At 44.4% G+C, this 66,447-nt stretch overlaps 1 protein-coding gene across 2 annotated transcripts; it reads right to left on the minus strand.

The window, feature by feature from the left end:
* Positions 1 to 30,670: 30,670 nt before the first annotated feature.
* Positions 30,671 to 60,095, minus strand: RAB38 (RAB38, member RAS oncogene family). 2 transcript variants are annotated; one of them, XM_032219175.1, is made up of 4 exons: positions 59,687 to 60,095; positions 38,489 to 38,769; positions 35,522 to 35,593; positions 30,671 to 31,183 (listed from the first exon to the last, which is right to left on the minus strand). In XM_032219175.1, exons 1-4 carry the CDS (start codon positions 59,898 to 59,900, stop codon positions 31,031 to 31,033), a joined length of 720 nt encoding a protein of 239 aa, XP_032075066.1. In that variant the 5' UTR covers positions 59,901 to 60,095; the 3' UTR covers positions 30,671 to 31,030. The 2 variants fall into 2 exon arrangements, with proteins under 2 accessions (XP_032075066.1, XP_032075067.1); XM_032219176.1 differs by lacking the exon at positions 35,522 to 35,593 and having other exon boundaries at positions 59,687 to 60,087.
* Positions 60,096 to 66,447: the final 6,352 nt, after the last annotated feature.

Consider the following 66,447-nt stretch of genomic DNA (forward strand, 5'->3'; position numbering starts at 1 on the left):
ACATACATACATACATACATACATACATACACATACATACATACATACATACATATATATACACACATATACATATACACGCACACACATACATACATACACACACACATATACACATATATATTATAATTTTATTTTATAAAATATATAATATATAATACTATTAGCTTTGTCAATCTACTATCACGAACAAATGTGTCCTTATGATTTTTAACCAATATGGAAATATTGCAGCTGAACAAACAACATTTCTCATAACTCCCATGATGAAATTGCAATTTTTGCATTTTTTTTAACGTTTGCTAACTTTTAAAAAGTGCTCTTCTCAAGAACTGCCCTGCCATGGATATAAAACTGTAACTCAGTTGTTCTTTGATCCATGAAAAAGATAGCTTTAAATCCACCTGGCATCTAAACAGAACATGCTCTTGTTCCGGTAAAATAAAGATAAGTCGCTTTTGAACATGAATTGTCATATCTGTTTACGATGAAATTTTGTCAGGTTGGAAATTATAAAGGTTGGCTGATTTTTTCACAGCTAACATAGTTTTTACTGCTTCGTTGCACCTTGATAGATAATCAGTCCTAGACTTACTGTGTGTGATGTATTGATTTGAGACACTCGTGAGATCTGTCATAATACCCTGGCATCGAAGTTCAGCATTTCTAGGCAGGCATGTGATAATAAAGTATGGCCAGCAGAGGTGGTATTCTACTGGTTCGGACCAGTTCTCCCGAACCATTAGCGGAAATCATAGGGGGCTTCGCCCACTCACCCGACTCTATGGAATCCCATTTAGGCCCTTATTTTGCCAAAAGCGCACACGCATGCACAGAGGTGGCGTGTGCACTCACATTTGTGAACCAGTGGGGAAGGTAAGTCAATACCACCACCACCACTGCCCTTGATGGCCAGAATAAGGAAACCTCTCTTGAAATTAACCCAACATCTAGCAAGAAGAAGCTAAGATCAATGTAGAGATGTTATTAATTTCTTTATTTCTTTTTTCTCAATAGATTTTAGACTGTGTTTGTTAAAAATCCATACCGTGTACGGGTTCTGGGAAGTCGGGGGGGGGGAGGAGGAGGGGGGTTGGGGAGGAGGGTGGAGGGAGGGAGGGGTATACATTAGGCTAGACAAGAATTTGGTGGTAAACTAGAACTATTTTGACACACAAAAAAATTGTACTCCGATGTCTCACTGATTGAGGAATGATGAAATGTTTGTTTTAAAAGAAAATAAAACTTTTGAAAATCGAGAAATAGAAATAGAAATAGAAATAGAAATAGAATAGAATAGAATAGAACAGAACAGAACAGAACAGAACAGAATAGAATAGAATAGAATAGAATAGAATTTTATTGGCCAAGTGTGATTGGACACACAAGGAATTTTTCTTGGTGCATATGTTCTCAGTGTACATAAGGAAAATAATATACATTCATCAAGAATAAAAGAGACAACATTTAGTGATAGTCATAGGTTACTAATAAGCTATCAAATCATACTAGGAAACAAATATAAATTGAAAGATACAAGCAACATGGTTATAGTAATAAGTTGGAAGAGATAGGGAATAGTAAGGATGAGAAGAATAATAGTAATACAGTCTTAGTAAATAGTTTGACAGTGTTGTGGGAATTAGTTGTTTAGGAGAGTGATGGCATTTGGGGGAAACACTGTCTTTGTGTCTAGTTGTTCTGGTGTGCAGTGCCCTATTGCGTTGTTTTGAGGATAGAAGTTGAAACAGTTTATTTCCAGGATGTGAGAGCAATGGGTGGGCTAAGAGGTTCAGAAGAGACCCTCCCTAGTTTCTCAGGCTGTAAAGGAAATGGGAGGGGGGAGATTTGTATTTTTAAAGCTGCAAAATTGTGGAGAATAACAAAGCTGGAAGGGACCTTGAAGGTCTTCAAGTCCAACCCCCTGCTCAAGCAGGAGACCCTATACCATTTCAGACAAATGGTTTTTCCAATCTCTTCCCAAAAGCCTCCAGTGTTGGAGGACCCACAACTTCTGAAGTTGTTCTGCTGATTAATTGTTCTAAGTGCCAGGAAATTTCTCCTTAGTTCTAAGTTGTTTCTCTCCTTGATTAGTTTCCACCCATTGCTTCTTGTCCTGCCCTCAAGTACTTTGGAGAATAGCTGGACACCCTCTTCTTTGGGGAAGCCCCTGAGATATTGGAAGGCTGCTATCATTTCACCCCTAGCCCTTCTTTTCATCAAATTAGACATACTCAATTCCAACAATTATTTGTTATATGTTTTATAAACATGAACATAATATCATCATCATCATCATCATCATCATCATCATCATCATCATCATCATCATCATCATCCTAGCCCTTGTCTATCCACTGCAGAATAAAGGCCTCTTCCACATGTTTCCAACCAATACAGTTGTCAACTAATAAAGCATTTGCATATTTGTTATCAAGTTGCCATGTTGAGGAAAGGGAGTGGGGAGCGTATTCCACACATACCTGCGGCTAGAGTCGGATTTCATATTACTACAGCAGGCTTGTGAGGGGTGCACCTCGTTGAGGAATGTGATTTATGACACAGACTGAGGGGAGGGAAGAAACAGGAGCAAAGTTCAACCATAATTTAAAGGCGCTCAGATCTGACTGCCGAAATGGTGTTCCTAATAAATGACTGGATTTCTTTTGAAACTTGGCTGGAGTCTCATGAATTAATTAGGGCTTCTTCTCCTGCCAATTGGGCCCACAATACTTGCTGATATTGTTGATCCATGGGCATATTAGTAGCCATACATTGTATATTAATGTATGATTACTGACAGTGGACACAGTAAAAGTAAAAGTTTCCCTGTCCAGGGGTGTCTGACTGTATGGTGTGGTGCTCATTTCTGTTGCGTCGCTGAGGGAGCTAGTGTTGTCCGAAGACATTTTCTATGGTCATGTGGCTAGCATGACTATATGTCAAGGAGCACGGAATGCTGTTACTTTCCCACCGAAGTGGTACCTATTTATCTACTCGCATTTGCATGCTTTCAAACTGCTAGGAGGGCAGGATCAGGGGTGGGATTCTACCGGTTCGGACCGGTTTGGGCGAACTGGTAACTCTAACAATCAGGTGGGAGAAAACCAGTTTGCTCCCACTAGCAAGTGGGCCTTCCCTTCTGCCCCTGCGCTTTACCTATCTTTATCTTCTCAGCTAAGTTGCATGAAAGAGTAGATAGCTACACCTCAGCTGTTTTCCTTCCCAAGCAGTAATCCGGAAGGTAAGTCTTCTCTAAATTGTGTGCATAGTGCACATGAAGTGTGCATAAAGCATGCACTCAGCTAACGCTAACCCTAATTTTGGGCAGGATTCAGTAGTATCCTGCTAGATACTACTACTATACTAGTGCTAGCATTAGATACTAGTACTACATACTAATAGGACTGACAAGTGTGGACACACTAGCATTCTTCAAATAAAGGTCATCCTTGATTTAAAGCAACATAATTACAGGGGCCATAATTTCCGTTGCTAAGCAAGTTGGTTGGTAAACATTAAATGAGACACACCTGGTTTTGCGAAGTATTTTTGCCATGGGTGTTACCTGAATCGCTGCAGTTGTTAAACGAATTGTGTGGCTTTTAAGTGAATCTGTTTTCCCTTTGTTTGACTTTGTTGGGAGCTGTCTGGGAAGGTCACAATTAGCAGTCACATCATCCCAGTTACAGAGGATCTGAATCTGTCATCTGCACCTCTATAACTGTCTGGTTTGGCTCTGCAACCCAACAAGACAGACACAGACTTCGGAGGATAATCAGAACCACAGAAAAAACAATGGCTGCCAACCTGCCTTCCATTGAGGACCTGTACACTGCACGAGTCAAACTGAGGGCTGTGAAAATATCTACAGACGCCTCGCATCCTGGACATAAATTGTTTCAAGCTCTGCTGAGCACCATCACTCTGCTTAACAACTAATTCCCACAACATTGTCAAATTATCTACTAAGGCTGTATTACTATTATTCTTCTCATCCTTCCTAGTACCTATCTCTGCTCACTTATCACTATAACCATGTTGCTTGTATTTTTCAATTTATATTGTTTTATTTGTTTCCTAGTATGATTTGATTGCTTATTAGTAACCTATGACTATCACTAAGTGTTGCGTCTTTTATTCTCGATAAATGTATTTTATTCTCCTTATGTACACTGAGAGCATATGCACCAAAGACAAATTCCTTGTGTGTCCAATCACACTTGGCCAATAAAGAATTATCTTCTCTTCTCTTCTAATAATTCTATTCTACTCTATTCCTACTTCTATTCTATTCCTACTCTTCCTATTCTCTTCTCTTCTAATAAGTCTATTCTACTTATTCCTACTTCTCTTCTCTTATCTTTTAATAATTCTATTCTATTCCTACTCTTCCTCTTCCTCTTCTCTTATCTTCTAATAATTCTATTCTATTCCTACTCTTCCTCTTCTCTTCTCTTCTAATAATTCTATTCTACTCTATTCCTACTTCTCTTATCTTCTAATAATTCTATTCTACTCCTACTCTTCCTATTCTATTCTATTCTATTCTATTCTATTATTCTATTCTATTCTATTTTATTCTATTCTATTCTAATAATTCTATTCTACTCTATTCCTTCTTCTCTTCTCTTCTATTCTGCCTAGCAGTGAGTTATAAAGTCTACCTTTGCAATATTCCTTTTCCTGTCAATAAAGCAGACTTTCTATTTTTTTTATTTTTCCACCTCTTGATTAGGAAAATATACCAAAGAAAAATTTCAGACCTTGGGTTTTGTTTAGTTTTTACATTCAGAAGGCAGCATACTAGGACAGTTGATGTTCTCCCTGGAGATGTGAAGTTGAGCTTGAGAAGTTCTGAACTAGCCGGCCAAAAAAATAACAGGCTTAGTGTCAAAATGTTCCAGCCAGCCACCTTCTCCCCAATGGGTTTCCATCTTACAAACACTTCACATATAATCACATTTTGAAAGGCAGATGACCCCCTTCCTGAGTTTAGGTAGACAGAAGAATGATGGACAAACATTCTTTTTTAATGCACTTGCCTTGTGTTGTTAATCTAGGATTGCCAACTTCAGACGAAATCAGTCCTAACGTTCCTTCATAAATGTATGCACACAATGTCAGCGTTCCAAATACCATGCAGAATTAAATCAGAGTTGAAGGCAAAACTATGCTTAAAGTTCCAATTTAATAAGACAGGCATGTTGGCATCGTGCTGTGGGATTCCAACTCTGGAAGTTACATCAGAATCCCACCCAGTTAAAAGTTCATGATCTTGTCCATCACAGGGTCCAATCTTCTTCTTCCACGTTGGCGTCTCCACCCAGCTGCTTCCAGTCAGGTGTGAAAGTGTGGAGACAAAGGATGACCTTGGCTTTTAGTAAAGAATGAAAATAATACATTCCACAATCCTACTCCTTCTATTCCCCCCTCCCATTGACTATACTAAAAAAACAGCATAATGAAATAAGAGAAAGTGTGGCAGGTCAAAATTCTAAAAGGAATATAAATGCAGGCCTGACACACAACACACTTGTGTACACCCATACAAATGTGTGTGTAAACATAGAGCTCGAAGTGGTGAATGCAGTGCAAATGTGAGTGTTCTGACTTAGGCTTCCCCAAAAAGTACAAAGCAGAGTCCTAGTCCCGACAAAACCCCTTTTATTAAACAAATGTGAATTCCTCTCATTCCCATTCAGCAAAGGCCTGGCAAACAGGCTTTTAAAGGTGAAGTTATGACCACAGACCTTATCAATCTTGGAAAGCTGCCATGTAAACATTTTCCAAATGAGGTGCTGTGCAAGGAAAGACTGGGCACAGAGTCTCTGAGATTCAAGAACAGATCTTCACACTCCTGAAACGAATGAACAACTGAATGAACGAATTGTTTCCTGCAAAAACCCACTCCCCTTTTGCTCCTCTTTTATTTCCTATGGGAGGAGACATTCCCCTCCCTCCTCCACTCCCGAATCGACCAGAGCTGGGTTTCAAATCCTGGCGCTACCAGTTCACTTGTGCTTGTGTGTCTGTGTGTGTGCTCATGTGCGATGCTTTTGCGCATCTCGGTGGGTGGGCGGAGCCTCCCCCCATCGCCACTACCAGTTTGCCCAATCCAGGCCAAACCAGGAGCAACCCACCTCTGGAGTCAACCCTGATTTCTGAGTTGTTGTTTTTTTCTTCTGGCAGGTACAGGTAAATGTAAAGATTCCCCTCGCACATATGTGCTAGTCCTTCCCAACTCTAGGGAGCGGTGCTCATCTCCGTTTCAAAGACAAAGAGCCAGCGCTGTCCGAAGACGTCTCTGTGGTCATGTGGCCGGCATGACTCAAGACCGAAGGCGCACAGAACGCTGTTACCTCCCCATCAAAGGTGCTTCCTATTTTTCTACTTGCATTTTTACATGCCTTCGAACTGCTAGGCTAGCAGAAGTTGGGACAAGTAACGGGAGCTCACTCCGTTATACAGCGCTAAGGATTCGAACCGCCAAACGGCTGACCTTCTGATCGACAAGCTCAGCGTCTTAGCCCCTGAGCCACCGCATCCCTTGTCTATATTTTATTTGATAATAAACTGTAATTTTTTTAAAGAAAAACTAAATTAAATCTGATGTGTATGTGGTTTAGGCAAGCCACGGATTAACAAATGTGCAAATCCGGTTAGTGAACAGTATAAATGTAGAATTCTCTTCACACTTACCGATTCTTCTTTGCATTTGTTCTGGAATCAAATTGCAAAGATTGTATTTCATCTAGCATTTCATTCTGTTTCCATGGCTATTGAAAGGAAGGGCTATGCCATATCATGTCCTTTGCCACAAAAGATATATACCATGATTTATAAATAGATTATTAGATGTATTTATTCAAAAGGTACAGGTGTGGGTTTCCTGACCCTTTGCAGAACGGTAGGTGACACAGAGATTATTTCTCTCTCTCTCTCCCTCCCTCCCTCTCTCCCTCCCTCTCATTCCCTCTCCCTCCCTTCCCCCTCTCTCTGGTTTATTATTTTATGTTACCTGGTGGAATATAGAGGTATCCCATCCATCTTTTATGTAATTTAATTTTTAGCACATCCAGCAACAGCAGAATTCTCTGGCTGGATGACATACGACTAGAATAAAATTAAATAAAATACAACCGACATATACACTAATCAGCACAGGGACAGTATATGCATGTCCAATTGTTGGAAGGAATATCCATGCCCAGGTCCAAGCCAGGAAAAAGGCGCTGGAGATAAAATGGAGGCTGGAGGCTGATTGGAAGGAAAGGTTCCCTTTATGGATGAGGCAGAACCACCGACCACATGTGATTCTGGGACAGCTGAATCCGTAGAATACTGTCAGGCGTGCCTCTTTCAAAATCCAAGAAAGGAAACCCCCAACTCCACTGGTTTAGAGAATAGCAATAGCAATAGCAGTTAGACTTATATACCGCTTCATAGAGCTTTCAGCCCTCTCTAAGCGGTTTACAGAGTCAGCATATTGCCCCCAACAACAATCCTGGGTCCTCATTTTACCCACCTCAGAAGGATGGAAGGCTGAGTCAACCCTGAGCCAGTGAGATTTGAACAGCCGAACTGCAGAACTGCAGTCAGCTGAAGTAGCCTGCAGTGCTGCATTTAACCACTGTGCCACCTCGGCTCAAGAGAAAAGGTTCTCTTACTGGATATAAAGTGAAAACAGTGAAAGTGAAGCAAGATCTGAGGCAAAAAGGGGCAAACTTGTACATATCAAACGTTTACCCAAATCTCTCTCCCCCGCCCAGTTACCCTGGCCTAAATGTCCAATCTCCAACCCCCAAGGGTGTCATGTGGGGTGCATCTTCAGGTGGTCTCATCCGGTTAGTATGCAGAGATGGTTGGCCTTGACCCAGTGGTGGGTTTCAATTTTTTTTAGAACCTTTTTCGGTAGGTGTGGCCTGCTTTGTGGGAATGGCTTGCCGGCATGTGACTGGGTGGGTGTGGCTTGCCAGTCATGTGACTGTGTGGACATGGCAACGTAAAATGTGGTGAAACTCACTTAACAACGCTCTTGCTTAGCTACCAAAATGTTGGCTCAGAAACTCTGGCATTGAAGCGTGCAAGTCTTAAAGCTGTCAAGTTACAAGACCCTTGCACCCCTAACCTTTTAGAAAAAAAAAAACCAGGGGTGTTCAAACTTGACATCTTTAAGACTTGTGGACTTCAACTCCCAGAATTCCTCCTCTCGCTCTTCATCTTGATGATGTGCGGACGGGCAGGGGGAGGGAGACGGTACCGGTTCTAAACGGCACTGTAGATTTGTGGAACCTCTTCTATAGAAGAGCTTAGAACTGGCAGGAACCCACCCCTGCCTTGACCCAACCCAAACACGAGCCTTCAGCATGCACAGAAGATGGTGCGAACCAAACTCCCCTTTCGAGATGTCTCCACCAGCACGATTCCCCTCTCAAATACTATGACCCCTGTTGCGTCCTCTTGACGCAGCCGGCAGCCAAGCCACGCCTTGCAAGAAGCTGATTGGTTCCTGGTGCGGCTGCCGGCTGGCAGGAGAATTGCGGCCACCCCATTGGCCGCTCGCCTGACAGCTATCAGTATAAATAGCTGTCAGGTGGCGCTGTCCAGCGCGCGTGTTCTGAACTTGCTGTTAACTGACTGTTGTTAAATAAAGGTTCCAGTTATTTACCTCAGCGCCTCCTCGTACTTAAAAAAACCCTCCCTCCTTGTTATTATGTCAGCCGATAGCAAGCAAGCGATACAGAGGCTGACAAATACTGAGGCTCCGGTGGCAGGACAAGGTGCCAGGCACAGAAGCCCTCTTCAGAGCAGGCCTGACATCAGTTCACACCCTGATGATGAAAGGCCAGACACTCAGGGTAGGCCATATTGCAAGGATGCCAGACCACCACATCCACCAAGGCTGCCGGACATCTGAGGACAGAAGGACAACCACAGCACAAGAGAAGCGAGCCCTCTGCAAAGCCAGACCTGTGAACGAGGCAACAATGGCGCCCACACATCTCTGCCTGACATGTGGCAGAACATTTCAAGCCCGTATAGGTCTTACCAGCCACCTGCGGACACATTGTGGACAGCCCACAACCTGTTAGAAGTCAAGGTCCTCTTCGAACACGATGGATGAACATCTGAAAGGGTGGGTTTTTCTACCTTCTGGATTCCTGTGGTGTCATGTAGGGGTCATGCCTGGCTCTATAGGCAAAGGGCGAAATACAAAACCTAGATCAAACCTCAGGGCCCACAAGCCAGATGTGTCACGCACTGGCCACACCCTTTAATGAAGGGATAAAAAGTTGGGATATGTCATGTGAAGAGAACTTGATGCTACGAGTTTGACACACCTGTCCTAGGTGTTTATCTGAGCTAACCTTTGGCTTGTTACAAATATATTCCGTGCGTTTCTTCCACAGTCCTTACATGTACTTCATTCAAATCATGTTGTACATTTTAAATCAAGAAAGAAAAGTTATGTATTTTACTATCCCTGTACCATAATTCTCATTTGGCTACCATTGTTTAAACATTTATATTAGAATCATTTATATTAGAAGACACAACCACCTACTGGCGTTCATTTGCAATTTCAATAGATCTCCAGTACCATTATACCTTTATTTTTCTGAACCCCCCCCCCTTTTCCGTTCAGGAACGAAAGCCAAAACAGACGTACGAAAGAATGTTTTAATCAGTCCAGGCTCTTGTTGGCTGCGAGCCCAAAATAAATACAGATAAAAGCTCTGGCAAAAGTCCTATATCTCGCGCAGCGTTGCAAACAGGCTTCTTTCATCAAGCCACTTATCCAAGTTGGTTTTTCTCGATTTGTGAACCCGAATGAGAACGTTGACTTCTGCAAGAAGGGCGTGTCACCAGCAGTCTCTTTATAAGCAGGAGGGGATCTTAACGAGCAACAGCTGCTCGTAATCACCTCCTGTAAGTACTCAGTTGTTCTTTACGCCGATCAGCTCTTCGCCTGCGTGCATCCCGAAACAACTCACAGGAGGTTTCTGTGTCATTCTCTCTTGTCTCCTCCGCACTGATCCAAGACTCAGTCGTCACCTGGGGACCAACTAGTCTCTCTGTGCCCTGCTCAGAGTCAGAACCCTGTCCAGGGTCCTCCGCATCCTCCAGGTCCGATTCATAAGACCCCTCGCTGTCGGAGTCTGGTGGCAGCTCCAAAGGCTCCTGCCGAGCCACAACACTTTATGACATGTTCTAAACTTAATTCGGTTAAGTAGGATATCTGATCAGGCTTTCTGAATGCGTGACCCAACAAAAGTGTGAACGTCATAAGCGCGTCGACAAAACCGCGGCGCTAAAACCGCGATGTCAAAAGCGCGCCGACAACAGCACGCCGACAACAACGCACCGACAGAAGCGCGATTTCAGTTAAGGTAAGGTTTAGGGTTAGGTTTAGGGTTAGGTTTAGGGTTAGGTTTAGGGTTAGGTTTAGGGTTAGGTTTAGAGTTAGGTTTAGGGTTAGGTTACAGCGTTGTCGGCGCGCTTCAGCCCTCATTCGTCGCTCATTCGTCGCGCGGTTTTGTCGGTGCGGTTTTGTCACCGCGGTTTAGTCAGGCGTGCTTTTGTCGTTCGCGTATTTGTGGTGGAACCTTCTGAATGGCCACACTCATTCCCATTTTAGTGAAGGGATAAAAAGTTGGGATATGCCATGTGACGAGAATGTGACGCCACGAGTTTGACACACCTGTCCTAGGTGTTTATCTGAGCTAACCTTTGGCTTGACTGCGTTGGTTATTGTGTTGCCCTAATTTTGTCACTTATCTGAGTTTTTGTCTTGATCAGGCTTTCTGAATGGATTACGAAATCTGCATTTCTAAAAGCTGGCTTCCTCAGTTTCTGCTTGGGGGCAGGGAGACTGGTGCTAGTTTCTGCTTCCCTTAAGGGTTTTTTTTCCCTCCATTTCTTCCTTAGGGGAAATATTTTATCCTGCCTTTTTAATATTTCATTCTTTTGATGCGGGGTGGCTTCCCACACTTTTCAACCTTTCTTGGATCAAAAATCTAATTTCATTCATCAGCTTTCCACGTGCCAATCTTGGCACCGTGTTCAACGTAAATCTCTCGCCCTCTTGCCAAAATATGCCGGCTTTGAAGTCAGCTCAGTGTCAGGGGTCTCATGTTAATTAAACATGGCAACTCTCTGGCCCAGGGGCTCAGGTGGGTTCCTGCAAAGGTCAGGTGCTCACAGCATGGTCTTCCATCCTTGACAACATCAAGAAACAGATGCTGGTCAGGTCTGCTCCAGCAACGTGGTTTGCAACTTTGATTGGACAAACTCACCGAAAACAAATATGACTAAGGCAGGAACATTGACTCCCCGCTGTAAGAACGAGGGAGATAAGAGTCTGCGTTCCAATATTTGCAGGACAAGATGCAATGGGTGGAAACTAACCAAGGAGAGAAGCAACCTAGAACTGAGGAGAAATTTCCTGACAGTGAGAACAATTAATCAGTGGAACGACTTGCCTCCAGAAGTTGTGAGTGCTCCATCACTGGTGGTTTTTAAGGAGAAATTGGACAACCATTTGTCTGAAGAGGTGTAGGGTTGCCTGCCTGAGCAGGGGGTAGACTAGAAGACCTCCAAGGTCCCTTCCAACTCTGTCATTCTGCTATTCAGATGCAACTCCATAAGGTGAATAACTATGTGTGAGTCAGCCCGCTTGATTCAGATATTTTGAAAGGTTCTATAACTGAAACACCCTAATTGAAGTGCATGTGGGTGGAATTTTAATAATCAGTAATAATCATAGAAGATTCCCCCCCCCCACACATCTCAAACAATTGGCCAAGGCTGTTTGCAATCAAATGAGTACATTTTAACAAAGACCCACTGCTAAAATTGGTCTACCAGTACACGAATAGTAAAATCAATGACCGGGGCAGGAGTAATTAACCGGAGAAAGAATCTATTCATTTACACTTCCCCAAATCCAAAATTGGTGGCCCAGACACCATCTACACAACAAAGGCAAGCCAACAGGCACCACAAGGACAATTAAGATGGGTATTTTGACAGAGTCACACAGTAGAACAACACCGACCAAGATCCCCCTTATAAAACAACCTCTCTGAGGGTAGTAAAGAGGGAAAGAGGGAGGGAAAGAAAGAGAGAAGGAGAGTTGAAAGGAAGGAGGGAAGGAGGGAGGAAAGGAGGGAGATTAAGAGAAAAGGAAGGAGGAGGGAAAGAGGCAGGGAAGGAGGGAAGGTATGTGTGAAGGAGGGGGGGAGCGAGGGAGGGAAAGGAGGGGGAAGGAAAGGAGAAAAGGAGAAAAGAAAGGAGGGAAGGCAGGGGAGAAGGAAGTAAGGGGGGAGGGAAGAAAAGAGGGAGGGAAAGATACCTAACCTTTGATGTTCATAATGATTTGATAGTATGGGAATATCTCGAAATGTAGTTGTATTGTTTTGTTACAAGTTATGGATGTTGTATTTTCTTTTTACCAATAAAATCTATAAAAAAAAATTAAAAAAAAATAAAAAAAAATAAAAAAAAATAAAAAAAAAATAAAACAACCTCTCTGTACCTCATTTTATCTGTAGGAAGGAAACCTCTTTGATTTGGGGAATGAATAAATCTCCCTTCCTCACAGTCTGGGAGGAAACAAGATCAAATCAGAAAGGTTTCCATTCTGATTTGATCTTGTGCGACCCCAGGTTCGAATTGGGACCCCAAATTATTCTTATGACATGTGCTTTACTCAATGCACGGAGTCTTCCCAGCAGTATCCGGTGTCTGCTTAAAATGGGCTGGTTAACGTTGGATGGTAGGCTAAAATGTAGTTGGTTTTACCTGCTTCCCTGGGTTGTAGGGACTCATTTTTCCTATTTTTTGACTCCTAAATGCCTCTTTATCTCTTTCTGAAAATGCATGAAGATGAGGAGGGAAGGGGAGGAGAGGGAGAGGTGAAAAGGGAAGAGAGGACAGGGGGAGAGGAGAGGCATACGAAGTTATCACCCAGCCCTCTCCCAGAAAAATGAAATATCCTAGGAAATATTGAAAAGGCAGAATATTTCTCTGGATGGGAAAAGAAAGAAACATGTTTTAAAAGACAGAATGGCTCCCTGTAGCTTCCTGCCCATCCCCACTTTGTCAATGGGCCATTAAGAAGGCCAAGTCAGTCCCTTTGCATAATAAAGACTTCTCCACTTCAGCTCAGGGGAATGGGATTAAAGCATGATAATATTGGCACTTTACCCAACTCCCCACATGGCATCTGAAAACTCAACCAAACCTGGATTCAAAACGCAGCCTAGAGAGTTGCCCCTGCATGGGCCCATGGGAATCTGACAACCAATCAGAATACGAGATCAAGATCAAAGGCCAGAGAGGGCATAAAACCAGGGACTCAGCATCTCAGTCCTTCCTTCTCTTCTTCTCCACCAACACTGAAGCATGTGATCACCTTTTCTGTTCAGGACTCAAGCCATCTGGTCCTGTCCACCAATAAACCATCTTTCCAAGCAGCCTCCATGTCTTCAGTGTCTTTTCCCCCACTTGGAGCTGAACCCAGAAGGACATTTCTTTCATCAAAGGGGAGAGCAGTGGAGAGGAGAGGGAGAGGAGGGAGGAGAGAGGAAAGGAGAGGAGAGAAAAGGAGACAAGAGGAAAAGGGAGGGGAGAGGAGAGGTGAAAAAGGAAGAGAGAATAGAGGGAGAGGGAGAGGAGGGGAGAGGGCAGGGGATGGGATGTGGAGGAGAGAAGAGAAGAGAAGAGAGAAGCATTTTTCATAACTCCAACAAGCATAAGGCTTCCCCTGAGAGATTGCAAAGGGATTTTTTCTACTCAGATGGCAGCTGGCTTTGAATCAACTTTATAAGAAGCTCTACCTGTCTTCCTGTAATTAATGAAAACTTGGCTGTGTCTTTTTCCCACCTTGCCTTCACTGCTCCATCTTCCTGAGCCAAAGACAGTGGTAAGGTGTTTTCAATAGGGCCTTGCTTTCCAGTACTGTCTGGTGTCTCCTTACAAGGAGCCTATTTTTTTAGCACCTGGTTTCTGCCAAAGATCTGAATTCTAATTTATTGTTGCAGAGTTGTTCAAATTAGCCCCAAGTATGGTTAGTTTCCCGTGGGGTTAAACCTGGAGCTTTGTAGGGTTGGCAGAAATGTCTGCCTGGATTCAGTTCCAAGTGGGGAGAAAGACACTGGAAACATGGAGGCTGATTGGAAAAAATGGTTTATTGATGATGAACAGGATCACATGGTTTGTTGTCCTGGGGGGAAAGGGAATCACATGCCTTGAAGATCTTGAAGAAGAAAAAAGGCAGAGTGTGAGTTAGTTGCTTTTGGGATCTTTGGCCTGCCACACTAATATTTTTATACTGTTTGATTAGTGGGGAATTGGGGGGGGGGAATAGTAAGGAGTAGAATGTGATTGTCACGGCTCCTTCACATAATAACCAAGCAAGAAACCACTCAACTCCATTTTGCAGAATTAAGAGTACTTTAACTGATTATAAGTAATGAGAAGCTAAGCAAAGCTGGATCTGAGCAAAGGGGCGCGAAAGCATTAGATATCAATACATGATTCATTCCCCTCCCCTTGGTACCCGCAGTCCATAGTCCAATCCCATATCTCCACAACTGTCAGGTGGGAAACATCTTCAAAAATCATCAGGTTGGTATGCCGGACAGTTGGCCTTGGCGGGAAACTCCCCTCCTTCCATATGCGCAAACGAACGGTGAGAACAACTCCCAATTAACAGTCCTCCTGTACAGATTATTTCCCTCACCCAAATACCATGCCCTCCCTCCCCGTTTCAATGGCAGCCAAAAAGCAAGCAGCAAAACAGAGGCTGACAGTGATATTGTCAAAATAAAATTCCTTTCTAGAAAGCCAAGGTCATCCTTTGTCTCTGCACCTCTGCACCTGGCCAGAACTGGATGGGTGGAAGCTGCCAGCATGGCAGTGGAAGATTGGACCATGTGATGGACTTGTGGGTGTGGGGGCAAGATCTTGAACTTTCAACTGGGTGGGGAAAACAGGGAAGCTTTCAGATTCGGGTTTTCCCAGAAGTGCCAACATAGCTCTCTTAATAAATTGGAACATTGAGGAATCTCTTGCCTTGGACTCTGATTTAATTTTGGATGCTCTTTGGAACCCTGACACAGAGATGCTGAGAGAGCCTGAGTTTTATGCCCCCTCTGGGCTTTTGTATTTGAGCTTGTACTCTGATTGGTTGTCAGACTCCCATGAGGCCATGCAGGGGGAACTCTAGTATAGGCTGTCCTGAGTCCAAAGGTTGGTTGACTCTTGCTGGGTGATGATGTAATGAAAGGGCTTTGGGGTTCCTATTTTGGCTCTGCCTGAAGGAGGGAGATCTTTGTTGTGTAGAAGAGACATGCTCAGGCCTTAATGGTCCATTGACAAAGGTAGGGGGGGAGATGAGTTTCTGCCTCCCTTTTAGGGGAAAAATTCTGCCCTTTTAATATTTCCTAAAATATCTCATTTTTCTAGGAGAGGGTTGGGTACTAACTTCCTACAGTAGCTTGAAAGGAAATCTATACTCTGTGTTACTCTGCCCCCCAAAAAGAAGAAGGCTCCAGTACATGAGGTACCCAGACCATGATTCTATCTATCTAGGCTCCAATTCTTTTGCAATTAAACAGAAATGAATGCAATTGGGCAGAGCTTTCTTTAAAAAAAAAACCTATCCAGAAGAGACAAACAGAAATGCAGGACACCGTTTCCAAGTTAGGGGAAATGGATGTGATTATTAAAAGAAAAGCTCATCTGATTTTCAGATGAACGTGGCACCCATTCATTTTGCCAGACTTAGGAAACTGCCGGTCGATGTTCAGCCACAAATGAGCCCAAAATTTCTGCTACTAAGCGAGACAGTTGTTACCCGCCAGAGTTGTTAAGTGGATCACTGCAGTGGTTAATTAACAGAGGGATAGAATCAAGATCATGTGAAGTGCTAATACCACTTTATAAAGCCTTGGTAAGGCCACACTTGGAATGTTGTATCCAGTTTTGGTCGCCACAATGCAAAAAAGTTGTGGAGACTCTAGAAAAAGTGCAGAGAAGAGCAACAAAGAGGATTAAGGGACTGGAGGCTAAAACATATGAAGAACGGTTGCAGGAACTGGGTATGCTTAGTTTAATGAAAAGAAGAACTAGGGGAGACATGATAGCAGTGCTCCGATATCTCAGGGGCTGCCACAAAGAAGAGGGAGTCAAACTATTCTCCAAGGGCACCTGAGAGTAGAACAAGAAGCAATGGGTGGAAACTAATCAAGGAGAGAAGCAATTTAGAACTAAGGAGAAATTTCATGACGGAACAATTAATCAGTGGAACAGCTTGCCTCCAGAAGTTGTGAATGCTCCGACACTGGAAGTCTTTAAGAAGATGTTAGATAACCATTTGTCTGAAATGTTTCCTGCCTGAGCAGAGGGTTGGACTAGAAGACCTTCAAGGTCCCTTCCAACTCTGTTATTTTATTCGTGATTTGTGAAAATGAAAATGATTCTTCCATGACTTTCCTGCAAAAGGGGGGGGGGGTCAAACCACTTGTAGACATTTGCCAAGAAAAGCACTTAAATGCCTCCATCAATTCAGACTCCCAAGCCTGCACTATCTGAATATCGGTAAAACACTTGATTGAAGCGGTTTCCTGCATATGCTAAAACCGAGATTGATTAGGGAGAGGCTGGATTCCCTTGTCCCTCTTTTGCAGAGAGTCGAAGCTTAATTAAATCCTTTGGATGTAATTAATTCATCTGCAGCAGGGGGTTGATCATATTTTCAGGTAACAGCCCATGGATCTTCCCTCTTTAACTTAAATCATGCAAGCTCTTGCAATATCTTTCATGAGGTTTCTCCTTCGCAAAATATATCGGGACATGCAGGAATCTGAACACTCCCCCAGGACAGAGTTTAAATTTTGTTTTGGGGTGCTGTGATGGTGACAACTGGCTGCTACACATTTCTTTAGGCACAACCGCATTTATTACCATCTTGAAAAAAACGATGCAATAAGTATAGGTTACAACCATTCATTGAAGGACCGTTCCAAGTTACATCAGCATGGGAAAAAGTCACTTACGACTGCCTTCTTGGAACTGCAGAAAGGACTGTGTCAGCTCCTTTCCATTAATTAACTAGGAAAGAAAGACCACCGGACTCCATGTGTGGAAAATCAAGTGTACTTTTACTAATTAAGAATGGTTAAAAGGCAAAGCGTAGCGAAGTCTGATTAATTAGGCACGAAAGCAATTGATATATAGAATAGCCCATTCCCCACCCCTTGGCATCATAGTCCCAGTCCAATCATAAGTCTTCCAAGTGTCAGGTGTGAGATAACTTCAAAAGGCATCACGAAGATGGAATGTCAGTGCCGTTAGTCCTGGCGGGAAACACCCACGCATGCGTAGTCTGATCAGCCCGTGAACTCCAGAACATTCCTCCAGCACAATGAGTAACCCCTCCCAAATACCATGCCCTTCCTCCCCGTTTCATGGCAGCTGAAGCGATAGCAAAGCAGAAGCTGACAGACTGTGTTGTAAACTGGAGATAGAGGATGTTGTATCCCTCCCCTTCTGTTGAGAGAGGGCTGTTCAGTTTTGACATAGATGGCCTCTTTGATGCATCTTTCAAACCAGCGGTCTTCTCTTTCCAAAATGTGGACTTAGCTGTCTTCAAAAGACTGGCCTTTGCCTTTTAAATGCAGACGGACTGCTGAATCCACTCCTGATGGGTGTCAGGCCTGCAACCATTTCTTTTCTTTTGGATCTACACAGCTGTTTTTTTGTGGACTGGCTCTGTAGCAAGCTCACTGCAATTAAGGGGTCCCTTAAGCCGTGTGAAAATTGACTTCTGATGTCAGAAGTGGGAAACAAAAACAAGAGAAGTTAATTACTGCGTTTCTTTGAAAACGAGACAGGGTCTTACTTTCTTTTGACCACCCCAAAATAAACGCTTAGCCTTATTTTCGAGGAGATCTTATTATTTTTGAGGCACAGGAGGCGGCAAGCATGATCACCTCCTGGCTGTTGCTGTGTTGCGCATTGTTAGGCCTGCTGCTCTTTTTTCAGCGGCCATTATTAGCATGACAGAAGGGGCACAATGGCTAGGGTTGCGGGAGCGGCCATTAGGTAAGGGTGTGGGGGGGCATCTTCCCCCCTCCCTTCCCCCCTCCAGCCTTGCCTCCTCACCTTGTGTTGTTTGAGCAGCAAGCAACCAGAAGAAATGGTGCGCATGTGGTTAAATATTTTTGGGGAGGGCTTATTTTTGGGGAGGGCTTATTTAAGCACATGTGCTCAAAAGCCCAATTGGGCTTATTATTTGGGGAGGTCTTATTTTTGGGGAAACAGGGTAGCAGCTATAACCTATCATGGATAAAGGAGTCGTGCAGAAACTTCAGTTTCTGCACGACTCCAAGAAGACGTTTACAGCAATAGAAGGTATAGATGTAATGCACGAAAGGAATAACTTTGAGAGACAGAAGAAAGAACTGCGGCCAAGACAATGGTCGGATAAAAGAAATCCCAGGACACTGCAACCGTCATAAATATGAGTCAGTTGCCAAGGGTCTGAATTTTGATCTCGTGACCACGGGGATATTTCAGGGTCATAAGTGTGAAAAACGATCATAAGTCAGCTTTTTCAGTGTCTTTGTAACTTCGAGCATTCACTAAATGAACTGTTGTAAGTCGAAGGCTAGCTGTATCTGCTGTGAACTTTACATAGGGGCTGCCCCTGAAGAGTGTTTGGAGACTACAGTTGGTCCAGAATACAGCCGTGCGAGCGATATCGGGTGTACCTAGATACACCCATGTTACACCCATCCTCCGCGAGCTGCACTGGCTCCCTATTGGTCTCCGATCGCGCTTCAAGGTGCTAGTCATTACTTTTAAAGCCCTACATGGCTTAGGACCTGACTATCTGAGAGACCGCCTCCTGCCACTTACCTCCCAACGACCAATACGATCTCACAGGTTGGGCCTCCTCCGGGTGCCGTCGGCCGGACAATGCCGGCTGGCGGGCCCTTGGGGGAGGGCCTTCTCTGTAGCTGCTCCGGCCCTGTGGAACGATCTACCCGTAGAGATCCGGACCCTTTCCACTCTCTTGGCCTTCCGAAAAGCCACTAACACCTGGCTGTTCTGGCAGGCCTGGGGCTGCTGAACAATGTCCAGCCCCATCTAGACAGAATGGATGGTGTGTTATTTTTAATAACTGTATCTTTTTATTCCTGATTTTTAACTTTTTTATCTTGTCTCTGTAAGCCGTCCAGAGTCCTACGGGATTGGGCGGCATACAAATTTATTAAATTTCAATTTCAATTTACATTTACATAGACATCAAGGAGGTGCATCCAGCCAGTAAATGCTCAGCTCCATCCAGTCGCCCCGATTCGACCCCAATTAAGGGATTATAGGGTTGTAAAAAGGATGTTTATTGTGGAGAATATCTATGTAGTTGCCAAAAGCAACAAGAACTGGATGGCACATTGTCAATCAGTCACTCACTCAGTCACTCAGTCAATCACACGAATCCTGTCAGGCGTTGTCCAAATATTCAGAGATAGGTTTAGTCTAAGTCCTGCCTGGAGAAAGTCAGATCAAACCAAACCTCTTTAATATGCAGAGCAGGTGTGTGACCACTGTGCTATAGCATTTCCACTGCTCAGTGTGAAGTTATTAGGTGGCATTTGCATAGAGACCAGATCAGAAGAGTCTCAGCAGGCATTGGGTTTCTTCAGGCAAGGCACAGTAGGCTTTGTGGATAGAAGAAAGTGCACACAATTTCTGCTTTCATCCTTTCTACCCCTTCACTTCTTTATTTTCCTATTCTGAGCCGGACAGAATTATGGGGGCTTTGATAACTGCAGATGTCAGTAGCTGTGGCTCATGTGTTCTACACTATCAGGAAGTTCTGATTAGGTAACAACTCTCGTTTATCCAGCTGGGTATTTGTTTGAAATAGTTTTAGCTTGCCTTCTTTTGTCCTAGGAGGAGGGTTTGCAATACTGCAGACCTCCAAGGACATTTTCCTAAACTTCTAAAATATTATTCCTGTCTCCATGGAATAAAGCAATGCAGTAATTTAAACGCTGCTGGTTTATTTTTCAAACAGTTCTCTGCTGCAGCTGTGAGCTCACATGTTCTTGTGCAAGAACATCAAGATTGCACAGAACCTCCCAGAATGTTTAGAGATCTTTATTAATATCCAATACAACCAGAGGTGGTATTCAGCCGTTTCAGACCGGTTCGCAGAAATCGGTCTATGCCGTCCTATTTAGGCACATTTTTGAGGCTGGGCACATACGTGGAAGGCACGAGTACAAGCCAACCTAGCAATTCGAAAGCACGTAAAAAATGCAAGTAGAAAAAGGGAACGACTAGCACATATGTGCGAGGGGAACCTTTACCTTTTATGGAAGAAGAAAAAAAGAATACAATTAAGGGGAAATTGATTTATGGTTTGGAGTCCATTGTACAAACATCTCTATATGTACCAACTGGAGTGTATCATTTCAGGCTAATAATATGAGTTAGAGGCAACGTACAATCAAATTATCAAACTGTGGTAGTTCTTCGGCTAAAATCTTTAAAAGCAGTAGTACGTTTTTTAGGAGAACGAATAGAAAATGAAACTAAACTGCCCCGCTGTACGTCCAGCTGAGATAAGCAGGTATTTGTCTCCTGATGAACAAGCAGGAGAAATAAAGATGGAAAGCATTAAAGCTGCAATCTTACTGAGCCTCCTTCCCTAACTCTGAATGTATTACAGTACATCTGGTCCTTGAAGTATAAACACAGCTGAGCCCAACATTTTTGTTGCTAAGTGAGAAAGTTGTTAAATGAATTTTGCCCCATTTTACAACCTTTCTTGCCACTGTGGTTAAGTGAAACCGCTGGAGTTGTGAAGTTAGGAACACGGTTGCTAAGTGCATCTCGTTCCCCCGTTGACTTGGCTTGTCAGAAGGTCGCAAAAGGGGATCATATGTCCACAAGGAGACTGCAATAGCAATAGCAGTTAGATTTATATACCGCTTCATAGGGCTTTCAGCTCTCTCTAAGCGGTTTACAGAGTCAGCATATCGCCCCCACAGTCTGGGTCCTCATTTCACCCACCTCGGAAGGATGGAAGGCTGAGTCAACCTTGAGCCGGTGAGATTTGAACCGCTGAACTGCAGATAGCAGTCAGCTGAAGTGGCCTGCAGCACTGCACTCTAATCATTGCGCCACCTCGGCTCTGTAGTGGTGGGATTCAAATAATTTATCAACTGGTTCTCTGCCCTAATGACCAGCTGGGGAGGCGGGGCTTGGTGGTCATGTGACTGGGTGGGCATGGCCAACTCAATGTCACTCAATCAGGTAGAAGAAAGAGGTGTATGGAGAGTAGAAGAGCTAATAATGGGTGTTAATCTTTTTGGGGCGTTGAGGACAAGAGGAACTGATGTAATCATTATTTAATACTATATGATACTGGCTATGTATAGTATACATGTGATTGTATGTTATGAAAATGGAAATAAAAATATGTTTTTTAAAAAAATGTCACTCAATCGATGGGTGCTTCACCTTCACTGTTACAATGTAATCAGGGTTAACCGGAGAGGCAGTTTCTGTGAGCAGGGCAATAAAGATCAGGCTAGAAACAACACCAGAATGTTTCCTTCCTGCCTTCCTTACAGGATTAGCCCCGTAAAGTGGAAAAAATGAAGTAAGATTTCTTCCAACAACCAGTTCTCCGAACTGCTTAGAAAGTTAACAACTGATTCTCCCAAATAGGTGCGAACTGGCTGAATCCCACCACTGCTGCAACCGTCATAAATACAAATCAGTTGCCAAATGTCTGAAGTTTGATCACATGACCGTGGAGATTCTGGAATGGTTGTAAATGTGAAAAATGATCATAAGTTACTTTTCCCCCCCATTTTGAACCGTCACTGAATGAACTGTTATGAGGTGAGGACTATCTGCAATACAAAAGGAAGAGTTTAGAGTTTTATTTAGCTTGTATGCCACCCTATTCCCGGAAGACTCAGGGTGGCTAACAATAAGAAGGGAGGAGGGGGTACAAAAATAAAAACAACAATTAAAAATTCAGCAACAGTCATAACCAACAGTCATAATTCAACAGCCCCAGGCCTGCCGGAACAGCCAGGTCTTAGTTGCTTTGCGGAAGGCTGGAAGGGTAGTAAGGGTCCGGATCTCAACGGGGAGATCGTTCCATAGGGCCGGAGAAGCTACAGAGAAGGCCCTCCCCCGGGGGGTCGCCAGCTGACATTGGCCGGCAGATGGAATTCGGAGGAGACCTAGTCTGTGGGATCTAATAGGTCTTTGGGAGGTGACTGGCAGGAGGCGGTCTCTCAGGTAACCAGGTCCGATAACATGTAGGGCTTTAAAAGTAACACTAGCACCTTGAAGCGTGTCCGGAGACCAATGGGAAGCCAGTGCAGCTCGCGGAGGATAGGTGTAATGTGGGTGTACCGAGGTGCACCCACAATCGCTCGCGCGGCTGCATTCTGGACTAGCTGAAGTCTTCGAACACTCTTCAAGGGCAGCCCCATGTAGAGCGCGTTACAGTAATCCAGTCTTGAGGTGATGAGGGCGTGAGTGACTATCCGAAGGCATTGAAGCTTGTTCTGCCCATAAATTTAGTATCAAAAATCTACAAAATTTGGTTTTTCTAGCATCTGCTGGGACACTTTTAAGGAAGAAGGTGCCCCGCTTCTTAGGAACTAAGAACAAACTAAGAATAAATATTCTGATATTTGTTGTTGTTGTTAGTTGCGAAGTCATGTCCGACCCATCGCAACCCCATGGGCAACGTTCCTCCGGGCCTTCCTGTCCTCTACCATCCTTTGAAGTTCATTTAAGCTCACGCCAACTGCTTCAATGACTCCATCCAGCCACCTCATTCTCTGCCGTCCCCTTCTTCTTTTGCCCTCCATCTTTCCCAGCATGAGGCTCTTCTCCAGTGAGTCCTTCCTTTCCATTATGTGGCCAAAGCATTTGAGTTTCCTCTTCAGGATCTGGCCTTCTAAAGAACAGTCAGGGTTGATCTCCTCTTAGAATGACCGGTTTGATCACCTTGCAGTCCAAGGGACTCACAGGAGTCTTCTCCAGCACCATATTCCAAAAGCCTTCATTCTTTGACGTTCAGCCTTTCTTATGGTGCAACCTTCACAGCCATACATTGCAACTTGGAAAACCATAGCTTTGACTATACATACTTTTGTTGGCAGGGTGATGTCTCTGCTTTTTGGATTCTGATATAAAGCTTTTTATTGTCAGGATAGTTTTCCAACATTCAATTGGAACCTGCCTTCCTGAAATTTAAGACCATTTCTATCATGTCTGGGCAGATAGAAAGCAGACATGGTCTTGTTTAGTTCCCATATTATTTAAGGAGATCTCCAGGTCGATAATGACTGGAAATTGAGAAAGTTGAATCCAAGAGTATAAGGCAGAAATAGGCTAATAGGTCCAATCTACTGCTCAATACAAATTGTTGCTGTTGTTCAGTCACTAAGTCATGCTCGAGGATTCATTTAACCACTGTGGTCACAAAAGGTTTTAATGGGTGCAGTCATGTGATCCCTTCCTTAACAATGAATTTTCTCACTTCAATTAAGGTCATAACTTGAGGACTTAGCATATTTGGTAAATGCTTCCACCTTCAAATTGTTTTTAGAAGAAACCGTCCTTGGATCCAGCAGTTCTTAACAACTATCGTCCAGTCTCCAACCTCCCCTTTGTGGGGAAGGTTGTCGAGAAGGTGGTGGCCTTACAGCTTCAGCGTACCTTGGAGGAAGCTAACTATCTTGACCCCTTCCAGTCTGGCTTCAGGCCCGGTTACAGCACTGAAACTGCTTTGGTCGCATTGACCGATGATCTCTGGAGAGCCAGAGATGGAGGCTATGCGTCCATCCTGGTTCTCCTTGACCTCTCAGCGGCTTTCGATACCATCGACCATGGTATCCTTCTGCGACGACTGCGGGAGGTGGGGGTGGGCGGCACTGTTTTACAGTGGTTCTCCTCCTACCTCTCGGACAGGTCGCAGTCGGTGTTGGTGGGGAGGGAGAGATCGTCCCCGAGGCCCCTAACCTATGGGGTGCCGCAGGGCTCGGTTCTGTCCCCCCTGCTATTTAACATTTACATGAAACCGCTGGGCGAGATCATTCGGAGGCACGGGATTAAGTACCATCAATACGCGGACGATACACAGTTGTATCTGTCCGCCCCGTGCCAACTCAATGAAGCGGTGGACGTGATGAACCGGGGCCTTGAGGCTGTTAAAGACTGGATGAGAGCTAACAAACTGGTGCTCAACCCGGAAAAGACCGAGTGGCTGTTGTGTTTTCCTCCCAAAAATTCGGCTAACGTTCCATCAATCAGGCTGGGGGGGCAAAATTTATACCCCTCAGACAGGGTCCGCAACTTGGGAGTCCTCCTGGATCCACAGCTGAGTTTTGACCACCATCTGTCGGCTGTGACCAGGGGGGCATTTACCCAGGTTCGCCTGGTGCGCCAGTTGCGGCCCTACCTGAACCGGGAGGCTCTCACAACAGTCACTCGAGCCCTTGTGATCTCTAGGCTGGAATACTGCAATGTGCTCTACATGGGGCTGCCCTTGAAGAGCATCCGGCGACTTCAGCTAGTCCAGAACGCGGCCGCGCGAGTGATCATGGGCGCACCACGGTTCGCCCATATAACACCGATCCTCCGTGAGCTGCGCTGGCTACCTGTCGATCTCCGGGTGCACTTCAAGGTCCTACTTACCACCTATAAAGCGCTCCATGGTAGTGGATCTGGCTATCTGAGAGACCGCCTTCTGCCAATTACCTCCCTGCGTCCCATCAGATCGCACAGGGTAGGCCTCCTCCGAATTCCATCCGCCAGTCAGTGCCGACTGGCGACTACGCGGAGGAGAGCCTTCTCAGTTGCAGCTCCGACGCTATGGAACACCCTCCCCGTGGAGATCCGTACCCTCACCACAGTCCAGGCCTTCCGCACAGCCCTCAAGATCTGGCTATCCCGTCAGGCCTGGGGATAGGATTTATTCTCACCCTGCCCGAATGTGAGTGAATGTTGTGTTTTTATGGTTAATTTTTTTCTTACTCACGTTTTTTTTCTTACTCAAGTCTTCTCTTGCACTCCCTTCCCCTATTGTTGTAAGCCGCCCTGAGTCCCCTCAGGGAAAAGGGCGGCATATAAATGTTCAATAAAACTAAAAACTAAACTAAACTAAAACTTTTATGGATAAGTGTTGTGGCCCAGCAGGAGCCGTTGGAACTGCCACCAGACTCCAACACTGAGGGGCCCTATGAGTCGGCTCTGGAGGATGTGGAGGACCCTGAACAGGGTTCTGACTCCGAGCAGGGCGCAGAAAGGCTGGTTGGCCACCAAGAGGCGCCTGAGCGTTGGACCAGTGGGGAGGAGACAAGGGAGTGTGAGCCTGAGGTCAGCAGCAAGTTGTTCCTGGATGCACAGCACCAAAGAGCTAATAGGCGTCAGGAATAGTTGCGCAAGTACAGGAGGTAATTGTACTCAGCTGGTGGTCATTAGGCTCCTCTCCAGACTATAAAAGGACTGCTTGTGTACATGCCCCTCTTGCAGAAGTCAACGCAGGAATTAATGTCAGAGAACATTATTGTGAGCTTGGAAGGCTGGATTGCTGCCAAGCCTTATCTGTACTGGATTGCTGCCCAAGCGTGTCTGTGCCGGTTTGCTGCCAAGGACCTGTTTGTCTGTTAATTAAATGCCATAACTTATCTTTGGCTCGGAGTGTGTGTTGGTGTGGGACGAGGGGGGGGTCAGAACAGATAAGTATGTTTTAATTTCCAAAATGTAGAATTTTGGGGGGGAGTTGTCTTTTTTAACCTCTGGGAAAATAAGATTATATGACTTGATTTTATTCTCTGTGACATGTTTCCAGGGAATTTAAAGAATGCTATTTCTCCCTCCGTTGGCTTACTAATACCAAAATGAGCCATCCAAATGGTGGACAATGCCACTGGAATATAGCATTCTTCCCTGGGCTGCAATCCAAAATAGACATTCTACACCCAGAAAAATCTCCAGAAAAATATTGCAAACCACTCCATCACCCGTATCTCCAAATTGCCATGAAAATATTCAGTTCCATTACTGTTGTTGCTTTTTGTAGATACCGCCGCATACAAAGGTTTCAGCAGCTCTGGTCAAATTGTATGCTTCATTGAACAGAAGCCGACACTGCCTTTCTACACAGCTTGAGATAAGCACAACAAATGCAGTCTTATTATTTATGTGCAATTGCTGGCAGATTCAAAATAAGAAAGCAGTGAATGTAACAGGTGTAGAGATTTGGACATCCTTCCAGTTAATTCAGTACTTTAAAAAAAAAACCTCTAAAATTATTAATAAGGCTCCCCAAAGACTTAATAAGTCTACAATGATCCAGGTGCAAACAATTCGACAGGTGAAGAAGAAGTGGGATCCTTCCAACTTTTCAGAGTCTTAATATTGTTCTGTCGACATACAGCAGCTGTGGGTTTTTCTAAGCAGACTCTGAAAATGAATACAGTTCACTCCAGTGGTGGGATTGAATTTTTGTTTATTACTGGTTCTGTGGGCGTGGCAGGGGAAGGATACTGCAAAATCCCCATTCCCTCCCCACCCTACTAACCTGCTTTCCAGCTCCGTTCTCCTGTGCAGGGCAACAAAAGAAGACCAGCCGATCAGCTGGGAGGCAGCGAATAGATTCACTGGGTGCCCCAGCCTTGCAGGCTGAGAAAAATGGGAGCAGAAACGGGCCACGGGGCGGGGGGGCATACTGTACCCCTCAGTGCACCGTTTTGGGCCTAGTGGGCTTCCCTGCAGCCTCCTGGGAGCAAAAATGGGCCATGGGGGTGGGGTGGGGGCTGTGCTGCATCCCCCGTACCACATTTTGGGCCTCGTGGGCCTCCCTGCACTTACCTGGGAGCCAAAACAGGGCACGTGGGGACTCCTTGATGGGGTGGGGCAGGCAGGGGCAGGGACATACAAAGGTGGTATTTGCCAGTTCTCCAAACTACTCAAAATTTCCACTACTGGAGCCGAGGTGGCACAATGGTTAGGGTGCAGTACTGCAGGCCACTTCAGCTGACTGTTAGCAGCAGTTCAGCGGTTCTAATCTCACCGGCTCAAGGTTGACTCAGCCTTCCATCCTTCCGAGGTGGGTGAAATGAGGACCCAGACTGTGGGGGTGATATGCTGACTCTGTAAACCGCTTAGAGAGGGCTGGAAGCCCTATGAAGCGGTATATAAGTCTAACTGCTATTGCTATTGCTACTGGTTCGCCAGAACTGTCCCGAACCGGCTGAATATCACCTCTGGTTCACTCTTATAGCATGAGAAAGCTATGTAAAAAAATCTCTAATTCTCTGTTTCTGGCCATCAATTTTAAAACACTGTTTGGGAATGGAAGTTAATGAAACTATTGAAATCAGGACCGAATCTGGAACACTAAGAACAATCTCTTAGTATGTATGTATTTAATACTACATGTTGTAACACCAGGGAGGATTATATTCACACAGTACTGGAAAGATGAAGAAAAACCATAAGATGATGAGATAATTAAGAACATACTAGGTTGTGCAGAAATGGATAGATTGACATTGAAAATTAAGCAGAAAGAAGACACAGAATACTATCAAACATGGAATCTATTTTATCAGCGGCTGGAAAAAGGATTAAAAATATAATCAGAATTGTTAAGCAAATTAAATAGCCAAACACAATGTTTATTAAGCACTAAGAAATGTAATTAATTAAAAAATCTACATTTTTGATAAAAACAAATAATCTCTGCTACAGTCCCCCCCCCCCCCAAGCTGATAGGGTTTGGGAATGGTATGTGGGAATTACCTTGGCCCATGGCCATATTATTATTATTATTATTATTATTATTATTATTATTATTATTTAAATTTATATGCCGCCCAATCCCGAAGGACTCCAGGTGGCTTACAAAAGAAGAAAGAAAAGAAAGAAAAAGAAAATAAGAAAAGGATAGTTTAAAATTCACAAAACACGCATTCGTTCTAATCGGGGCTGGACCTTAACAATAAGGTCAACAGCCCCAGGCCTGCCAGAACAGCCAGGTTTTAACAGCCCATAGTTACACTTGGTCCAGGGCCATTAGTTCCCCACCCCTATTTTACAAGGAAGACTAGAAAGATTCTATCAGGACCCCTTTGAAAGCTGTTATTTCTGTGAAAGAGGTTGGATCCATACTTCTGTATTCACTATTTTCTTATTCCAAATCTGTGAATAACAGCCTAGAGTAATAACAATAGCACTTACTGTATATACCGTTTTACAGTGCTTTACAGCCCTCTCTAAGCTGTTTTCAGAGACAGCATATTGCCCTCAATAATTTGGGTCCTCATTTTACCCACTTTGCAAGGAGAGAAGGCTGAGTACAACCTTGAGCCTGGTGTGATTTGAACTGTTCAATTGCAGGCAGCCGGCAGGCAGCAGAAGTAGCCTGCAGTACTGCACTCTCACCACTGCGCCACCGTGGCTCAGTACAGATAAATACAGGTAGTCCTCAATTTACAATCACAACTGAGCCCAACATTTCTGTGGCTAAGAGAGACATTTGAGAAGAGAGCTTTGTCCCATTTTACCGCCTTTCTTACCACAGTTATTAAGTGAATCACCGCAGTTGTTAAGTTAGTAATACATTTGTTTAAATGAATCAGGCTTCCTCATTGACTTTGCGTGTCAAAAAAAATCGCAAAAACTGATTCTATCACCCTGGGACCCCGGAACCACCATAAATATAAGTAAGGTGCCTGTTCTCACCCTGCCTTTCTCTGTCCAGGAACGAAAGCCAAAACCAAACGTAAATAAGAATACTTTTAATCAGTCCAGACTCTCGTTGGCTGCAAGCCCAAAATAAACAAAGAGATAAGCACTCTGGCAGCAAGTCCTACAAACCTAGGCAGCAAATGCAAACAAACTCTGGCAGCAATCCAGCCTGCCAAGTTTGTTTCTTGTTAATCGTTAACGTGAACGTTGACTTCTGCAAAAGGGCGTGGCACAAGCAGTCTCTTTTATAATCAAGAGAGGATCTTAATAAGCATCAGCTGAGCGTAATCATCTCGTATAATTACGCAGTTGTTCTTGCCACCGAGTAGCCCTTCGACGGCGTGCATCCTGAAACAACTCATAAGTGTTTTCCGGATCACTCCCTCTGAGCCAAGGCTCTGGCGCCACCTGGTGGCCAACCAGTCTCTCCTCGCCCTGCTTGGAGTTGGCACCCTGTCCAGAGTCCTCCACATCCTCCTTGCTGTCAGAGTCTGGCGGCAGCTCCAACGGCTCCTGCCTGGCCACAATAGGTGCCCAAATGTTTGAATTATGGTCATGTGGCCATGAGGATGCCACCACAATCATACCTATGAAAAACTGTCCTAAGTCACTCTTTTTCCGTCCCATTGTAACTTTGAATGGTCATGAAACAAACGGTTGTAAAGTGGAGGGCTTACAATCCATGCATTCAGGAAGACGTCAGGTTTAACTTTATATACCATGTTGAGGTTATGTCAGCTTCTCTCCACTTAGGGATTCATGGAAACACATCATTAAACCAGGGACGGGCTGTGAATTTTTTAATCACCGATTCTCTGCCCTAATGATTGACTAAGTGGGTGTGGCTGGGGGGTGTGTGTCATGTGACTGAGTGGGCATGGCCAACTCTATGTCCTTGTGTGGGTGGTACCTGTATGGGACAGGCAGGGTTGGGGAGGGAATCCAGGGGTTTCCAGTGGTGGGGGGAGGTACTGGAGGAAAGAAAGATCCAACACATGTGTGTGTGAGAGAGAGGGGTGGGGGGAGAGAGAGACAGACAGTCAGTCAGTTTGGGTCCAGTCTTCTCTTCTTCACACAGCCAGCTTTTGGGGGCTGTTTTCAGGACGTTTTGGGGTCCCTTTCAAGTTGTTTTTCAGGCTATTTTTCAGGCATATTCCGGCTGTTTTTCAGGTTGATTTTGGTCTGAAAAATGGCCTGAAGATAGCCTGAAAAATGGCCCGAAAAACAACTTGAAAGTGACCCCAAAACGTCCTGAAAACAACCCCCAAAATGATGTTTTTTGGCCATTTTCAGGATGTTTTTGAGCCATTTTGAGGCCATTTTGGGCTGATTTTTTGGACTGATTTTGGCCAAAAAAACCAGCCTGAAAACAGCCCCCAAATGGCCTGAAAACAGCCTGAAAAACAGGCTGCTTTTTGGGCATTTTCAGGCCATTTTTGGCTTGAAAAACAACCCGAAAACGCCACCACCACCCCCAAAAACGGCCTGAAAATGATCCAAAAATGGGCAGCGGTGGGGCCAGCCAGTGGTCCAATTTGCCAGTTCTCTGAACCATGCAGAATCGGAACATCTGGTTCGGGCGAACCAGTCCGAACCGACAGCAGCCCACCTTGGCATTAAACCAGAGGTGGGTTCCTACCAGTTCGCACCTATTCGGTAGAACCGGTTCGTCAAATCTACCGAACCAGTTAGAAGAGGTTTCACCAGTGGACCCGGAAAGCAGGCCACACCTACGGAAGAGGTTCCAAAAAATTTTGAAACCCACCACTGCATTAAACCTAGATGTACAAGGACTGAGATGCACACTGAGAAAATCTTCAAGGTAGCCCTCTTCAAGAGAGTTAATGCTCACACCATGAAAGTGACAAACAACATATTCGGACACCTTCGTCTTTTAAGGAAAGCACTTTGGCTGAGCAAGTATAATGAACATAAATTGGCCAGGTAATAAACCACTATTTGCATAAGGTTCTCCAACAAACTACTCAAAAGAATAATAAAAGAAAAATATTTGTTTTAAACATTTGGGCTTTTTCCCCCTTTCTTGTTCATCTCAGCCATATGTCGAGGAAGGATACACATTTTCTAATCTGGATTTCTGTTTGTTCAAGAGCAGCACAAGCCCAGCTGCCTTGTCTTAGGGAGATCCTGCTTCATGGGTTATTCATGAGTTCTTAACGGGCAAAGTTCCAGTATCCATAAACAGCTTGGAAATTGCTTAGGTTCTGAAACAAGCTGAGCAGGGATGGCGTTTGGAAGGATTCAGGTGAGGGTTAACGACATCTGGCTTGATGGGATGCACTGGCTGACTGTCACTGGAAATGATGTGCTTCACCAAGCACCGAGCCGCTTCCTCAATGTTGATGTTGTCCTGCGTGTAGGGGTGGAGGGGAGAGAAAAAAAGGAGAAGAATGAGTTAGAGCAGCTGGTTCCTAATGTTCTCTAGACATCTTGGGGTTGCAACTCACAACATTTCCAGAAGACAACACAACCTCCAGAACCTCTAGCCAGAATCTGAATGGACAATGAACTCTTATGGACAATAATACTCCAAGCAGATATTCTCAAATATCTAATGCCCTATAACACTCAGAATTCTTAGTCTGCACAACCAAATTTCTGGACAATGTAAATGACTAGGTTAGATGCTCTCCGATGAATGAAGTCCATCTGAAACTCATTATTATTATTTATTATTATTATTATTATTATTTCTTCCAAGAAGCTCCTTCTCCCCTCCTCCTCCTCCTCTTCCTACTCCTTCACCTCTTCTTCTTCTCTCCTCCTCCTCCTCTTCCTCTTCTTCTTCCTCCTCCTCTCTTCTTTCTCCTCCTCTCCTCCTCCTCCTCCTTTCTTCCTCCTCTTCCTCCTCCTCTTCTTCTCCCTCCTCTCCTCTTCCTCTTCCTCTCTTCTGCTTCTCCTCCTCCTCCTCCTCTCCTCCTCCTCATCTTCTTTTTCTTCCTCCTCCTCCTCTTCTTTCTCCTCCTCTCCTCCTCCTCCTCCTCCTCCTCTTCCGCTCTTCCGCTTCTCCTCCTCCTCCTCCTCTCTTCGTCCTCATCTTCTTCTTCCTCTCCTCCTCTTCCTCTCCTCCTCCTCCTCCTCCTCTTCTCCTCCTTGTAAAAAAATACTTACATCAGTGGCAAGAAACCCATGCTACAGATAGTTCTACTTCCAGTACCTCCCCCAAGTTTAAATTTCAGAAAACTGCCAGGTAACGCAACATGATTTTCTACAATTTTAGAGCCAATTAATGAATAAAACATGTGCTCTAAGCCTAAATTAATTTGATACCTGTGGCAGTTCACCTCCAGGCTAAAAATTCATTTGCCATGCAGCTCTGAGCTATTTTATAAATATATTATAAATAGAGAATTTAAAATGAGTTCTCAGGGAAAAAAATATATACCCCTCCTTACTTAGGGCAGAATTTAAAGTACATTCTTTGGACTTGTGTTAATTCTGAGTGATTTGGGACCAAGTTCATTTCAGAATCTGTGACATGAAGGAATCACAGTTGTAAAGTGAATCCCTGCAGTTGTTAAGTTAGTAATAAGTAAATCTGGCTTCCGCATTGACGTTGCTTATCAAAAGGTTGCAAAATGTGATCACATGACCCCGGGACACTGCAATTGTCATAAATATGAAAATTTGCCAAGCAGGTAAATTTTGGTTGCATAACCATGAGGATGGCACAATAGTTGCAAGCGTGAAAAACAGTCATGTCACTTTTTCGGTAGTATAGTAATTTTGAACAATCACTAAACAAATGGTTGTAAATCAAGGATTACTGTAATAATTGTAATAATGGAGGCATGTTGATTTTAATAAAACAGTAATATTAATGCAATATTGTTTTAAATTGTCCTCATCCATCCATCCATTTGGGAATTTGTAGCACTGGATTTTCCCTCGAGAAAGTATCTTGGAAGCTGCTTGCAATTCTATGTGTTGTAATGGAGCTGACAGCAGATTCGGACAGTGAGGAGGCTGTGGAGGAACATGGGCTAGTCCTGGAGTCTGGGGAAGGCTCTGATGAGGGCTCTGTGTTGGAGGCAGAGAGGGGACCAGAGCCATATGCCAGTTATCAGCTGCCTTCAGAGTCAGACATCAGTGAGGCAGAGGAACAGCTGGAGCCTGTTCCCAGTGTGTGCATGCGCAGAGTTGCCAGACAAAGGGAACCACTAAAGAACAGGGATCGACTTGGGAGTAAGGCCACAGGTGGACAATGAATGACCCCACCCAGAGGAAATAAAAGAGGAGCGAAAGGGGAGTGGAGTTTGCAGGAGACAATTAGTTCGCTTAATTGGTTCGTGACTCTCCGAGACTCCTTGCCACGTTTTGCAGATATCAGCCTGTCAGCTCTCCAAACCAGATAAGGTCTGTGACCTCCCTTGAAAGACTACGCTGGATGTGAATGAGCAGAATTCACAGTCAATTAATAAAAAAACGTTTTTGTTTGTGACAAGGAGTTTGCTTCATGCTTTTGGGAAGCCTCAGTCAGAACATCTGTTTACACATTCTTGGCCCAGCTTATAAAGCATTCTTGAAGTATTCATAACACAATTAAATGCTAGGTCTCAATTAACCAGCGACTCAACTTGGGAATTTAACAATTTGCCTACTGATAATGAACAAACGAAAGGCACAAACCATTGGCAACCGCAGACAACAAAAGTTGATCCGTGAGATTTTCTGAACAGACCTGGCAAATTCCACTGGTTGACATGTCACAGTTTTCAAGTTGCTGTGAAATGCCCCCCCCCCCCCCCCCGAGAGAAAACCACATAACTCTAAAAACTGCTTTTCAGGTCCGTCTGAGAGTGCTAGAGAGAAAAGAGAATTCCACCAGAAGTCTAGATTTAATGTTCAGCCGCCAGGGGTCCGGGTCAGGGTTATTAGAAACAATTCTGCATGGAAAAGATTTCAGTTCAAATTCTCAGCATCATTAGATACAACTGAGAGAACAAAAACTCTATCAGAACTCTGGAGAATTGCTACCATTATTAACAAGTCCACGTTCCTAAGAAAAGTCAAATATTTTACCTAGGTTTATAAACTAGAATTACAGGGCTGGAAGGGACCTTGGAGGTCTTCCATCCAACCAGGGGTGGGATTCAGCCGGTTCAGGTGCACTGTAAGCTAATTTTACATAGGATTCACGGAACTGGTTGTTGGAAGGACTCTCTGGCCCCGCCCACCCCAACCCTCCCCTCCCAAGAGTCTCCACGCAGCCCGTTTTGGATGTCAGGTAAGTGGAGGACCCACGTGGAAGCTCTGGGAGGGTGAAAAACGGGCCTCTCAGAAGTTCCAGAAGTCCAAAAACGGGCTCGTTTCTGGCTTCCGGAGAACCTCCAGAGCCTGGAAGCTTCTTTGTTGAGAAGTGAAACATTTGCAAGGGGGAAAAAAACCAAGAAAATTTGGAAAAGCACCTTTGGGACAACCATGACTTGGATGACTGAGAATCTCCATAGATATATTTAATGGAAAATTTTCATGGTATCTGATGGCAATAAATAAATACATTTTTTTTTTTAAAAAGATGGCTGCTGTAAGTTACTTATGTGATGATTCAATCTGATTTCTATGTTTAATCTCTCTTCAATTCCCCAAATATAAATGATAAGACTCTTTGATTATTGGCAGTGTTGGAAGAAATATCCATCTGGTTCAGTTCCAAGCCGAGAGAAAGGAACTGGAGACAAAAGGGAGGCTGGAGGCTGATTGGAAAGAGGTCCATTTAATGATGACGCAGAACCACCAAGCACATGTGATTCTGGGCAGCTGATCAAATGGAGTTGAGAGGGGTGGTGGTATTTATACCTTCTCTTGGGCTTTGGACTTGAGCTTCCTGTTCCTGTGCAAGAACATGTATTCTAGTTGGCTGTTGTCAGATTCCCGTGTCGCCATGTCCAAATCCTAAGAGTTTGTCTGAGCTAGGCTTGGTTGAAGTTTGGGTTGATGCAATAAAAGGGCTTATTGGGCAATTCCTATTGTGGCTGAGGGCTAACCCTACCTTTGCTCTGACCTTACTACAGGGAGTAATGGATTACCAAATCTGCATTTCTAAAAGCTCCCCCAGCTCAGTATCTGCTTGGGGGCAGGAAACTGGGGATCTGAGTTTCTGTCTCCCTTAAGATTTTTTAATTCTCATTTAGGGGAAATATTTTATCCTGCCTTTTTAAATATTTCTCAAAATTGTTCATTCTTCTAGGATAGGGGTGTGTGCTAACTTTCTACAGTAATAAAACTGACTGCACAAGAAACAAGGGTAAAAAATCCCGGACTGATATTATGTTAATGTGAAATAAACACTTTATTAAATACACCCTCAAGCAATCTTAAAAGCAGTTTAGTGTTTGTCGCCGATCATGTCTTTGCATTGTTCTTCCTGCCTCTAGATCAGAACTTAAAGTTCTCCAGTTTAAATCTCTGAAATAAATCCCCTTAAATCTGAGTAGCTGGTTTGCTTTCACTTGACATAATGGGCGTTTATTAGTTTTTATGGGCCATTCTCTCTTCCAGATGAAATATTTTATGACTAGTCATGCAAATCTTTTATAGGATTTATGACGCTGTGATCCCAATATATAAAACTAGGCCTAGTTTCATACAGGGCTCTAGTTTTACTTTACAATGGCATGAAATTCTGTTGGTTTTGAAGCTCAAGAGGAAGAATTACTTTAGGCAATCCGGGTTTCTGAAGTACTACCTGTTTATAGAATGACATGCCCGGTGTTGCCTTCCAGGGACGTGCAGTCAGGGGAGGCAGGGGAGGCAGGGCCTCATGAGGAAAAGAAAAGAATTTTTAAAATAATTAATAGCAATAGCAATAGCAGTTAGACTTACATACCGCTTCAAAGGGCTTTCAGCCCTCTCTAAGCGGTTTACAGAGTCAGCATATTGCCCCCAACAATCCGGATCCTCATTTTACCCACCTCGGAAGGATGGAAGGCTGAGTCAACCCTGAGCCAGTGAGATTTGAACAGCTGAACTGCAGAACTGCAGTCAGCTGAAGTAGCCTGCAGTGCTGCATTTAACCACTGCGCCACCTCGGCCAAGGTAGTTGCTGCCAGACTCCAAGTCACAGTGACTCTGAGTCTGCTTAGTGTTAACTGTAGGGGGAGGCGAGAGAACTATGGGCCTCCTTTGCATAAGGAATTTTTTGCCTTTTAAGAGTTAAGTAATTTTGCTGTGAAAAATGAGCTATACATTCAAAACGATTCAAAAATCATTACTCAGGTTAGATTGGATTTGGTTGATATTCAGAAACAGAAATAATTTGAGAATTAGAAGCATTAGGAAGCATGCAGTAAAGACTAATTAAACTGGATATCTTATCTTAAAATTTAATTACAAGCTGCTAGATTTAAACCTTCAAGGTAATGATGTGAAACTCACCCATAAATTCTCCCCTTCTAAGTTCAATCAAATGCCAAACCCAAAAGATATGCTAATAAGATTTTTTAAATAAACTGTTAACACCACTTTATAATGCCTTGGTAAGGCCACGCTTGGAATACTGCATTCAGTTTTGGCCATGGACTACCTGTATCTAATGGGTTTAATATTGTTGTTTTTACATGATTGAACAAAGAAATATTCTACAAATGCATCAAATTTAAGGTTAAATATGGTGAATATTAGTAAGTATATCCCATATCAATGAAAGTGCTTTTCGCTCCTCTTATTATTTTCAAAAATGGGGTGGGGTCCTGAAAGCAAAATTGGGTCACTTTGTGTCACAGGGGACTTCCTACCCTGTTACCCTGAAAATCAGACACCCCCCAGATAATAAGCCCAATTGGGCTTTTGAGTGCATGTGCTAAAATAAGCCCTCCCCTGAAAATAAGCCCTCCCTGAAAATATTGCAACACAGCAGCAACCATGAGGTGACCACGCTCACCGCCTCCTGCACCTCAAAAATAATAAGACCTCCCCGAAAATAAGGCCAAGCACTTATTTCGGGGGTCAAAAGAAAATAGGATAGGACACTGTCTTATTTACGGGGAAACACACTAGCAGAGCAGCTCTTAAGCAAAACCAGCAGGCACTGAGGCCATTGTGGGAAAGGGGACACCACAGAGATATTTTCCCCCTAGCCATCATACCCTTAACTCTTTCACTGCCACACTTGGCTGGGGTTTTCAGTCCTTATTGAGTCCTAATGTCTTCTTAGATAAGCAATAGAAGGGATAAAGGGGCATCATTCTTCAGCTGTGTTTTTAAGGGATCCATTGGCCACAATCTGGCCCTTCAGTGGACAGGATCAAATAACAGAATTACAGAGTTGGAAGGGATCTTGGAAGTCTTCTAGTCTAACCCCTTGCTCAGGCAGAAAACACTAGACCATTTCAGACAAATGGTTGTCCAATCTCTTCTTCAAACTTCTAGTGTTGGAGCACCCACAACTTCAAGAGGCAAATCATTGCACTGACTCATTGTTCTACTGAGAAATTTCTCCTTAATTCTAAAGTTGCTTCTCTCCTTGATTAGTTTCCATCCGTTGCTTCTTGTGCTTCCTTCAGGTGCTTAGGAGAATAGTTTGACTCCCTCTTCTTTGTGGCAGCCCCTGAGATATTGGAAGACTTCTATCATGTCTCCCCTAGTCCTTCTTTTCATCATACTAGACATACCCAGTTCCTGCAACCGTTCCTCATATGTTTTAGGCTCCAATCCCCTAATCCTCTTGGTTGCTCTTCTCTGCACTCTTTTAACAGTTTCAACATCTCTCTCTCTACCTACCTACCTACCTACCTACCTACTCTCTCTCTCCCTACCTATCTACTGTATTTCTCTCTCTCTCTATCCCTCTATCTACCTACCTACCTACTCTCTCCCTACCTACTACTGTATTTCTCTCTCTCTATCCCTCTATCTACCTACCTACCTACTCTCTCCCTACCTACTACTGTATTTCTCTCTCTTTCTCCCTCTCTCTACCTACTACCTACTCTCTCTCTCTCCCTATCTACTGTATTTCTCTCTCTCTATCCCTCTATCTACCTACCTACCTACTCTCTCTCTCCCTACCTATCTACTGTGTTTCTCTCCCTCTCTCTCTACCTACCTACCTACCTACCTACTCTCTCTCTCCCTACCTATCTACTGTATTTCTCTCTCTCTCTATCCCTCTATCTACCTACCTACCTACTCTCTCCCTACCTACTACTGTATTTCTCTCTCTCTCTCCCTCTCTCTACCTACTACCTACTCTCTCTCTCTCCCTACCTATCTACTGTATTTCTCTCTCTCTATCCCCCTACCTACCTACCTACCTACCCTCTCTCTCTCCCTACCTACCTACTGTATTTCTCTCTCTTTCTCTCCCTCTATCTACCTACTACCTACTCTCTCTCTCCCTATCTACTGTATTTCTCTCTCTCTATCCCTCTATCTACCTACTACCTACTCTTGCTCTCTCCCTATCTACTGTATTTCTCTCTCTCTATCCCTCTATCTACCTACCTACCTACTCTCTACCTCCCTACCTATCTACTGAATTTCTCTCTCTCTCCATCTACCTACCTACCTACCTACCTACTCACTCACTCTCTCTCCCTACCTACCTTCTCTCTCTCTCTCTCTCTCTCTCTCTCTCTCTCTCTCTCTCTCTCGTGATAACCAAGCCTAACTCAATGGATCAATACTGTTACCTGCCGACACAGAAGGAAGTTACCTTAGCTGATGTTTCGAACCATCCCACAAAACCATTGTCCTTGCAGAACTGGTCCATCTTGAAGCCATTATTCACCAGCAACTCTTGGCCTTGGTCGCATTTGTTTGCTAACAGGACAGTTGGCACCAGCTGGCCATTGGGGAGAGTCAATTTAGTGTCCAAGTCCTGCTTCCACTTGGTGACAGCTTCAAAAGTAGCCGGCCTTGTAACATCAAAGACGATAAAAGCTCCCACAGCTTCCCGGTAGTAGACACGGGTCATGTTCCCAAACCTTTCTTGACCTATAAGGATAAATAGCAGTTAGACTTATATACCGCTTCATAGGGCTTTCAGCCCTCTCTAAGCGGTTTACAGAGTCAGCATATTGCCCCCACAGTCTGGGTCCTCATTTTACCCACCTCGGAAGGATGGAAGGCTGAGTCAACCTTGAACCAGTGAGATTAGAACCGCTGAACTGCAGATAACAGTCAGCTGAAGTGTCCTGCAGTACTGCACCCTAACCACTGCGCCACCTCGGCTCTTTAAAAGGACACTTTTAAACATATTCGCACCTACTGCACTGTGAGAGGTTTGTGGGGAAGCTGAAAAAGGAAGGGAAAGGAACACAGACATAAGCAATTGAGAGGTAATGGATGAGCCAATTGATCTTGGAAATATTCCAGCCCAGGGCTCACCAACCTTTCGGACCTCTGTGACCACTAAATTCATAATTTTAATCCCGCGGACCACTACCTACTACTGTATTTCTCTCTCCCTCTGCCTAATGACTGCCTGGGTGGGCGTGGCTAGGTGATCATGTGACTGGGTGGGTGTGGTCAAGGGGCACCTCGCCAGCCTCTACTTGCCCCTCCCCTCCCATCCACTCCTCGCCTGCCTGCCCGGGCTCCTTAGAGCCCCAACAGGAAGCAGTTGCTGGAGCTAAGCAGCCACCACGAGAAAGAGTTGGCAAAAGAGCTGGCTCAGTTCAAATTGGATCTGACCCAGAAAGGGGCTCAGCAGAAGTACCTCACTGAGGACTACGAGCATAGGCTTTCCAAGCAGAGGGAAGATCTGCAGGAGTGCAAGGCCAGGTACCGGTGCCTGAAGGCTCAGCGGGCTGAGATGGTCAGCCAGTTCCAGGCCATGATGCAGTCCCACTGGAACGAGGCCCTCCGGGTCTTCGTCACCAGCGGCACTTCCCTCCAGCCTTCACCCAAAGCCCCCCACCAGGAGGCTGAACCAGATCCCAAATTGGAATTTCTGCCCCACTCCGACCCACACAAAAAGACCCCGAAGGGGGAGACTCTCTGCAGAAACACAAACGTTCATTGCACGTATCAGGGTCCTGGAGGCAGAGTTTGAGGACCCCGGATTCAGTGCAATATAAAAAATGCAAACAATTTATCTGCGGACCACCAGTTTGTAACCACTGCTCTAGTCCAACACCTTGCTCAAGTAGGAGACCCCACAGCATTTCTTCCTGACAGCCCTCAAATATTAAAGCAGCCATGAAGAAGAGGGGGGGGGGGCGGGGGTCAGCCTATTTTCCAAAGCACCAGAAGACAAGACAAGAAGCAATGGATGGAAACTAATCAAGGAGAGAAGCAACCTAGAATTAGGGAGACGTTTCCTAACAGTGAGAACGATTAACCAGTGAAATGGCTTGCCTTCAAATATTGTGGCTTTTAAGAAAAGATTGGCCAGTCACTTGTTTGAAATGGAATAGAGCAGGGGTGTCAAACTTACGACCTGCAGGACAGATATGTCACACACTAACCACGCCCAACCCCGTTTCGGCAGGGGGGGGGAGTCATGATACGTCACGTGACGGCAACATGACGATGTACTTTTGACACCCCTAGTGTAGAGTCTCCTGCTTGACCAGGGGGTTGGACTAGAAGACCTCCAAGGTCCCTTCCAACTCTGTTATTCTATTCTATTCTGTTGGTGAATGGGGAAGGGTCCCGATGGGATCTGAATAGCCTGAGCGGCAGAACTGACAAGAAACATGCAAAAAAAGGGAGTAAAAGCACAATTTCATTCATAGTGTTTAGTGTTTCTCGTTTGCCAAAAGCAACAACCTATCCTATTCTGCATTGTCATATCTTCCTTGGAGGATTGGGTCCAAATCTTCAGAAGTTGTGGGTGATCTTTCTTCAGCTCAAGGTTGACTCAGCCTTCCAATCTAGAAGCTGTGAATGCTCCAACACTGGAAGTTTTGAAGAAGAGGTTGGACAACCATTTGTCTGAAGTGGTGTAGGGTTTTCCTACCTAAGCAGGGGGTTGGACTAGAAGACCTCCAAGGCATCTTTCAACTCTGCTATTCTGTATTCTGTACAGTTTCATTTATAAGCAACTTTGTCCACGTGGAAGAAAAATCTGAGAAGACTTTTGAAGCATGAAACAGAATCTTACTTAACTAGACAAAAAGAGGCACAAACCATTGTGATATGGAAAACACTGTCTGAACATAGCAAATTTGGCAAAGGGCAAAACAACTGAGAAATTGTTTTTATAGAATTCTGAAAGAAAACGTTTCAAAAAAAGACTCTTAACAGCGACAGATTTAGCACTTAGGTGACCATTTGGACTGGTTATCTCCATGGAAACAGAAATACTATAAAGCTGCAATCAGTAGTGGAAAGAAACATAACTAAGCTTGCAATAGTACAGGCACAAATTGCAACAGGCCCAAATGAACTGCGTTATTGTTGTGGCAGAGATTCACACACCCTGGCTCAATGCAGATTTAAAGAAGAAAGCTTCAAAAATGCATGTAGGATGTGAAATTCACACAAGCCCAAAACCTGAGAGAAAATTTTTACAAGATGTTCTATAGATGGCATTTAGATCCTAAAAAATTGTATTCGAATTTACAACCCAAATGTTGGAGATGTGGTTCTCTTGATGCTACATACTTTCATATTTGGTGGACTTGCCAAAAGGTTAGAGCATTTTGGATAAAAATATGGTGAATTATACAAAATATTCTTTAAAAAAGGATAAAATTTACTCCTCAGCTATTCTTGTTAGGTATAATTACTGACTGTACAGTGGTAGAGGTTAACCTGATTTTGCATTTAATAACGGCAGCAAGACGGTGGCGCAATACTGGAAGAAGGAAGATTTGCCTACAATTCAAGAATGGACACTGAAAGTCACAAATTTAGCTGAGATGGCTAAAATATCTGCCTATCTTAAAGACCATTCAAATGAGAGATATAAACAAGACTGGAAAAAAATGGATTGATTATATTCAAAATAAATATGGGGCTAAGAAATTCCAGATAGCCTATGCTTAAGATTAGGAATGATTTAAATTGTCTAAAGTTAGTTTTGCAAGGAGGAGCTAAGTTCAACGTAAAGATGTTATTAACTTCTTACTTTTATTTTTTATCAATATATCTTAGACTGTGGTTGTTAAATATCTATGCCATGTACGGGTTCTGAGAAGTCGGGGGGGGGTAGGTTGTGGGGGCTTGGGGGAGAGGATGGGGGGGGAAGTATACTAGGCTTGATTTTAAAGCAAGATGATTGCACATGTATATTGTCCTCTCTTATAACATGATATTGTCTAGGTAATAATTTACATGTGATTATATGTTATGGAAATGGTTAATAAAATTTTATAATAAAAAAATGCAGGAGTCTTCTCCAGCAAAAAAAAATAATAAATGCATGTAGGATATCTTCAAACAGCTTGTTACCAACCATAACTCAAGATAATTAACCAAACTATGACTTTAAAAGGAACTCAGCTGTGCAAGATGAAGAATTTGGTAAGAGTCACAAAATAGGGACAACGAATTGTGAAATCTAATGGATAAAAGGTGAAATGACACTAGCAAGAGGTACCCATTGTGTCAGAATATTCATAAACCGGCAGAAACATGGTAAGAAGGTCGGCCAATGAATAGGCATGGTAACAAGGTCAGCTAATGGGGCTTGTTTGGAAAACAGAAACTTAAGCAAAAGGTCTGAGCGTGGTTTAGCTCTATGCTCAGCTCTGAAACAAATCTAATCTAGTAGCCTGCTCTGATCTCTGAACTGAAACAATCTCTCTACCACATTGGAAGAATCTGATGTATTATTATGTGTATAAAGAAGTGAATCCTACTGAATGAATCCTGCTGAATCAGTTATCTGTGTGTGCTTTCTGGATGTGATTTCTACTGCAAACTCTGACACATTGAAAGGGAATGACACCACCACACTGGAGCAATTGGACACTGATTCTGCTGTTTGTATCATAATGTGAACTGGAGCAACATTTCAGAGATGCTAAACTGAAGCCAACAAAAATACGTTTCAGAAACTATATCGGCAAACACCTGGTGCTAAATTGCCTCCATGTGTCCACAATCTGTTTGACAGTAGACTAGTGGAGTTGGCAAAAGTTTTGTAATGTTTTTCAGCCTGGGGTAAATCAACAAGCCCAGAGTTGCTCAATAGTCAGATGAGAAACATATACATTTAAGGAATAAAATATAAATAAATAAGCAATGGCTTTTGGGAGGCCCAATGAACTCTCCTTTATTCAAGCTATTACATACTTCCACACACCTGTGTTATAAACATCAGACTTTGATAGTGAATACCCAGAATTGTGTTCTTTAAATAAGGCAGGGCCTCCCATTCTTGGGAATGGGACAACTTGCCACAGCCAACTCGGTGCAGCCAACTTACCATGGCCAATTCACCATGGCCAACTCACTATGGGACAATGTAACAATTCTATTTAATTATTTTAAATAAATAAGAAATATTTTAATCCTTGCCGTTCACATGTTATTCTGTCGCTCCTTTTGCATCCTTTCTTTAATGATTCTATTCCACCGTTTCTTTGATATTATTAGTGTAACTCTTGTTCTACAGCAAATCGACTGTAGCAAGTTGACTGAGGTGAGTTAGCTGTAGTGAGTTGGCCATGGTGAGTTAGCCATGATGAGTTGGCCATGGCGAGTTGGCCATGATGAGTTGGCCAAGATGAGTTGGCCATGATGAGTTGGCCATGGTGAGTTGGCCATGGTGAGTTGGCCATGATGAGTTGGCCATGGTGAGTTGGCCATGGTGAGTTATCTGTGGCAAGTTGGCCATGATGAGTTGGCTGTGGTGAGTTGGCCATGGTGAGTTGGCCATGATGAGTTGACCATGATGAGTTGGCCATGGTGAGTTGGTCATGGCAAACTGGCCAGGACAAGTTAGCCATGGTTAGTTGGCATGGTGAACTGTCATAGACCCATTGAAGACAACCTATATTGAGTGACGACAGTCCACCCAATTGTAGCCAGATCATTACCAACCAGAAAAATAATGGACTCAGGCCTATGACACCAACCCATATTATTCAGCTACAAAGGGACAGGCTGAAATTTTTGTTTAAAGTCTCAAGACTGCTTTGTCTAGAGAAAGGTTCACACCGTGTCAAATACTTGCTATACTTTTATTTACCTATTGCAACACCCCACACAGACAGTAACAATTCAAAGGCCAGCTGTCTTGTTCTTTGCTCTCACTTTATGGTCAAAGTTGGATCTTCTCAAATCTAATTTAAGCAGAATTCAGAAAAAAACAGCTAATGCAACTGAGAAAAGTCCTTGTCCAGAACACCAGCATGTTGTCCTGCTGAAGGAAACAAAACCACTAAAATAATTTATGACAGATGCGGCTGAACTAACTCATGATTTATTAGCATCTGCTCCTGAAATCAACTCAGAACCAGTGGTCAGCCACCTAATCAGCCACCTAATGAGAAGGAAGGACTCACTGGAGAAGAGCCTCATGCTGGGAACGATGGAGGGCAAAAGAAGAAGGGGACGACAGAGAATGAGGTGGCTGGATGGACTCACCGAAGCAGTCGGCATGAGCTTAAATGGACTCCAGAGGATGGTAGAGGACAGGAAGGCCTGGAGGAACATTGTCCATGGGGTCGTGAAGAGTCAGAAACAACTTCGCCACTAACAAGAAGATATAACTTCAAAAAGAAATATTGCCCAGCTATTTGAGTGTCCTGGTTTTTGTGTTGATTTTCACTACAATAGTCAATCAAGCCTTTGTGGACTGTGTCCTTGTCAATTTCTCTTCCTTCCTCTCTTTCTTCTGTTGACAGATGCCACAGTCTAGTTTTTCATCATTCGATTTATTTCCTGATCCCAGCAATGGGCTTCAGTCCAGTTCTTTCAAATCTTTGAACATTGTAGTCTGATGATCTCATGAATTTTCACACATTTGTCTGCTGAAATCTGGAAAGCGTATTGTCATCAGCTCTACATTATTGCTAGCATACGTTTTTGAAAATAAAAAGAAATGTTGGAACAATACTGCGATTGAAAAAAAAAACCCAGACTTTCTGATTGATGGAGAAAGAAATTTCATGTGTAGATGTAAGAATATGCATTTTGGGAGTTTTTCACTAATTTTAGTCACAAATGCCAAGAATGCAAGTAGTCCTCGTCTTACGACCACAACTGAGCTCAGGATTTATGTTGCTAAATGAGACAGTGGTTAAGTGAATTTTGGCCCATTTTACAACCTTTTTTGCCACAGTCGCAAAGTAAATCACTGCAGCTGTTAGTTTGCTTGCCAAAGGTGATCACGTGACCCCAGGATATGGCAACCATCATAAATATGAGCCAGTTGCCAAACATCTGAATTTTGATCACGTGACCATGGGGATCCTGCAATGGTCGTAAGTGTGAAAAACAGTCATAAGTCAATTTTTTCAGTGCCTGCGGCGGGGTATTCACTTACCTTGCAAATGTGAGCGCGGGTTGACATCCGCCATGTGCTCAGCCTTCCACGCATGCGCTTTGGCTTTAAAAAGTGCCTAAATGGGATATCATACAGCCGGGGTGGCTGGGCGGGGCCACCTGCGATTTCCGCTACCGGTTCGGGCAAACCGGTCCGAACCGGCAGAATACCACAATACTGATCGGTTCTGTAGAACTGGTAGCGGGAATTTTGAGTAGTTTAGAGAATCAGTAAATACCACCTTTGGCTGGCCCCGCCCCCATCTATTCTCTGCTTCCCGAGTCCCAGCTGATCGGGAGGAAATGAGGATTTAGCAGTATTCTTCCCCTGCCACGCCCACCAAGCCATGCCACTCCCATCAAGCCACACCCACAGAACCGGTAGTTAAAAATTTTGAATCCTACCACTGCCCCTCTGGCCCGCAGACCTTGAGTTTGACACCCCTATTTTAAAACCATTGCTCAAAGCCATAGCTTAATTCAGGGCATCAACATCCAGACATTCTGAAGGGGGCAGGAAACTAAAGAGGGAAGAATGGGGAGGGGGGTCTTTAAACTTTCTTCTCTGGGGTCTTCTTTTCATAGCGGCTGTGGAGGGAGGGATTCATTTTCATAACCTGGTGGCCATTTTGTTTTTTCTCCTTTTTTCTTTTCTTTTCTTTCTTTCTTTCTTTCTTTCTTTCTTTCTCTTTCTATCTTTCTCTTCCCTTCCTTCCTCTTTTCCTCTTTTTCTTCTTTCTTTCTCTGTTCCCTTCCTTCCTTTTTCTTTCCTTTCCTCCTTCCCTCCCTCCCTCCCTTGGTCTTTCTTTCTTTCTTTCTTTCTTTCTTTCTTTCTTTCTTTCTTTCTTTCTTTCTTTCTTTCTTTTTCTTTCTCCTCCACAAAGCGTAATAGGCCAAAAGCCAAAAGTGCATCTGAGGACATAACAGTCTTTTCATTTACAGATAATATCACAGATTCGAATATCATACTTTTATCTTCTTTTTTTAGCAGGGGGGAAATTGTTTTCACATGATTTTGAAATTCCATAATTACCTTTTTGGCTTTAGATTTTATCTGATATAACAATGCTGTCCTTTGATAAAGCTAAACTCAAGTTTTGCTTATGATTAGTCTCGATGGGATAATCTGAGGAGTACATATATCATGTGTTAGTCAATCATATCCTTGCAGCAATGATTTCCTTCTGCCCTGAGGTTCCTCCATTAAGAAACCTCAATATGTCAGAGCTATCAGCTGGGTGGGGGGGAAGGAGTAGAAGTTCTCTAATTATTTTGCAATGAAAAGAAATTTATTTTGGGCAAACAAGGTCCAAGATCCTAAGGTTCAGATCCATATGGTATATATGTAAGGCTAAGAAACTGCACAATATAAATGTCAGAGAAAAATGATAGGAAGAAGACAATAATTCAAATTATTATTTTTGGTTAGTAAATAAGGAACTAACCTGACTCAAAGAGGATGTGCTATTTTTATTTATTTATGAGATGGTTATTCTCCCTTTATTACTTTGTAAATAACTCAAGGTGGTGAACATACCTAAATCCTCCCCACAACAGCCCTGTGAGGTGGGTTGGTATGAGAGAGAATGACTGGCCCAAAGTCACTCAACTGGCTTTCATGGGTTCTAAGGAGGGACTAGAACTCACCGTCTCCTGGTGATTGGCCCAAAGTCACCCAGCTGGATTTTGTCCCTAAGGTGGGACTAGAACTCACAATCTCCTGGTGATTGGCCCAAAGTCACCCAGTTGGCTCGCATACTTAAAACAGAACTAGAATTCACAGTCTCCTGGTGACTGGCCCAAAGTCACCCAGCCAACTTTTGTGCCTAAGGTGGGACTAGAACTCATAATCTTCTGGTAATTGGCCCAAAGTCACCCAGTTGGTTTAAAACAGAACTAGAATTCACAGTCTCCTGGTGTCTGGCTCAAAGTCATCCAGTTGGCTTTCATGTCTAAGGCAGACTAGAACTCACCATTTCCTGATGATTGACTCAAAGTCACCCAGTTGCCTCTCGTGCCTAAAACAGAACTAGAACTCACAATCTCCTGATGATTGGCCCAAAGTCACCCAGCTGACTTTTGTGCCTAAAGTGGGACTAGAACTCACAATCTCCTGGTGATTGGCCCAAAGTCACCCAGCCGGCTATTGTGCTTACGGTGGTACTAGAACTCACAATCTCCTGGTGATTGGCCCAAAGTCACCCAGCCAACTTTTGTGCCTAAAGTGGGACTAGAACTCACAATCTCCTGGTGATTGGCCCAAAGTCACCCAGCTGGCTATTGTGCCTAAAGTGGGACTAGAACTCACAATCTCCTGGTGATTGGCCCAAAGTCACCCAGCTGGCTTTTGTGCCTAAGGTGGTACTAGAACTCGCCGTCTCCTGGTGATTGACCCAAAATCACCCAGTCAGCTTTCGTGCTTAAGGTGGGACTAGAACTCACCGTCTCCTGCTGATTGGCCCAAAGTCACCCAGCCGGCTTTTGTGCCTAAAACAGGACCAGAACTCACAGTTTCTTGGTTTCTAATCTTGTCCACTAGACAAAATAACTTTTCACTTCTTCATGCTGTCATTTCTCCATCTGTTCCCCTTACTATACTGAGGTCCCCAATCCGGGTCAGAGACTGGTGCCGAAACCAAGGATGGACGCCAGACACAAGGTGCAGGTTTTCTGATTGCTTTTTATTGGAGTGCTCCAAGGAAAAGGGCTCCTGGCCAAAATGCCAAGAACAAAGGATTAAGTAAGCTTTATTACATTTTCACTAAAGGAGAAAGGCAGGGCCATGGTGAGATAATAAGAAATATCATCTAATAAATGCTTTAGCAATAATTCTACAATTTGTTCTATTGGTCTCTAGCGGTCCCTATTCCTAAGCCTTGGCTAATGAATGCCTCAGGAGTTATCTAATGCAGTGTTTCTCAACCTTGGCAACTTGAAGATGTCCGGACTTCAACTCCCACCAGTGGACCCGGAAAGCAGGCCACACCTACAGAAGAGGTTCCAAAAAATTTTCGAAACCCACCACTGGTCCTTGGATAGGATTATTCTACACTGTCATGCTCATATTTATAAAACTCAGTGCCTCTGTGAAAGGTAAGGATGACTACTGCGTTTGTGGTGCAATCAGAACATTGCGTGTGTTGAAGGTGTTTTACCGCAAACCAAAGATGCCTTTTAAAAAACAATTTTATATCATATTCTTATGCATGCCAGTGCTGTGTGTGAGGTAGTTTAAGGTGGTTCTGACAAGTGTCGTCGGCATCTTCATATCAGGTCACATGGGCAGAAAGCCACTCCCATCTGGTCACATGGGCAGCAAGCCACTCCCACAAAGGAGGCCACACCCACAGAGTAGGTTCGAACAACTTTTGAAACCCACCACTGCTTTACACGTGCATATTTCCTGTTGATAAGTATTCTTCCTTCTTATAGCAATAGCAATAGCAATAGCAGTTAGACTTATATACCGCTTCATTGGGCTTTCAGCCCTCTCTAAGCGGTTTACAGAGTCAGCATATTGCTCCCAACAACAATCCGGGTCCTCATTTTACCCACCTCGGAAGGATGGAAGGCTGAGTCAACCCTGAGCCGGTGAGATTTGAACAGCCGAACTGCAGAACTCCAGTCAGCTGAAGTAGCCTGCAGTGCTGCATTTAACCACTGCGCCACCTCGGCTTCTTGCCAGACATACCCCACAATTACAGTCGTCCTGATTTATTTTCAAGTTTGTGTGCCATGACCTTGCTTTCTTTTTTCACACAGCCCAACAATACAACCCTTTAAAGTTGCCACTTTTCTCTTTTTAACCATCCTTGAGACCAGGACATGATGGATGGAAGGAAATGGAAGGTTCTCCTATATCAAGGACTCTCTAAACCAGGCATTTTTGATATGTGGTATCGCTCTCTGCTCTAGCCAGTTTTATCACAGTACCGTATTTTTCAGAGTATAAGACGCAGCTTTTCCCATCAGAAAAGAGGCTGAAAATCTAGGTGCATATTATACACTGGATACAGCATTTTTTGCCTCCCAAAACCCCTCCCCCTTCACCAAAATGGCTGTGCAGAGCCTGTAGGAGGCTTTCAGAGAGCTCCTAGAGGCTGGGGAGGGCAGAAATGAGAAAAAAATGGGACATTTTTTTGCTCATTTTTGCCCCCCAGTCCAGGAGCACTATATAAGCCTCCTAAAGGCTACCCATGTCCTTTTTTTGGCAAAAAACGGGCCCGTTTTTGCAAAAAAATGGGCTGTTTTTTGCTTATTTTTGCCCCCCTGAGCATTCTACAAGCCTCCTAAAGGCTATCCATGTCCTTTTTTGACAAAAAACGGGCCCATTTTCGCAAAAAATGGGCTGTTTTTTGCTTGTTTTTGCCGCCCCCACCCCCGGAGCATTCTACAAGCCTCCTAATACCTTTAAAAAAAAGAAAAACTCGGCATGTTTTCGGGAAAAATGGGTCATTTTTGGGAGGTCTGTAGAATGCAAAAACCTTTTTTTAATTTGCCTCTTAAAAAACTTTGGTGCGTCTTATACTCCAGTGCGTCTTATACTCCAAAATAAATACGGTAGTTTATTCTACTAAGTACAAGCCAGCTTTTTATATTGTCCGTTCTTGCTTGAGCTAAACCCTCTACTTCTACCAGCCTCTCATCACAAATCCCACTTTTTATATCACTTTCTTTACTGACCTCCTTGAAACGGATTCTAATTTTCAAATCTTTGAAAGCACGGTTCTGAAAATCAGACACGGTGATCTGCGTTAGAGATTCTCTGTTACGGGCATTAAAATTTGGCTTCACCTTTTGGAACAATTTTGCAATATGCCTTGCGTTTCTCTCCAGTCAGATTTCAGAAAGAAAAACTGTACATTTTCCAGAAATACGATGTGTTATTAAGGGAATGTAACCGAGATAGCATTGGGGCTGTCTTCTTGTGCTGAATTTGCATTCCGAGTGCATTTTTTAAAGAATATCCTCCAACATACTTAACCCAACTCCTATTTTTAAATACCTCTTTGAGGGTTTGTATGGGATTTTAGGCTTCGTGAAGAAGTTTCTAAAGTAGGAACTATCAGGCATGGAAAATGAGTCCATTCAGTCATTACATCTGCTGTTTTCAATATGCGCCTCAGAAATTAGAATACATAGGCAGATTTTTTTAAAAAATTAAAAAGACAAACGCAATAAAAATGCAGCCAAGAACTCTAGGCTAAAAATAGAGGCCCATTATTTTACTTACTTACTTACTTACTTACCGTGACCCGTCTAAACTGCGCTCGACTAAACCGCGCCCGATTAAACCGCGTCGCTGACGTCATCAACAGGGCGACAACAGCCAGCGCGGAGAAAGAAGGGTGCTTTAAATAGCGCTTTGAAAGCAAGCCGATTCAATTTAAGGTAAGGGTTAGGTTTAGGGTTAGGTTTAGGGTTAGGTTTAGGGTTAGGTTAAGGGTTAGGGTTAGGGTTAGGGTTAGGTTAAGGGTTAGGGTTAGGGTTAGGGTTAGGTTAAGGGTTAGGGTTAGGATTAGGTTTAGGGTTAGGTTAAGGGTTAGGGTTAGGGTTAGGGTTAGGTTAAGGGTTAGGTTTAGGATTAGGTTTAGGGGGGTTAGGTTTAGGGGTTAATTTTAGGTTTAGGGTTCTGTCTTCGCGCTTTTGTCGCCCTGTTGATGACGTCAGCGACGCGGTTTAGTTGGGCGCGGTTTAGTCGAGCGCGGTTTTGTGGTGGAACCCTTACTTACCTTATTTGCATTCTGCCTTTAATTGTTTTTATACAAGTAATGCAAGGTGGCAAAAATATCCATCACACCTAACTTCAATTATTATTTTTGGTTAGTAAACATGGAACTGACCTGACTCAAAGGGGCTATTTAAAGCGCCCTTCTTTCTCCGCGCTGGCTGTTGTCACCCTGTTGATGACGTCAGCGACGCGGTTTAATCGGGCGCGGTTAGTCGAGCGCGGTTTTGACGGGTCACGGAGACTTTCACACTATTTCTTTCGAAAAGACTTTGCTTCTTAAAAGAAAACCAACTTGGTCTCCAATTTCTTAACATGCTTTTCTCTCTCCCCTCCCCCACCCCCCCAAAAAATACAATACTATAATTCTCTCTTCCTCGTGGCATAAATTCTGCAGTTGTGCTGCTCATTAAAACCTGCTGCTTTTGGGGCAATTACGTCCAAAGCCTTGATGCTTGGCTTCAAAGTGGCATCTTATGATTTTTGTGGCACGTGATTCGCCACAGATTTCTCTTCTATGCACACGGAGAGGTTAGTAAAAAAAAAAAAAAACCACAACGTTCTTACTTTAGATTCCCTGCCCATTATTTTTTTTAAAAAAATGCAACATCAAGGAAGTTGGCACTCTAACGAATTCCAGACATTCCCTTCAGCTTCCATTCCTTCCAGTGCTAATTATTCAACGTTATTATGAATTTATGGAGGTTAAATACTCAAAATCTGGGGCAAAGAAAGGCCACGAGCAGGGGTGGGTTTCAACCGGCTCGCGGCGGTCCCTGCGAACCGGTTGGTCGGCGAACCCGGAAGTAAGTAACTTCCGGGAACGGTGACTGGCCCACACGCCCGCCCGCGCTCCTTACCCGGTTTTGATGAGTTCTGCGCTTCCACGCATGTGCAGGATGCATACAGTGCCTGCGCGATCCTCCAGGAGCAGCTGGAGCATCGTACAAACGCTAGTATGCATGCGTGCGCTGCGCCCGTGCACGAGGACGCCGCCGGCTCCGTTCCAACCGAACCGGTTGGAACGGGGCGAGAAACCCACCCCTGGCCACGAGGCTCCCCTTTGACCAGGGTGAGATGCATTTGTATTCCTTTCGAGGCCCACAATTCATCCTAGATATAATTGTTAATACAGGCAGTCCTCGACTTATGACAGTGCGTTTAAGTGACCGTTCAAAGTTGCAACAGCACCGAAAAAAGAGACTCGTGATCTTTTTTCGCAGTTACAACATTTGCAACATCCTCAGGATCATATTCAGATCCAAATTAAGTATATGCACCAAAGACAAATTCCTTGTGTGTCCAATTACACTTGGCCAATAAAGAATTCTATTCTATTCTAAACAGTTCCGATGCTTGGTTCACATTTATGACGGTTGCAGTGTCCCAAGGTCACCTCATCCCCCTTTTGCGACCTTCGGACAAGCAAAGTCGAAGGGGAAGCCAGATTCACTTAATCCCGGTGCTATTCACTTAACGACGGCAGTGATTCACTTAGCAAAGGTGGCGAGAAAAATCGTAACATGGGGCAAAACTCACTTCGCAAATGTCTCACTTAGCAACTGAAAGGTTGGCCTCAATTGTGGCCGTAAGCCGAGGAGTACCTATCCTGACTTACGATGCTTTCCACTAAAACGGAGAAGATGTCAGGGGAAAAAAAAAGTTTGCCGTATTATGTTCAATGTTGAAGTCCAAACTTTTTCAACTTTTGGATCGACGTGGATGAGTTGATGCTGGATTTCTGCGTTCTCATTCGGTCTCAAAAGATGATGGTATCGTGCTCTGGAAAGAGGTCCTAACGCAGCATCTGGTGTGGCTAAAAAGGCCAATTCGGGAGTGGCAATCCCTTCCACACTGAGGGGAGATATCCATTCTGCCCCCTGCCCAGCCCCCAGATTTCATTGGTTCCGGGACTGCCACTTTGCCTCAACCTGCCGAACAAGCGTCTCTTCGAATTGGAGAAGGCCATGCTGCGTCTTTAGCATCCAAGCTGAAAGATCAGAGGTCAAGATTTCCTGGCTGTTAATGTCCATTCCTAAGGCCTTTAGATCCCTCTTGCAGACATCCTTGTATTGCAGCTGTGGTCTCCCTCTGGGGTGCATTCCCTGCACTTAATTCTCCGTACAGGAGATTTTTCGGAATCCAACCATCGGCCATTCTCACGACATGCCCAAGCCAGCGTAGAAGTCGCTGTTTCAACAGTGGAAATTCCTGCCTATTCCAAGACTGCGCTATTTGGGACTTTGTCATGCCAGGTGATGCCACGAATATGTTGCCGACAGCGCAGATGAAAGGTGTTCAACTTTCTCTCCTTCGGTTTCTCTGGATTCTATCCAGAGCTTAAAAACCTGGCTTCACATGCTAAAAAGTATGATGGTTTACTTGGGCATGAGACCCAGTGGATTCAGTGGGTCACAGAGAGGGTTACACAATTCTTTTGTGCCAGGCTTCCTTACTTAGGGGCAAGGCTAAGAGAACTGGGCTGGGTTGTGTACATTTGCCTATGTTTAATTTCTTTCTTGCCTCTTTCGTTTGTTTATATCCTAACTATATTAGATTGGTGAGGTTGGCAGAGAAGACCTGAGAGACCGCCTCCTGCCGATCACCTCCCATAGACCGATTAGATCTCACAGGTTAGGTCTCCTCCGGATTCCATCTGCCAGCCAATGTCGGCTGGCGACTCCCCGGGGGAGAGCCTTCTCTGTCGCAGCTCCAGCCCTTTGGAACGACCTCCCCGTGGAGATCCGGACCCTTACTACCCTCCCGGCCTTCCGCAAAGCCGTTAAGTCCTGGCTGCTCCAGCAGGCCGGGGGGGCTTTCGAAATATCCAGCCCCACGGTAACTGTGAATGTTGTGTATTTTTAAAGTGTTGTTTTGTTTATTTATCCCCTTCCCTTGTTTATTGTAAGCCGCCGGGAGTCTTTCAGGAGTGGGCGGCATACAAGATCAATAAACATCAAACATCAAACATCAAAGTTTTGGGAGGTAGTCCCTTCCTGCCACGAGCAAAGAATAACCTTGGATTTCTCTCTTAAACCACCCAGTGGTTTAAGAAGAGGGCCTGGTACTATATATATATATATATACACATCCACTTTCTGCGTTACGCTGTGCCAGATTTTGAGCTTAAGGAGTCACCATATGCCGAATGTATGAAAGGAGCTGCAGAAGTGCAGCTGAAATCACCAAGGCCAAAAAAAATCAAGCAAACAAACAAAAAATCAACCCAGCACAGATATCTAAAATCCCGTAATTTAAAAAAAAATAAAAGACATTTGGAATTCGTTCTCCGAGTCTTGCTTTACTCTTATATAAAGTCTCGAGAAAGAAAGCACTGGGACTCTGATGGTGAATCTATGGCACGCATGGCACAGGTGGCAGGCGGAGCCATATCTGAGGGCACCCGAGGCTTTGCCCCATATCAGCTCCAGCGTGCAAGCGTGAACTGGCCAGCTGATTTTTGGCCTTCAGGAGGGCAGGGCGAGTCCATTTTTCACCCTCCCTAGGCTTCAGGAAAGCTTCCGGAGCCTGCGGATAGCGAAAAACAGGCCCAACGGAACTACCGGAAGTTCAGAAATGAACTTCCGGTAGGCCCTTTGCTCTGTTTTTTGCCCTCCTCAAGTTTCAGGAGGTTTTCCTGAAGCCTGGGGAGGGAAAAAAATGGCCCAACGGGCCTGCTGGAATGCCGGAGGCTTCAGTGAGGCCCGCACGCATGCGCGGGGAGATTATGTGCGCATGCAAATGAAGGAGGGCATTACATTGTGGGTGTGGGCATGCATGCTTGCGCTGTCTCACACACGTGTGCCCTATTGGCACCCGAGCAAAAAAAAAACACAACATTTGCCATCACTGCCTTAGGAAATGAAAATGCAGGCAATCTTTTGTCCCACATGGAAACCACTTCTGAACTTTGTGCTTGAAGTGGAAAAGAATGAACATTTGATTTTGGGTTTTACCGATGAGACGGATTAGATCTTTATAGAAATGGATGGTTTATATTATTATGAAAAAAAACTAAAAGTTGTGATTTGATGTTAATGCCTTGTTTTACTGCAGCAGGGAGAGTCGAAAGTCAATGCTCCTTTTCTTAATCCTTCCTCACTTTTCTTCCCTCCCCTTCCTCCCCATTGTTTTCTTATCTTCTTTTGTATTTTGTATCTTATTTTATCTTATAACTCAAAATCTTCTTTGTCGTTTAATGGCCCCATAATCCCTTGCGGGGTGGAGTTGGGGCGACTGAATGGAGGTAGCAGAGTGTTTACTGGCCGGATGCCCATCCTGTCGCCAATGCGGAGTTTTTGTTCAGCAGATATATTCTCATTGTGCCCAGAGAGAGAACTATCTGCCTAGGATTGAACTCACAACCTCCTAATTGTAAGGCAAGAGCTGCACCTCTAGACAACTGCACCACTTTTATCTTATAATTCAAAATGTTAACAGAAACATACGGGGGCCATGTGTGTGTGTATGTGTGTGCGTGTGCACGCGTGCATGTGGGACTTCAAGTCTTTATTGAATCCTGGTTATTTCCAGAGCAAGCCATCTTTTCTTTTGGATCTTTGGCCTGCCACACTTTCTATTATTCTGCTATGCATTTTCTATTGTGGGAAAATGGGAGTGGGGGATTGTACGGAGTTAGATGCTATGTAGCCATAACAAAATTCTTTCTAGAAAGCCAAGGTCGTCCTTTGTCTCTGCACCTGGCTGGAACTGGATGGGTGGACGCTGCCAGCGTGGCAGTAGAAGATTGGAGCTTCCAGATTCAGGTTTTCCCAAATGTGCAGTTTTCTTAGCAAAATTTTGGAAGTGGCTTGCCATTGTCCACCTCCTGGGCCTTAGAGAAGGGACTCTGACAGGAGGCATGGTAGCACGATGGTTAGAAGGCAGTGCAGGCAATCCTCGACTCACAACAGTTCATTTAGTGACCGTTCAAAGTTACAACGTCACTGAAAAAGGTGACTTAGACCATTATTCACACTTACAGGTTATTGATCTCTAATACTGATCCCATGTGGATGGGTGAATATGTTTTCAGCTTTTCCATTCTAAGGATGAGAATTAGTGACTACCTCAAAGTCACCCAGCCAAACTAGCACTTTTAACTGAGTTTTGTCCCCTTTTACGACCAAAAGGCAATCGCATGCCCCTGGGATGCAGCACCGGTTATAAATAGGAGTCAGTTGAATGTTGATCATGTGATTACGGGGATGCTACAATGGTATGAAAAACAGCAATAGCTCTTAGACTTATATACCGCTTCACAGTGCTTTGCAGCCCTCTCTAAGCGGTTTACAGAGTCAGCTTATTGCCCCCAACAATCTGGATCCTCATTTTACCCACCTAGGTAGGATGGAAGGCTGAGTTAACCTTGAGCCCGTCAGGAACGAACTGCTGGCAGCGGGCAGAGTTAGCCTGCAGTACTGCCTTCTAACCACCACAGCTCACTAAAATACATTTTGTATTTTAAACTTTTGAATAAAATAAATAATTGGGGGGAAAAAAAGGAATAGAGTAGAATAACAGAGTGGGAAGGGACCTTGGAGGTCTTCTAGTCTAACCCCCTGCTTAGGCAGGAAACCCTACACCAAGGAAATGAAGACAACAGCAAGGCTGCAGGCAGAGGAAAATTTGTACAATAGGAAAAGAGGAAAGCAACATAGTACTGGGTTGCCTCCTTTGGCGTGATGTAATAAGGCACGTGCAAAAGTAGTGTGGCTTACAGCACAATCTTTTTCACTTTCTGTCTCTTGCAGAGGCCACCAAGAGTCACGTGAATATGTATCCCTCTCACTAGTGTGAGCCGTAAACCACTAAACGAAAATAAGAAACCAAAACAGGAGCTAGAAAGAGGGAAATATATGGAAGGACCAGTGATATAAGGAAGATATGTTAAATTGGTTAAACAAATACTGTTGTTGTTGTTGTTGTTGTTGTTAATACTAATGCAATGAATACTGTTGTAAACACTTTGGACTGTTATTTCCTAAAGTAGGGAGGAGGTATTTTTGAAACAAGAAATTGGAAGTCAAATTTCACCTTTACAACAGAATATTGGTTCTCTCGTGACCTTGGTTGTTTGCTTGCAGATGTTTCCCTACCAACCTAGCCCCGATGGTGTTACCTAGTTTGGTAATGAAACATCTGCAAGAAAACAACCAAACCCAGAGAGCACGGAGGGCCCCAAAATTTCACCTTAATGTGACCTTCTCACAAGCAAAGTCCAATTCCAATTTCCAATTTTAATAGATTTGTATGCCGCCCAATCCCGAAGGACTCTGGGCGGCTTACATAAAAACAGTTTAAAAGTATTAAAAAAGTTTAAAAATACAAGACAGGAATGAATTAAAAGAAGGACACAACATGCACTCGATCTTAATGGGGCTGAAGGTCAATCAAAATCAACAGCCCCAGGCTTGCCGGAACAGCCAGGTCTTAACAGACTTACGGAGGGCCGAGAAAGTGGGGAGGGTCCGGATCTCAGGGGGTAGATCGTTCCAAAGGGCCGGGGCAGCTACAGAGAAGGCTCTCCCCCGAGGAGCCACCAGACGACACTGCGCAGTCGACGGTACTCAGAGAAGTCAGTGGGGAAGCCTGATTCCCTTCACCACCGTGTCACTAACTTAACAACTGCAGTGATTCACTTAACAACTGTGGAAAGTGTAGGTCGAAAAATGAGGCCAAACTCACTTAAATGTCTCACTTAGCAACATAAAGTTTGGGCTCAGTTGTGGTCGTAAGTCGAGGACTACCTGTCCTGACTTACAATCCTTTCCACTGAAACGGAGAAGATGTCCAAAATAAATAAATAAGGCCGTATTAAGTTTGTTTGTTTAGAAGTGAAGTCCAAACTTTTTCAACTTTTGGATCAACTTGGATGAGATGATGCTGGATTTCTGGGTTCTACCCAGAGCTTGAAAACGTGGCTTCAAATGTTCATGTATGACAGTTTACTTGGGCATAAGATCCAGTGGATCCGGTGGATCACAGAGAGGGTTATACAATTCAGTGGGTCACAGAGAGAGTTACACAATTCTTTTGTATCATGCTTCCTTATTTAGGGGCAAGGCTTAGAGAACTGGGGTGGGTTGATCTATCCAATTAAACCTTAATCCTGGTTTAACAGGCAATTTGCTGTGTTCACAACAAAATTCTACAACAAACAAACAGGGCTTCATATATGCCTCCTCGATGTCACCACAAACTATGTTAAACTGCTTAAAGTCAGACAGAACTATAGCATATTGTGTGAAAAAAAATTTTTAAAGACCTACTTGGAATATTGTACTTGCTGCACTATATTTAATTGAGTATCCTATGGACTTCAGTTGAATTGCCATATACAAATGCTGCTATCATCATCATCCTCTGCTTGGGTCAACCTATCCTCCCAAGCACCTGAAAGGCAGGACAAGAAGCAACAGATGGAGACTAACAGAGGAGGGAAGCAACCTAGAAAGAAGGAGGAATTTCCTAACAGCGAGAACAATTAACCAGTGGAACAACTTGCCACCAGAAGTTGTGAATGCCCCAACACCGGATGTTTTTAAAAAGAGATTGGACAAGCATGTGTCTGAAATGGGATAAGGACTCCTGCTTGAGCAGAAGGTTGGGCTAGAAGACCTCCAAGGTCCCTTCCAAGCCTGCTATTCTCTTATCCCTCCTTGTGTAAAAAAAAAAAAGTAACCCCACCCATTTTGGTCCATGCGCATCCATTCACCCTGCTTCTCTCTTCCACTACGGATTTCAACCTGGCCTAACCTGACCCAGGCCTGGCTGACCTGTCAGACTACCACTCCCACCATGCCCCGGAGACAGGGTTGATGGGAATGGGAGGAGGATAGCAATAGCAGTAGCAATAGCAGTAGACTTATATACCGCTTCATAGGGCTTTCAGCCCTCTCTAAGCGGTTTACAGAGAGTCAGCATATTGCCCCCAACAACAATCTGGGTCCTCATTTTACCCACCTCGGAAGGATGGAAGGCTGAGTCAACCCTGAGCCGGTGAGATTTGAACCGCTGAACTGCTGATCTAGCAGTAGCCTGCAGTGCTGCATTTAACCACTGCGCCACCTTGGAGGAGGAGGAGGAGAAGGAGAAGGAGAAGGAGAGGAGGAGAAGGAGAAGAGGCGGAGGAGGAGGAGGAGGAGGAGGAGGAGGAGGAGGAGGAGGAGGAGAAAAACGAGAGAAGAGGAGGAGGAGGGGGGAACAAGAGGAGAGGAGAAGGAGAAGGAGAGGAGGAGAAGGAGAAGAGGAGGAGGAGGAGGAGGAGGAGGAGGAGGAGAAAAACGAGAGGAGAGGAGGAGGAGGGGGGAACAAGAGGAGAGGAGGAGGAGAAGGAGAAGAGGAGGAAGAGGAGGGGAACAAGAGGAGAGGAGGAGGAGAAGGGCAGGAGGAGGAGGAGGAGAAGTAAAAGGAGAAAGAAAAGGAGAAGGAGAAGAGGAGGAGACGGAGGAGGAGGCGATCAGAAGACTCGAGGGGGAGGAGGAGAGAAGGAGGAGGAGAAGAAGCAGAAGAAGGAGGAAAGAGAGAAGACGAAGAAGAAGAATGAAGAAGAGAAGAGAAAGAAGAAGGAAGAAGAAGAAGAAGAAGAAGAAGAGAAGAAGAAGAAGAGTATGACGACAGAAGAAGAAGAAGAAGAGGAAGAAGAAGAAGAAGAGAAGGTAAGAAGAAGAAGAAGAAAATAACAAACATCCGAGGAGCAAAGTTTGCCTCTGGCGCTCCGTGTCGGGCGGGGAAACTCACCGGCGATATCCCAAAGCTGGAGGCGCACCACCGTTTCCGCGTCCCAGCTGAGGACTTTGAGGGCGAAGTCCACGCCGATGGTGGCGCGGTAGTGCGGGGAGAAGTTGTGGTGGACGTAGCGCTTGATGATGCTGGTCTTGCCCACGCCCAGGTCGCCGATCACCAGCAGCTTGTAGAGGTGCTCTTGTTGGCCCGGCGGCGGCTGCCTGCGCATCTTCCCCGCCGCGGCTCCTGTCCGCTGGGGACAAGGGAAGGATCGGACGCAGCGAGCAGCTGCAGCAGCGGAGGCAGAGAGACCCGGCAGAGAAGGCGAGCGAGCGCGCTCTCTCTCTCTCCCTTCTCGCTCCCTCTCGTGATCTGGCCCCGCCAAGGAGTCCCCGCCTCTCCGGCCCCTCTGGGAGAGATCACATTTCACGCTTCAGCAGGGAATTCCTTCCTTTCTTTTTTCCCTCCCTCCCTACTTTCTTCCCTCCCTCCTTTCCTCCCTCCCTCCTTCCTTCCTTCCCTCCCTCCTTTCCTTCCTCCCTCCTTCCTTCCTTTTCCCTCCCTCCCTACTTTCCTCCCTCCCTCTTTCCTTCCTTTCTTCTTTCCCACCCTCCCTACTTTCTTCCCTCCCTCCCTACTTTCCTCCCTCCCTCCCTCCCTCCCTCCTTCCTTTCTTCCCTCCCTCCCTACTTTCCTCCTTCCCTCCTTCCTTCCTTCCTTTCCCCTCCTTCCCTCCCTCCTTTCCTTCCTTCCTCCCTCCTTCCTTCCTTCCTTCCTTTCCCCTCCTTCCCTCCCTCCTTTCCTTCCTCCCTCCTTCCTTCCTTTTCCCTCCCTCCCTACTTCCCTCCCTCCTTCCTTCCTTTCTTCTCTCCCTCCCTTCCTCCCTCCCTTCCTCCTGCCTTCCTTTTCCCTCCCTCCCTACTTTCCTCCCTCCTTCCTTTCCTTCCTTTTCCCTTCTTCCTTCCCTGCTTTTCCCTCTCTCCTTCTTCCCTCTCCCTCCTTCTTTCCTTCCTCCATGTCTCTGCACCCATATCTGAAAAGCTTTTCTCAGAAGGTTTACAGAATAACAAAGTTGGAAGGGACCTTGGAGGTCTTCTAGTCCAACCCCTTGCTCAAGCAGGAAACCCTCTGTCATTTCAGACAAATGAGTGTCCAGTCTCTTCTTAAAAACTTCCAGGGATGGAGCTCCACCTACAACTTCTGAAGACAACCCTAACCCATTGCTTAATTTTTCGAAAGGTCAGGAATTTTCTCCTTAGTTCTAGGTTGCTTCTCTGTATTACTAAACTATTATTGTAGCAAAACCCTTGTACCATTTTGGTCTCTTTTTTTTTTCCGTTGTAAATGTGTTTTTATTTTCCATTTTCATATATACTGTGCATAACCGGGTCCATATAACATTAAACAATAAACACAGCCATTCCTCTTGTCAACAATACCCCCCAAAATAGAAACCCAATGTACCTCTTCGATCCTCCATACACCCTTTCTTTCGCCCCCCTCCAACTTTCCATCTTCCCTCCATCCTTCCCCTCTACCCTACTTCCCCTCCCCCTCTACCACTCTTCTCTCTCAGTACACTCCCTCCCTTCCTTCTCACCCTCCCTCCCATCCTCCCTCCCACCCTCTCTACCCCTCTTTCTTCTATCCCTCTACTCCTCCCTTCGGTGTATTTCTACTATCTATTAATATATTCAGCTTGTCCTATTTTTACAGTGAAATTAAAGAGCAAGTATACAAGTGCAGATTACTTTAAAATCTAACACATACTATATATATCCCTCCCCTAACACCCCACCTCCCTCCCCCCCCCCGACTTCCCAGAGCCCGTACACGGTATAGGTTTTTAACAAATACAGTCTAAAATATATTAAGACAAAGGAAATAAAAAAAAGAAGTTAATAACATCTCTACATTAAACTCAGCTTCTTCCTGTTGCCCTAACTTTAAATAGTTTAGATTATTCCTAATCTTATCATTTTGGTCTCTTCTTAAAGACTTCCAGTGTTGGGGCATTCACAACTTCTGGAGACAAGTTGTTCCTCTGATTAATTGTTGTAACTGTCAAGGACAGTGATGGCGAACCTATGACACGCGTGTCAGTGCTGACACGCGTAGCCATTTGGGGTGACACGCACAGGATTTCATGCGATTCATCCTCGGCTCCTGCACGGCCGCCGAGGATGAAAGAATCTGTGCTGGAGGAACGGGGCGGCGGGACGTGTGATCTCCCCCGCCCACACTCACTTACTGTATCGCCGCCGCCCCTTTCTGAGCGCAGGGGCTGCTGGTAAGGCGTGCGTGCCGTGCGCACACACGTCATCAGCGCGGCGAGGGAGGACCCGCAGGAGAGGAGCGCGGGAACAGTGCGCGCCTCTCTCCAGTCAGGCCGGCACAGAGAGTCTACTCCTGGGACTGTCGGTTACGACCGCACCACAGCAGGGAACAGCGGAGTGCCAATGGGAACTGTGAGCGCCATTATACATTTTTGTAGTTTAAACTATAAATTGCGCAAAATTATGTTTTTGTCGAAGTGACACACAACGCGAGTTATGCTCGATTTTTTGCTGATTTTTGACACACCACGCCAAAAAGGTTGCCCATCACTGGTCAAGGAAATTTCTCCTTAGTTCTAAGGTTGCTTCTCTCCTTGATGAGTTTCCATCCATCGCTTGACTCCCTCTTCTTTGTGGCAGCCCCTCAAATACTGGAATACTGCTGTCATGTCACCCCTACTCATCTAAGGGGTAACACCTTGAGTGGGACGGAATGTTGCCCGAGAGAGTTATATTTGCTTAATTTTATTTCAATTCATTTCAATTAAATTCAGGGTGCCTTTTTAAAGCTTTCATGGAGTTTCCAAGCGTGTGAGAGATCGTTTTTGATCTTTGCCGGTGTGAATAGTTTTGTGTGAGGGAAATTTGTAGAAGGCTGTTCCTATCCCCCTTCCATAGAACAATCCCGTTAGCTTCCATGGGAACGCTGTAGATTTTTCCATTTTGAAGAAGGACTAGGGGAGACAGGATAGCAGTCTTCTAATATCTCAGGGGCTGCCCCATAGAAGAGGGAGTCAAGCTATTCTCCAAAGCACCTGAAGGCAGGGCAAGAAGCGATGGGTGGAAATTAAACAAGGAGAGAAGCAATTTAGAAGTAAGGAGAAATTTCCTGACGGTTAGAACAATTAATTGGGGGGAAACAACTTGCCTCCAAAACTTGTGGATGCGCCATTACTGGATGTTTTTAAGAAGAGGTTGGACAACCATTTGTCTGAAATGGTATATGGCGTCCTGCCTGAGCCGGGGGTTGGACTAGAAGACCTCTAAGGTCCCTCCCAACTCTGTTATTCTGTTGATTCCGACTCGATTTGAGGTTCTGCTTCCCTCACTCTTGTATTAAAGCAGGATTAAGTGACTGATTAACCCGCGACTGGTACCTGCCGTTTTGAACATTGTGTATTTAAATGCATGTGACTGGACGTCCTTGACTTACAACAGTTGGTTTAGTGATTGTTCAAAGTTACAATGGGCACTGGAAAAAAGTGACTTATGAGCGCTTTTCACACTTAGAACCGTCGCAACATCCCCCTGGTCACGAGTTCAGAATTCGGATGCTTAGCAACCGACTCATGTATATGACGGTTGCAATGTCCTGGGGTCATGTGATCACCATTGGGACCTTCTGGCAAACAAAGTCAATGGGGAAGCCAGATTCACTTTATAACCGTGTTACTAACAACAGGTGCAGTGATTCACTTAACAACGGTGGTAAAAAGGGTTGTAAAATGGGCTAAAGAACTAACTCCCACAACACTGTCAAACAATTTACTGACTGTATTATTATTATTATTCTCATCCTTCCTATTGCCTATTCTCCTTTTCTACTTATGACTGTAGCCTTGTTGCTTGTATCTTTATGATTACATTGTTTTGTTTCGTTTTGATTGCTTATTTATTATCTTATTTAGTATCCTATGACTATCACTAAGTGTTGTATCTTATGATTTTTGATGAATGTATTTTTATGAAGACTATGATGATTATTTATCACTTATAGCTTTTATTTACAATGGGAGCATATGCACCAAAGACAAATTCCTTGTGTGTCCAATTACACTTGGCCAATAAAGAATTCAATTCAATTCAATTCCTATTCCTATTCTATTCCTATTCCTATTCCTATTCCTATTCCTATTCCTATTCCTATTCTATTCCTATTCCCCTATTCCTATTCCTATTCTATTCCTATTCCTATTCCTATTTCTATTCCTAGTCTATTCCTATTCCTATTCCTATTCTATTCTATTCTATTCGCTGTGCATGTGCACATGTGTGCTAGTCAGTGGTGGGACTCAGCCGGTTCAGGCCAGTTCGGGTGAACTGGTTGTTAAATTTCTGGCTGGCCCTGCCCCTTCTTGCCCCACCCCTTCCAGGAGTCCCCACATACCCCGTTTTGGCTGCCAGGATGCTGCAAGGAGGACAACTAGGCCCAAAATGAGCCACAGGGTGTGTGTACAGCACTCCCCCCCACAGCCCATTTTTGCCCCCAGGAGGCTGTAGGGAGGCCTACTAGGCCCAAAACTGAGAGTGGTGGCAGCGCTCCCCCTGCGGCCCGTTTTTGCTTCCAGAGGGGCGCAGGAGGCCGAGTGCTGCCTGTCACACGCCCTGGCCATGCCCACCATGGACACACCCACCCAGTCGGTCACTAGGGCAGAGAACCGGTTGTTAAATTATTTGAATCCCGCCACTGGTTCTAGCCCGCCACTCACGTAGCTTGAGTTGGCATATGCCTTCTCAAAATCCTCTCTGGAGAAGATTGGGAAATGTTTACATTTAGCAAAGACATTAGGATAGCTTGCCCGGGCTTAGATAGGACCTTATCCATACATCCAAGGCAGTGGTGGGTTGCAGGTGGTACGCCCCAGTACAGGCATACCGGAGCCTGCCCGGAGCATGGGATATCATAGCAATAGCAGTTAGACTTATATACCGCTTCATAGGGCTTTCAGCCCTCTCTAAGCGGTTTACAGAGTCAGCATATCACCCCCACAGTCTGGGTCCTCATTTCACCCACCTCGGAAGGATGGAAGGCTGAGTCAACCTTGAGCCGGTGATAGAGAGCCGAGGTGGCGCAGTGGTTAAATGCAGCACTGCAGGTTACTTCAGCTGACTGCTGTTCAAATCTCACCGGCTCAGGGTTGACTCAGCCTTCCATCCTTCTGAGGTGGGTGAAATGAGGACCCAGACTGTGGGGGCGATATGCTGACTCTGTAAACCGCTTAGAGAGGGCTGAAAGCCCTATGAAGCGGTATATAAGTCTAACTGCTATTGCTATTGCTATTGCTATATTAGAACCGCCGAACTGCAGATAGCAGTCAGCTGAAGTGGCCTGCAGTACTGCACCCTAACCACTGCACGACCTCGGCTCTTCTCTCCAATCTCACCAAGGCTCAAGGTTGACTCAGCCTTCCATCATTCCGGTATGGTGCTCCGTAGGGCCCACCCACCTGCCCGAGCTCCTTACCTGTCTTTTAAGGCTTCCGTGCATGCAGATGGCGCGTACAGTGCCTGCGCTCCACTCCGCTGAGCAGCTGGAGAGTCACGGAGGCTCATGGAGGCGGTACGCTGCATGCGCGTCCATGTGGACACCGCCGGGACCGTTCCAACCATACCGGTTGGAATGGGATCTGGAACCCACCACTGATCCAAGGGCATGCAATGAGGATCATTATTATCCTCAAAGTTAGTTTATTGTAAAACAGTGCTGCATCCTCCTTTCCCACCCCCCATCCCTAAACCCACCAAAAGTATTTCTTTTCAAAGATTATAAAAACAGGACTGAGTTAAAATAATCCTCTCTCCGTACAAAGAGTAACTTTTCCAAGCTGGCCGGGGGGGGGGGGGGGGGACACCCTCTGACTTTTATTTGACTTTACTTTCTGCTCAATTCTTCCTTCCCTTCTTTAAGGACATGATTATTATTTGAAAACTAAAACTAAAATGTTAATAAGACTATCCTTCTATCATGGGTTGGGCAGAAACATTTCCCATTAGGAAACAAAGTTGAAAAAGAATGCAAATTATATTTGGATTGAACAAAGAATTCCATTGTATATTTATGAATACAACTTCCTTTAACTTTCAGCCGGTTAGCATCATGTGTATTTAGTGACTCAAAAGCTGTTTGATTGTAGATATGTTTGATGAATCTACAGTCATTACCCAATGCTTAATGTCTTGATAACGGAAAAAGTACGGAAGAAGATAAAACTTTTAACTGAACTGGCTGATTACATCTATCTTGTCCACTGGAGGAAAAGATAATGTTCTTTTTTTCCCCCTTTTTAAAAAAGTTTTGTTCATAAGCATTTTTTAATACAGTGTATTGTCGGGGTATACGATTTACAAAAAAGAAAGACCAGCGAAAAAATAATAATAAACATTAACACATAAACTAATAATAGCAATATAATATAATAACACATGTACTAATGACAATAATAATGCTATAACCAAGTAGTTTTAATTAACTAAGTTTCTTTTTACATTGACTTATTTACATTTTTGTTACTTGCAATGATTTTCATTATTAACCATCACTATTTTTAATACAAACATTCACAGTCTTTCTGTCTCTAATTTCTGCCTCTTGTCTCTAACCACTCTTTTAATGAAAAATTGATAACAAAAATATATAATTACTTATTGACTTATAAAATGGAAGAACAACAAGTCAAAGAAACAACGATTGTAGGGGCAAATTCTTTTGGTTATAATATA

The sequence above is a fragment of the Thamnophis elegans genome, chromosome 6, assembly GCF_009769535.1.
Source record: "Thamnophis elegans isolate rThaEle1 chromosome 6, rThaEle1.pri, whole genome shotgun sequence".
Classification (NCBI taxonomy): Eukaryota; Metazoa; Chordata; class Lepidosauria; order Squamata; family Colubridae; genus Thamnophis; species Thamnophis elegans.

Bases quoted from the DNA above. Each gene is read 5' to 3' on its own strand.
- RAB38 (XM_032219175.1), bottom strand. From the start codon at position 59,900: ATGCGCAGGCAGCCGCCGCCGGGCCAACAAGAGCACCTCTACAAGCTG. The intron at 35,594-38,488 runs GTAACTTCCTTC...TTTCCTCATGAG, and splicing joins GGTTCGAAACATCAGCTAAG to GCCCTGCCTCCCCTGCCTCC. The intron at 31,184-35,521 runs GTAGTACTTCAG...CCCTACACGCAG, and splicing joins GCATGTCATTCTATAAACAG to GACAACATCAACATTGAGGA.